The sequence below is a fragment of the Nicotiana tabacum genome, chromosome 24, assembly GCF_000715075.1.
Source record: "Nicotiana tabacum cultivar K326 chromosome 24, ASM71507v2, whole genome shotgun sequence".
Lineage (NCBI taxonomy): Eukaryota > Viridiplantae > Streptophyta > Magnoliopsida > Solanales > Solanaceae > Nicotiana > Nicotiana tabacum.
Window position 1 is genome coordinate 87,561,735 of NC_134103.1, and position 72,089 is coordinate 87,633,823.

The 72,089-nt window shown below is 36.5% G+C and overlaps 5 protein-coding genes and 1 long non-coding RNA gene across 20 annotated transcripts; 4 read left to right on the top strand and 2 right to left on the bottom strand.

Moving 5' to 3' along the window:
• Window positions 1-14,333: 14,333 nt before the first annotated feature.
• Window positions 14,334-15,377, bottom strand: LOC142178289 (uncharacterized). The gene is made up of 2 exons (XM_075247619.1): window positions 14,897-15,377; window positions 14,334-14,809 (listed from the first exon to the last, which is right to left on the bottom strand). The coding sequence occupies exons 1-2, from the start codon at window positions 15,375-15,377 to the stop codon at window positions 14,334-14,336; spliced, it is 957 nt and encodes a 318-aa protein (XP_075103720.1).
• Window positions 15,378-16,273: 896 nt separating this feature from the next.
• Window positions 16,274-22,025, top strand: LOC107831671 (putative disease resistance protein RGA3). The gene is made up of 3 exons (XM_016659456.2): window positions 16,274-20,110; window positions 20,493-20,678; window positions 21,655-22,025. The coding sequence occupies exons 1-2, from the start codon at window positions 16,369-16,371 to the stop codon at window positions 20,498-20,500; spliced, it is 3,750 nt and encodes a 1,249-aa protein (XP_016514942.2). The 5' UTR covers window positions 16,274-16,368; the 3' UTR covers window positions 20,501-20,678; window positions 21,655-22,025.
• Window positions 22,026-27,445: 5,420 nt separating this feature from the next.
• Window positions 27,446-32,988, top strand: LOC142178484 (uncharacterized). The gene is made up of 3 exons (XR_012706647.1): window positions 27,446-28,249; window positions 28,351-29,835; window positions 30,169-32,988. It is a non-coding gene; the product is annotated as an uncharacterized LOC142178484 (long non-coding RNA).
• A 6,579-nt stretch (window positions 32,989-39,567) lies between these two features.
• On the top strand, window positions 39,568-47,428 carry LOC107777344 (putative disease resistance protein RGA4). Of its 13 annotated transcripts, none has more exons than XR_001646175.2 (7): window positions 39,568-39,582; window positions 44,348-44,541; window positions 45,068-45,238; window positions 45,314-45,390; window positions 45,884-45,952; window positions 46,079-46,525; window positions 47,087-47,428. XR_001646175.2 is itself a non-coding variant. In XM_075248467.1 (7 exons), exons 1-2 carry the CDS (start codon window positions 40,022-40,024, stop codon window positions 44,361-44,363), a joined length of 3,801 nt encoding a protein of 1,266 aa, XP_075104568.1. In that variant the 5' UTR covers window positions 39,716-40,021; the 3' UTR covers window positions 44,364-44,541; window positions 45,068-45,238; window positions 45,314-45,394; window positions 45,884-45,952; window positions 46,079-46,525; window positions 47,087-47,428. The 13 variants fall into 13 exon arrangements, 12 of the variants coding, with proteins under 12 accessions (XP_075104568.1, XP_016452831.1, XP_075104569.1 ...); XM_075248467.1 differs by lacking the exon at window positions 39,568-39,582 and adding an exon at window positions 39,716-43,806 and having other exon boundaries at window positions 45,314-45,394; XM_016597345.2 differs by lacking the exon at window positions 39,568-39,582 and adding an exon at window positions 39,716-43,806.
• Window positions 47,429-56,457: 9,029 nt separating this feature from the next.
• On the top strand, window positions 56,458-59,149 carry LOC107777345 (CBL-interacting serine/threonine-protein kinase 14-like). Of its 2 annotated transcripts, XM_016597349.2 has the most exons (2): window positions 56,458-57,939; window positions 58,015-59,149. In XM_016597349.2, the coding sequence occupies exons 1-2, from the start codon at window positions 56,991-56,993 to the stop codon at window positions 58,332-58,334; spliced, it is 1,269 nt and encodes a 422-aa protein (XP_016452835.1). In that variant the 5' UTR covers window positions 56,458-56,990; the 3' UTR covers window positions 58,335-59,149. The 2 variants fall into 2 exon arrangements, with proteins under 2 accessions (XP_016452835.1, NP_001312165.1); NM_001325236.1 differs by having other exon boundaries at window positions 56,991-58,334.
• A 692-nt stretch (window positions 59,150-59,841) lies between these two features.
• On the bottom strand, window positions 59,842-67,084 carry LOC107777346 (uncharacterized). Of its 2 annotated transcripts, none has more exons than XM_016597350.2 (6): window positions 66,962-67,084; window positions 64,406-64,515; window positions 63,095-63,282; window positions 62,528-62,725; window positions 60,699-60,758; window positions 59,842-60,182 (listed from the first exon to the last, which is right to left on the bottom strand). In XM_016597350.2, exons 2-6 carry the CDS (start codon window positions 64,512-64,514, stop codon window positions 60,021-60,023), a joined length of 717 nt encoding a protein of 238 aa, XP_016452836.1. In that variant the 5' UTR covers window position 64,515; window positions 66,962-67,084; the 3' UTR covers window positions 59,842-60,020. The 2 variants fall into 2 exon arrangements, with proteins under 2 accessions (XP_016452836.1, XP_016452837.1); XM_016597351.2 differs by having other exon boundaries at window positions 66,771-66,965.
• Window positions 67,085-72,089: the final 5,005 nt, after the last annotated feature.

Genomic DNA, 72,089 nt, shown 5'->3' on the forward strand with positions numbered 1-72,089 from the left:
TACTCGTCACCTCACGTAAATGGCGCTCACATATCACAATAGTTCCAAATCCTAAAGGGATTTCTTCCACACAAGGTTAGGCAAGCCACTTACCTCGAATCGAGCTCAATCAATCCGTAAGAATGCCCTTTCCTCGATTATCCGACTCTGAATGGCCCAAGTCTAGCCAAACAAAAATGCATATCATAAATACAACTATAATATACTCATCTAATTAATGAAATCAATACTTTAACAAAAATTCCGAAGTTCTCCCTAAAACGTCGACCCGGGCCCATGTCTCGGAATCGGATAAAAGTCACAAAATATGAATACTCATTCACTCACGAGTCTAACCATATCAAATTCACAAAAATCCGACACCAAATGGTCCTTCAAATCCTCGAATCAAACTCTCCAAATCCCTAATCTCAAACTCCCAAACTTCACCTTAAATACACACTAACTAGGTGAAAATATAAATAGGGATGCAAGATTATTTATCAAAAGTAAGCACAGGGGACTTACCTCAAGAAATCCCTTGAAAATATTCTCAAAAAATCGCCAAACCCGAGCTCAAAATGTTAAAAATGAGCAAAACTTGCGAACCCTTGCATTTAAGTGTTTTGTCCGGAAATCTCGCACCTGCGGACCCATAGTCGCACCTGCGACGCCGCACATGCGGAAATTTCCATCGCAGGTGTGGACTTGACTTACACACCTGGGTCCGCTTCTGCGATCAAAAGGCCACACCTGCGGACTCCCCTTCCAGCTCACTCTCTGCATCTGCGGAACTTCAAGCGCATCTGCGGGTTCGCAGATGCGACAACCCACTCGCAGTAGCAACCTCTGTCCATTTTTCTCAATCCCGTTTTTGCGCTTGGCCTCTTGCACATGCGTGTCCGCACCTGTGGTCTCCTCCTTCGCAGGTGCGAAACACCAGAAACCAGAAAACTTCAGCCATTTGCCTAAGTCCAAATTTAATCCGTTAAGCATCCAAAACACACCCGAGGCCCCCGAAACCTTGACCAAACATACCAACAAGTCTTAAAATACCATACGAACTTAGTCGAGCCCTCAAATCACATCAAACAACGCTAAAAACACGAATCACCCTCCAATTCAAACTCAATGAACTTTGAAACTTCAAACTCCTCCAACCGATGCTGAAACCTATCAAACCCGATTGACCTAAAATTTTGCACACAAGTCATATTCAACATTACAGACCTACTACAACTTTCGGAATTGGAATCTGACCCCGATATAAAAAATTCCACCCCAGATTAAACTTCCCAAAAATTCAACTTTCGACATTTCAAGCCTAATTTAGCTACAAACCTCCAAAACACAATCCGAGCATGCTCTGAAGTCCAAAATCACCCAACGGAGCTAACAGAACCGACGAAACTCTATTCCGGAGTCATCTTCATACTGTTCCAACTACGGTCAAAAATCCTAAGACTTAAACTTCCGTTTTAGGGAATAAGTGTCCCAAAACACTCCGTAACCAAAAATAAAATCTCCCGGCAAGTCACATAAGCAGAAAAAGATACGGAGGAAACAATAAATAGGGAATCAGGGCTATTACTCTCAAAATGACCAGCCAGGTCATTACATTGACCTCAACTAAGATAGAAGATTCAACTATTTAGCTCTTAAATTGCATACATGTCACGACCCGAAATGTTCACCTTCGGACCGTGATGGCGCCTAACATTTCACTTGCTAGGCAAGCCAATGTTAGAATAATATTAACCAATTTTTAAATAATTTTTCAATTATTAATAATCAAAGAAACAAATGCGGAAGCAAAGTTTGAAATATAGTGAATAATCCATAAAAAATAACGGTGTCCAAATACCATCCCAGAATTGGTGTCATAAGTGCACGAGCTTTTAGAATAAGGGTGGCAAGTGGGCCGGGCCCGGTCCTATACGGTCCGGTCCTAAACGGTCCCGGGCTTCGCGGGCTTATTGCTGGAACCGGCTCGGGACCGGGACCACGAACTAACGGTCCCGGGTTAAGTGGGCCGGTCCCGGGCCTAAACGGGCCCAAACAGGCCTAAACGGGCCCAACAGAAACTTTGTATTTTTAATTTTTTTTTATTTATAGAAGTTAGAGAAAAAAAAATAGTAATAAAGATATATAAGCTATATTCGATTTATATACTATATATACATCTTAAAATATATATATATACTATATTATATATACATAGTATACATCTTAAAATATACTATATATACATCTTAAGATATACTATATATATATATAGTATAGTATAGTAGATCTTAAGATATATATACATCTTAAGATATATAAGCTATATATATATATATATCTCTATATATATATATATATATAGTAAGATGTATATATAGTATATCTTAAGATGTATACTATCGAATATGACTTATAAACTATGTATATATATTATAGTATATATATATATATATATATATATATATATATATATATATATATATACACACACACACACACACACACACACACACACACACACATACTATACTATATATACATAGTATATTCGATATACTCGATATACATATATATATATATATATATATATATATATATATATAAGCTTATATATATATACTATACTATACTATATATACATCTTAAGATATATAAGCTATATTCGATTTATATACTATATATACATCTTAAGATATATATATATATACACACACTATACTATATATACATAGTATATAAGTCATATTCGATAGTATACATCTTAAGATATACTATATATACATCTTAAGATATATATATATATATATATATATACACACACACTATCTTACTATATATATATTATATATATCTTAAGATGTATACTATCGAATATGACTTATATACTATAATATATATACATCTTACTATATATAAGCTATATTCGATTTATATACTATATATACATCTTAAGATATACTATATATACATGTATATCTACTATATATATCTAGTATATCTAGTATACTATGTATATATAGTATATCTTAAGATGTATATATAGTATAGTATATATAGTATATCTTAAGATGTATATATAGTATATCGAATATAGTTTATATATCTTAAGTTGTATATATAGTATATATATACTATACTATAGTATATAAGCCGTATTCGATAGTATATATATAGGCTTATATATATATGTATATCGAATATAGCTTATATATCTTATGAGATGTATATATAGTATAGACTATAGTATAGTATAAATATAAGCTTATATATATATATATATATATATATATATATATATATATATATATATATATATATACTATACTATATTATACTATATGTATAGCTTAAGATATATAAAAAGACAAAAATATTGTAAAGAGATATTCAAATCAATGCGTTATATTTTTATTATAGCATTAAAAATCATGGCAATATCTTTCTTAGTCTTCCTCCCCCCTATGGAATGAGCACAACAAGGTGCTAATACCACCATTGAGAAGAAAAAGAAACTAATCAAGATGTACCAAAATACAAGTTACATATTAATTTACATGGTATCTCTTACAAATTTCATAAATCTTTCAAGGTCCAGAGGAATTTCCGTTGGTGGTGGCGAAAATGAAGCTTGGTCATCACCGCTTCCAGGCGAAGCATCATCCTCCGCAAGTTCAGCTAGCATTTCTTCGTAAGCTTCGTCTACCTCTGGTTGTGATTCAGCAAGTCCAAAATTTCTTCTTTCCGAACGGATCCAATCTCTGAAAAGTACTGATTTTTTCAAGCTCTCCCTCATAGACGCTCTATAATCACCGAGTTGAAGTCTTGCTTGACTGAAAGTGCTCTCTGATGCCACTGTTGAAGCTTGAATAGTTAAAATATCTCGGGCCATCCTTGAAAGAATCGAAAAGTGTTTTTCTTTGTCCTTCCACCATTCCAAAATATTAAATGAGCCGTCGGGATTCACTTCCTCAATTCCCTGTGATAAATAAATTTCAAGCTCATTTAGTTGTGAAAAATCACTAGTACTAGAACCTTGAGAACCCCTGAACCCTGCCCTTGTCCCCTCAGCCAAAGCTTTCATACGAAAATATCTAGCTTTATCTTGAGGGTGTAGCAATATGTGTCTAGTCAAACTTCCCGTCCCCCCGACTTCCAACATATTGAAAAACTAACTCTTTACCACAAGTTTTACACTTAGCCTTATTTTTTTCTCTTAGTTGAGTAAAAAATTGCCAAACAAGAGATGTTTCTGCCCAATTAGATGGTTGTCTAGAAAAAGTAGGGGCACTAATAGGAGGGTCAAACGGGGGATCATCTAGATTATTATTAGTTGGGTTAACTTCAGGAGCAGGACTAGTGGGTGTATCATCATCCGGTTGTGTTTCATCAAAATCTATTTCTTCATCATCGTTTTCATCAATAGTTGGATTACCATAAAGAGCATTCATATATTCATGGTTTAATTGTTCACCGGGTGCAATATTATGGCAAAATTGACTCTCGGTAAATTGTAATAAACTATTATCGCTATCAAGAATAGGAGGTGTAGGACGGGTAACATGTTTGGGTCAGGGAACCGGGGAAAGTGGAGGAGGAACATATTGGCCACTAGATTCACCACTCTTCGATTTTCCCTTATTTTTACTAAACATATTTTTTAAGGAATAAGCCATCTTAATTAATCAAGCAAAGTAAATAAAACAAATAAAATTATAATATTAAAACTTAAGAGTTGGAACGAGTTTACCGAATTGACGAACAACTTGTTGGAAATTGATTATCGTTGAAGACTTCAATTCACCAACTTCACAATTGTTTCACAAATTGTAATAATAAAGTAAGCAATAGTAGCAATTATAGAAGTAAATTAGAGAGAGATTGTGATAGATTTATGATTTTGTAAGAAAAAATAAAATAATGATGGGGTATTTATAGTTGAAAATAGGAAAAAAGTGTAATTATAAAAAGTTTGGGATTAAAACAAAGTTGGGGGGTTAAATGGCTATTTCATAAATAGCCAACGGCTATTTTTGACAGCCCAACGGCTATTTTTTTTTAAAAAAAAATAGCCGTTGGGCCCGCTAAGGGACCGGGCCGGTCCCGGGCCTGACGGGCTCAAATCATAGGACCGGCCCACGAGACCGGACCAAACGGTCCTGGCCCGTTTAGCCGTTTGGCCCGCGGTCCCGGACCGGTCCTGGGCCTGGACCAGCCCACTTGCCAGCCTTATTCTAGAATAATACAAATAAAGGTCTCAATAAAATGAAGATGTCTGGAAATAAACACACAGTTAAAGTAAAATAGACGGGGACTTCAGAACTGCGGACGCCATGCAGTTATACCTCAAGTCTCCTGCGAGTAGCTAAAATCCGAGCAAGTCTATGGCACGCCGCTGGGACCAACTCTGAAATCTGCACAAGAAGTGTAGAGTGTAGTATCAGTATAACCGACCCCATGTACTGGTAAGTGCTGAGCCTAACCTCGATGAAGTAGTGACGAGGCTAAGGCGGTTCACTTACATTAACCTGTACGCAATATTAGTAATAACAGCAATAATAGAAATAAATCAGGTAACTCATTTATAATGATTGAAGCCAACTCACCAGTTATACCCAATTATTATTTCCATCAATTCTGTTGCAGCGTGTAACCCGCTCTCACAATATTTTCACATTCAATTCTGTTGCAGCGTGCAACCCGCTCTCACAATATATTCACATTCGGTTCTATTGGCGTGCAACCCGCTCCTCCAATATATTCATTTTAATCAAGTCTGTTGCGGCGTACAACCCGATCCACCAATATATATATGTATGTCGACTTTTAAATAAGTCTGTTGCGGCGTGCAACCCGATTCTCCAATATGGACTTTTAATAAGTCTGTTGCGGCATGCAACCCGATCCTCCAATATGAACTTTTAATAAGTCTGTTACGGCGTACAACTCGATCCTCCAATATGGACTTTTAATAAGTCTGTTGCGGCGTGCAACCCGATCCTCCAATATATTCATTATAATTAATTCTGTTGCGGCGCGCAACCCAATCCTCCAATGTATTCATTATAATCAATCTTGTTGCGGTGTGCAACCCGCTCCTCCAACATATTTATTTACCAATTCTTATAGAAGAATTTTCCCAATAAATGCAATAATTAATATAAAATTATAAGACAACAAGCATACAATAATTATGATTTAATTACGAAATAAACAAAGGCAATTAACAAATTATTATAGAAATCAGAGAGAAAATATGCAGTTTAATATTTAATATGCTAAATATCAAATAACAATTAAGGCACATTATTCAAATAGCATGTAACAATTAATGCAGGAATTCAAGAATTAATATTTGACAAAGAATAGGAGGGAAACAATTATTATAATAATTAATTCATAATTTAAAATAATTTATGATTTTTCAAGTAAATACACAAACAATTAATTTGACGACGTATAGACACTCGTCACCTCGCCTATACGTCGTTCACATACATTTCACATAATAAATAATTTAAGGGTTCTATTCCCTCAAGTCAAGGTTAACCACGACACTTACCTCAGTTTGCAAATTCCAATCAATTACTCAACCACAGCTTTTCCTTTTAAATTTGTCTCTAAAAGTTTCAAATCTATTCACAAACAATTCGATATATTCAATACTAATCATAGGAATTAATTCCATATGGATTTACTAATTTTCCGGATAAAAATCTGAAATTTATTTAAATATTCGACAGTGGGACCCACATCTCAAATCCTGAAAAACTCGCAAAATTCGAACACTCGTTCCGATACGAGTTCAACCATATAAAAATTGTCCAATTCCGATATCAAATGGACCTTCAAATCTTAACGTTTCATTTTTGAAAGATTTTATAAAAATCTGATTTCTTCCATCTAAATCCGAAATAAATGATGAATATAGACATGGATTTGTGAATTATAATCACTTTTGGTTAAATAATACTTACCCAATTCAAAGTCGTGAAAATCTCCCTTGAAATCGCCCAAATCCGAGACTTGAAACTCAAAAATGAATAAAAATGACGACTTCCGAATTTATGGGCTCTGCCCAATTATTTTCGCATCTGCGGATAAAAGTTCCGCATTTGTGGACTCGCATTTGTGAGACAAAGCTCGCATTTGCGATGCCAGGCTGCCAGGTGAAGTTCCGCATCTGCGGACACTCCTGTCGCACTTGCGACATCTGCTTCTGCACAAAATGACTGCACCTGTGAAGACCCCAGGCCAGCCTAGTCCCGCATCTGCATGATTTGGTGCGCATCTGCGGACACGCTTCTGCGAGAAGATGTCCGCTTCTGCGATCGAAGCCTTGACATGCCTGGGCGCATCTGTGATGGAAGGCTCGCATCTGTGAGCTCGCACCTGCGGGCAATAATCCGTAGGTGCGATTACAACAGAAGGAAAAAAATTCAGATTTTGTTTAAGTCCAATTCTTGATCCGATTTCAATCTGTATCACTCTCGGGGTACTCGGGACCCCATACGAATATACCAACAAGTCCAGTAACATAATACGGACTTACTCGAGGTCTCGTATCACGTCAAACAACGTTGAAATTACAATTTAGACCCTGATTCAAACTTTGAGTTTTAAACTTTTTAATTTGCAAACCTCGTGCCAAAACATATTAAATGAATCCGGAATGACTTCAAACTTAGCACACAAGTCATAAATGACATAACGGAGCTGTTCAAATTTCAAGAATCGGATTCCGGCTCCTATATCAAAAAATCAACCCCCGTGGTCAAACTTAGAATCTTTAGCCTTTAAATTGCTAGTTCCGTTAAATGGTCATAACTTGAGTTAGGGACCTCCAAATTAAATTTCGGGTATACGCCCAAGTCCCAAATTACGATATGGAGCTACCGGAACTGTCAAAATACTGATTCGGGTCCGTTTGCTAAAAATATTGACCAAAGTCAACTCAGTTGAGTTTTAAAGCTTTATTTCACATTTTAATCCATTTTTCACATGAAAACTTTTCGAAAAATTTTACGGACTGCGCATGCAAGTCGAGGAATGATAAATGGTGCTTTTCGAGGTCTTAAAATACAGAATTACTTATTAAATTTAAAGATGATATTTTGGGTCATCATAATACAAGGGAAAGTTATGAGATACCTTTTTACCGAAAGTTTGGAACAAAAATCTTTACCAATTCAAGCGTTATATTTCTAGTAAGAGACTATAATCTACAGAACAAGCTATAATTATAGAGTTCTTCCGTCAATCTTGAAATAATTCAATCTTTTGGTAGCTTTAAAATGTGTGTCTTATTTAAATCTTTATAAATTTAGTTATGAATTATTATTACCTTTCTTTAATACTTAATCAGAAAAATATGCATATATTTTGGGTATTTAATTTTGAATAAATTTTTTATTTGTGTATGTAACATTAAAAAGATTAATTTTTGGATAACTTTTATTTATAACAGCCAAAAATTATTTAAACGTCAAATGTTGTTACAGGTGTATAATAGTCATTCACTGTAAAAATCAAAAACCTTAGAACAAATGATGTTATTATAGAGAGATTTGATTGTACAAACAATATATAACTAATGCAATTTCCTTATGCCATGATTATTTCCTTCTACACCTCAAACCAGACGTCCTCTAACCTTCAATAATTAAGTTTTATAAACTAGAAATTTAAATTAACATATCCCAGTTGTCCATCCTCTTTCCATTTGTAGCCATATATGATTACTTCACCATTTTCATTTGGATATAATAAAGGGATTAGATGTAAACTAGTTATATGGTATAAATAATCTGAGGTACTTATACTCATGGGCTGATACGAGTAAGAGACGGTGTGGTACGTCACCCACAAGTTTTGGTCGAAACTATGCAATAATATGTATATATGCATGTATATATAGAAGGAATGCATACAAATATTTTAAGTGGCATCCTCAGTAACAAAAACGCTCAACGTGCCACTGGCAAGGCACTATAATTTTCACCTTAGTGCGATTCCTGCCTAGCTCACATATTTAAAAGCTTTTATTTTGTGCATTTAAGACAACTACAATTACATGAGGATCCTTTGTTTCTTCTTTCTCTTTCCTTAATTGCTCTTTTTTGTTTATTAGTAGTTCCCATTAACTTTTTGTTTGATTTTATTAGTTTATTCTGAAATTTCTTTTCTCCTTTTTTTAATTTAACAGAAAAAATTTAAAAAAATCTTTCACAAATCTATTCAAAAAAATCTTCATTGTTGCGCTTTCCTAACCCCTCTATGATTTATCAATAGATGATGAAAATATAATAGTTTCTCTAGGAGCACAACTCTAGTAATCTATTTGCACAAACCAAAAACAAAACTAGAAATCCTTGATAAGTTATTGTTCTAATCAATGATAGAAGTTTATTTTGTCGTCAGATTGCTCTAAAGTAGGACAATTGTATATAATATTGAATGAGTTAATTTTCATAAAAAATATAAATTAAAAAATGTCCGTAAACTTACTTATGTTTTAATGTTTAGAGTGCTTATTAGTATAAGTTTTTGCCTTGAGTATCTAAATATAAAGTGATAATGAGCCTTTTTTCTTGTACAAAATGCATAATCCAGTTGATTTATGCTTTTTTCCCAAGTTATTATCATTATTACGTAATCTTTTTGCTCGATCGATTTGTCTATATTATCTCAAAAAATGAATAATCCGAACTGAAACCCAAATGGACCAAATTGATTAAATTTATACCTTATTTAGACAATCTAAATTCTAATATGACTATGTTCAAAATTTGTGGCACCAGGTGCTTCTAAATTATGAATCTGCCTCTGCTTATACTATAGTAAAAGTAAACTTGAGATAAGATAATCCCACATTTTTTCTTGAAATTATATCGTATCCCTTCAAGCAAACAAACTCTTAAAAGATAGGATTGTAATAACTACAAATTAATTTTAATTATCCTCCATGTACTCTCCATATTTCTCTATATCGTACATTGTATATGTTATCTCACTGTATTCAAAACTAGAAAATCAGTAAACATTAGTTTAAGAAAACAATACAGAAAAATTCCAAGCCCACAAGTTTCTTGTGTGTCCTTAAGAAATTTAATCCCCTCACGGTTGCCCAAGGTTTCAGATTAATTCCTCCCAAGATAGAACGGAATAACTATTCTGTGATAGAGGCACTTCAAATTACAGAACTTCGGCGAACTCAAATGGCGGAGTAAATCACACAAAATGCTTACGTTTTTGCTTTTGAAAAATAATGCAGAATGCAGAAGATAGAGGGGAGAGATGTTCAGATTTCGGTGGTGAAAAATGAGGCTAAGCCTCTCTATTATAGCAACGAAGTTGAGTTCCAACAGGTGCAAAGGTGCCATGTCGTTGATAAGGTGTCTATTCAGCAGAAATTATTTAAATTTCTGTTGAATGGAATGTTTGGTCGCGAACTCGACCGATGGAAAATAATTCCACGATCTTCCAAATTCAAATTTTTCCGAGAAAAAATATTAGAAAAGAAAATATTAAATGATGGGAAAGGAAAATAAATTTGGTCCAAAAAATTATCAATCAATCATATCAATTGACCAAATCCGAATCCGAATCCGAAGTCGAAGTCGAAGCCGAAGTCGAAGCTGAGCCGAGCGAGCGACGACGACGACGGCATGAGGCTTGCTCTCTTCTTAACTCTTTAAGAGGTAGAAGAAGTGCTTCCATATATAAGCACAAGAATTTCCTCTTCCTATCCAATTAGGGACAAAGTTCCTTTGTAAAATGAACTAATTCAAAATTTTATTTCCCTCCATTTTCCATTCACACCTCTTTTATTTTTACTAACAAAACCCAACAATCCCCCACAATCCCCCACATGAATGGGGAATGGCTATCCGAAAAAAATATGCATGAAAAAACTGTGTGATTCGCAAGTAAGGATTAATCGCATTTAGATAAGTAGGTTTTCCTTTGAACATATGTCGGATATACTCGATCAATCGGTAGATTTTATATCTTTGAACCATCGAATTTTGGTGTATACCTAGACAACCATACGTTACATAATCAACCCTTAACCATTTTTTGTTCTCATTGTTATGTTCATTTCAGCCATGAATACCGCCTGGTTTCATAAGTGCGTAGAGAACTGGCCTTAAAACATTCTCCTTGAAGTGGCTTACACGTCACACTTACATAGGTGATTCCTAAACGTGTTATTCCGTAGATACACTATTTGATATACCCCGTATCAAACTTAGAAACCATTAAAAAGCCTTAATATTTTATCCTTGGTACTGAACATTGTCTTCATCATGAGAATGGACCAAAATTTTATTTGACAATGTTGAACCGTCACTAATGAATTTGTTTGATCTCCTTGAACCTAGATCTTGGGATCTCCAGTCTTCTAGGTAGAGTTACCGCAACAGTGACTTGTCCTTGGCCATAGTCCCATTCTCTTTGATGACTTCTCAACCGCCTCTCTAGGTAGGCCTTTTGTAAGCGGATCTGATACATTATCTTTTGACTTTACATAGTCAATTGTGATAATTCCACTAGAGAGTAATTTATCTAACGGTATTATGCCTTCGTCGATGTGACGAGATTTCCCGTTATACATAACGCTCACAGCCTTTCCTATTGCCGCTTGACGGTCGCAATGTATGTATACAGGTGCCAAAGGTTTGGTCCAAAATGGAATGTCTTCTAAGAAATTCCGGAGCCATTCAGCTTCTTCACTGGCCTTGTCTAAAGCTAAAAGCTCAGACTCTATTGTAGAGCGGGTGATGCATGTCTGTTTGGACGACTTCCAAGACACTGCTCGTCCACCAATGGTAAAAATGTATCCACTTGTGGATTTTGATTCCGTTGATCCAGTGATCCAATTTGCATCACTATATCCCTCAATAACTGCGGGATAATTATTGTAATGCAGTGTATAGTCTTGGGTATATTTCAAATATCCCAAAACTCGTTTTATTGCTATCCAATGAGCTTGGTCGGGATTACTTGTGTATCGACTAAGCTTACTTATCGCATAAGCTATATTAGGTCGTGTACAATTCATAATGTACATCAAACTTCCCAACACTCGAGCATATTCCAATTGAGACTTGCTTTGACCTTTATTCTTTACAAGAGTATGGTTTAAATCAATTGACGTTTTTGCTTCTTTAAAGTCCAAATATTTGAACTCTTCAAGTACCATTTTAATATAATGAGATTGAGACAAATCTAGACCTTGAGGAGTCTGAAGGATCTTAATTCCCAAAATTAAATAGGCAACTCTTAAGTCTTTCATATCAAACTTACTAGTAAGCATGCGATTAGTAGCATTTATGTTAGCAATGTCGTTACTCATTATCAACATATCATCCACATATAAACAAACAATGACTATTTAATTTGGAGTATTCTTAATGTAAACACTTTTATCACACTCATTGATCTTGAAACCATTTGACAACATTGTTTGGTCAAATTTCGTATGCTATTATTTTGGTACTTGTTTTAGTCCGTAAAGTGACTTAACAAGTCGACACACCTTCTGTTATTTTCCGGGAACTACAAACCCTTTAGGTTGATCCATATAAATTTCTTCCTCCAAATCTCCATTTAAGAAGGTTGTCGTCACATCTATCTGATGGATTTGAAGGTCATACACGGCGGCTAACGTTATTAACACCCGGATAGATATAATCCTTGTTACCGGCGAGTATGTGTCAAAGTAATCAAGACCTTCTCGTTATCGAAACCCTTTAACAACTAGTCTTTCCTTATATGTGTTAATAGTACCATTAGCTTTCATTTTCCTTTTGAAAATCCACTTAGAACCCAAAGGTTTATTTCCTGGAGGAAGATCAACCAATTCACAAGTATGATTACTTAATATGGATTCTATCTCACTATTGACTGCCTCTTTCCAATATTGTGCTTCCGAGGAAGACATTGCTTCTTTGAATGTTTGAGGCTCATTTTCCAATAAGAATGCCAGAAAATCTGGTCCAAAGGAAGTAGCTGTCCTTTGACGTTTACTACGTCTTGGATTTTCCTCATCAAAAATACTTTCCTTTGCTTCTTCCTGAGGCCGCTTAAATTTTTCACTAGAGGACTCACATTCCATTTTATACGGATAAATATTCTCAAAGAATTCAGCATTATCTGATTCAATTACCGTATTAATATGAATGTCGGTATTTCCTGATTTATGAATCAGAAAATGATATGCCTTACTATTTGTTGCATATCCTATGGAAACGCAATCAACGGTTTTGATCCAATCTTTACCCTTTTGGGTTTAGGGACTTTCACTTTAGCCAAACACCCCCACACTTTAAAATATTTTAAGTTGGATTTCCTTTCTTTTCATTATTCATATGAAATGGATTGCGTTTTGCTATGGGGAACTCGATTGAGTATTTGGTTAGCTGTAAGAATAGCTTCCCCCCACAAGTTCTGAGGTAAACCAGAATTTATTAACAAGGCATTCATCATCTCCTTTAACGTTCTATTCTTTCTTTCCGCAATTTTATTAGATTGCGGTGAGTAAGGGGCAGTTGTTTGGTGAATAATACCATATTCCAAATATATTTCTTCAAAAGGAGATTCATATTCGCCGCCTCTATCACTTCTTATCATTTTGATCTTTTTGTCTAGTTGCATTTCAACTTTATTTTTGTATTGCTTGAATGGATCCATTGCTTCATCTTTGCTATTAAGTAAGTAAATATAGCAATATCTAGTACTGTAGTCAATAAAAGTTATGGAATACTTTTTCCAATCGCGAGATGGTATTGACTTCATGTCGCATATATCTGTGTGAATTAAGTCTAAAGGATTGGAATTCCTTTCAACTGACTTATAAGGATGCTTAACATACTTTGATTTCACACATATTTAACATTTCGAGTTATTGCATTTGCATTCAAACTTAGGCAATACTTTCACATTAATCATTTTTCGCAAAGTTTTGAAGTTGACGTGGCCTAAATGTTCATGCCATAAATTATTCGACTCAAGAAAGTAAGAAGAAGCCTAAATTTTATTCATATCAATGGCAATTACATTGAGTTTGAAAAGGCCCTCACTAAGATAACCTTTTCCTACATACATTTTATTCTTACTAACTACAACCTTGTCGGAAACAAAAATACACTTAAAGCCGTTTTTGACTAGAAGTGATGTTGAGACTAATTCTTCTGCATTTCAGGAACATGAAGGATATCATTTAGAGTCACAATCTTGCCAGAAGTCATCTTCAAAACTATCTTGTACGTTCCTTCAATTTTTGCAGTAGCAGAATTTGCCATAAAAACTATCTCGTTGGGTCCAACGGGAGTATAAGTAGTAAACAACTAATTGTTAGCACAAACATGATGAGTAGCCCCCGGATCAATCCACCATTCTCTAGGATTTTCGATTAGGTTGCATTCCGAAAGCACGGCACATAAATCGTCTATTTCATAATTCTTCTCAATCATGTTGGCTTGGCTTTTCTTCTTGTCCTTTTTTGGTGCACGACATTCAGCAGCCTTGTGTCCAACCTTTCCACAGTTGTGGCAATTATCTTTGAACTTCTTTTTTCTTGGGTAATTCTTTGGTCCAGACGGCTTCTTTCTCCTTTTGCTCGTCGAAGCTTCCTCAACAATATTTGTACCCATTATTGTTAAATTTTCACGAGACTTCTTTTCTACAGCCTTGTTGTCCTCTTCAATCCTTAAGCGAACAATAAGGTCTTCCAACATCATCTCCTTGCGCTTATGTTTCAAGTAGTTTTTAAAGTCCTTCCACATTGGAGGTAACTTTTCAATAAATGTTGCAACTTGAAACGCTTCATTTATGACCATACATATAATCATAAATTTAGAATTAATAATATAATCAATATCTTTAATAAAAATATTTATTCAATTTATACCTTCGGCAAGGAGGTCATGAACGATGACTTGCGGTTCTTGAACTTGAGTTATGACAGACTTACTGTCAACCATTTTAAAGTCCATGAACTTTGCGGCAACAAACTTCTTAAGTCCAGCATCTTCCGTTTTGTACTTCTTTTCAAGAGCATTCCACAACTCTTTCAAAGTTTCCATGACATTGTAAACACTGTACAAGCCATCTTCCAAACAACTCAATATATAATTTTTGAATAAGAAGTCAGAATGCTTCCATGCCTCTGTGACCACAAATCGTTCATTAGCCGGAGTCTCTTCTCTCAAGACCGGAATGTCCTCGCTGATAAAGCGCTGCAGACTGAGTATGGTCAGGTAGAAGAATATTTTCTGCTGCCAACATTTGAAGTCCACGCCGGAAAATTTTTCGGGCTTTTCTGCCGGTACCATCGCCGGTGTAGGCATTGTGCCACTTGAAGACGTCGTAGCCATTGCAGCAGTAGTCATTCCAACAGAATCATTTTGTTGTTCCGTACTTGTTGTTATTTTTCTGTAAGAAATTGACACAAACAGAATTAGTATCTCGGTAAAAATTTTATATCTTCAAACCGAATACAAATAACCGAGTAGAAAATCACAAGGATTTTAATCTCGGATTGAGTAGAAAGTCACAAAGACTTTAATCTCAAACTGGAGTAGAAAATCCGAAAATTTTAATCTCCAAAACGGGAGTAAAAAATCACTACGATTTTAATCTCCCAAATCAGATAGTAAGATGAATACAGAAATAAATATTAAATTCTTTAAGCTTGTTATCTCATTGTATTCAAAACCCGAAAATCAGTAAACATTAGTTTAAGAAAACAATACAGAAAAATTCCAAGCCCACAAGTTTCTTGTGTATCCTTAAGGAATTTAATCCCCCAAAGTTGCCGAAGGTTTCGGATTAATTCCTCCCAGGATAGAATGGAATAACTATTCTGTGATCGCGGCACTTCAAATCACAGAACTTCGGCGAACTCAAATGGCGGAGCAAATCACACAAAATACTTGCGTTTTTCTTTTGAAAAACAATGCAGAATGCAGAAGATAGAGGGGAGAAATGTTCAGATTTCGGCGGTGAAAAATGAGGCTAAGCCTCTCTATTATAGCCAACGAAGTTGAGTTCCAACAGGTGCAAAGGTGCCATGTCGTTGATAAGGTGTCTATTCAGCAGAAATTATTTAAATTTCTGTTGAATGGAATGTTTGGTCGCGAACTCGAGTTGGAAAATTATTTAAATTTTTATTGAATGAAATATGTTAAGATCACAAGTTTTAAAAATATTTTTCTTTTTTCTTAAACTCTGTGACTAGTTAAACTAACTCATCTAAATTTAAATTTTGGAGTATCTTTATTTGAGTGGTTTACAAACAACTAGCAAAGCAGACTTCAGAAGAACTTTGAGAAGACTTTGGGGGTGTAGAGGCAGAAGACTTTGTGAAGGAAAAACGCAACAATGGCCGACCCTGTAATTGGTGCTACTGTTCAAGTTTTGCTTGAGAAGCTGCTTTCTCTCACTAGTGAGGAAGTCAAAAGTTTAAGGAACTGCAAGAAAGATCTCAAAATGCTGAAAAAAACTCTAACGATGATCCAAGCTTTCATTCATGATGCTGAAAGACGACAAGTTGAGGACCAGACTGTGGAAGAATGGCTCAAGATGCTTGAGAAAGTTGCCGAAGATGCTGAAAATGTGTTTGACGAATTCAGATATGAATCTCTCAAAGCAGAAGTTATGAAGATCCAAAACAAACCGATGAAAAAGGTCCGTAACTTTGTTTCTAATACAGTTTTAAAGTGGAAAATGTCTCGGAAAATCAACAACATCAGTGATGAGTTGAGTGCTATCAATAAGTTAGCCAAAGACCTCGGTCTCCAACCCCCAAGAGGTCCTTCTCGCCAAATATTACCAGTTCGAGAAACAGATTCTGTGGTAGTTGCTTCTGATGTTGTTGGTAGAGACAAAGATGTTTCTGAAATAAAGGAGAAGATGTTGAACATGAGAGAGGATGTTGTTCTGTGCACCATTCCCATAGTGGGTATGGGAGGCTCAGGGAAAACAACTGTCGCTAAGATAATTTTTAATGATGAACAGATCAAGCAACATTTTGAAAAGAGAGTTTGGTTGTGTCTACCTGAAATGTTAGAAACTAAGAGCTTTCTTGAATTGATGCTCGAATCATTGACAGAAAGGAAACTTGAGGTCCAAAGTAGGGATATTATAGTCAAGAAGCTGCAAGATGAATTGGGAGGAAAAAGGTATTTGCTTGTCCTGGATGATTTGTGGCGTGTTGACCCTACAATATTGTGGCACGATTTCTTGGACACCTTGAAAGGAATAAATACATTCAGAGGAAACTGCATTCTTGTGACTACTCGTAGGGATCAGGTGGCATCCTCTGTAGCAGCAGATCCTCATACGTTGAAAAAATTAACAGATGATCATTGTTGGTCCATTTTCAAACAAAGAGCATTTGTTGATGGGGAGGTTACAGAGGAATTAGTGAGCATGGGCAACAGGATTGTTGAAATGTGTAAAGGTCTACCATTGGCAGCAAGTGTGTTGGGAGGCCTCTTACGCAACAAAGAAAAACATGAATGGCAGACAATTCTTGAGGGCAATCCCCTTGTTGCAGGTGAAGATGATAGTGGGCAAAGTAGCTTGAAGAAAATACTAAAACTCAGCTATTTTTATCTACCATCTCCACATCTGAAAAAGTGTTTTGCCTACTTTGCAATGTTTCCAAAAGATTTTGAGTTTGAAAAGGACCAACTAATCCAACTCTGGATGGCAGAAGGCTTTCTTCGTCCATGTCAAAAGACCACTGTGATGGAAGACGTTGGTAACAAGTTTTTTGAACTTTTGTTGGAAAATTCCTTGCTGCAAGATGTTAAGCTAGATGAGCACAACAATATAACACACTGTAAGATGCATGATCTTGTGCATGATTTGGCTGAAGATATTTTAAAATCTAAACTATTTGATGGTGGAGATAATCTTTCTCAAGTTCGATACTTTGGATGGAACTCACCAAGAGATCAAATAGAGAAGATTAATGAGCCTGGACGTTTATGCACGTTGTTCTGGAAAAGCAGTGATATGTCTGAAGATATGCTATTGAGCTTTCAGTTCTTGAGAGTTTTAAATTTGTCCCAGTCAGGCATCAAGGAGTTGTCAGCCTCAATCGGCAAGCTAATATACTTGAGATATCTTGATCTCTCTAGGACTAGTATCGATGCCTTACCCAACTCCATTTGCAAGCTCTACAATTTGCAAACGCTTAGAGTCAATAACTGCAATATCCTCAATGGGTTTCCAGATGAGATGGAACACATGATAAGTTTGCGACACATATATTACAACTCTTATCGCTTTCAGATACTTAACATGGGTAAATTGACTTGTCTTCAAACGCTACAACATTTCAAGGTAGGTTTAGAGAAAGGTCGTGGGATAGAAGAATTAGGCCATCTGAAAAACCTTAGAGGTGAATTGACGATCAACGGTCTGCAATTGGTCCGTAATAGAGAAGAAGCTGGAAGAGCATACCTAAAGGAGAAACCAAATATCTACAAGCTGGCATATTTTTGGTCCAATCGTGGATGTGAAATCAATGATGAGTATGTTTTGGATGGTCTTCAACCGCATCCTAACTTGAAAACCTTAGAGGTAGTTGACTACTTGGGGACTCGATTTCCTTCATGGTTCAATGGAGAATTTCTACCAAATTTGGTCAAGTTGAAATTAATTGGTTGCAGAAAGTGCATAGAAATTCCATCACTTGGCCAACTAAAACTCCTTCGGCATCTTGAGCTGGTCGGGTTCGATAAGATGGAATGCATTGGACCTGCATTTTATGGTGTTGATGTTAACTATAATGGATCGAGCAGCAATAACGCCAATATCCAAGTGTTCCCGTTACTCAAAGAACTGGTATTGAAGCATATGCCTAGCCTCATTGAGTGGAAGGGAGTGGAATTGATGCCAACAAGAGATGGTGGTCGAGACAGAGTTGTAGTAAGAATGTTTCCTGCGCTTGAGAAGTTGAGCATTAGCAATTGTCGGCGGTTAAAAAGTACTCCAAATCAATTTGAAGTCCTACGTGAATTAAGCATTGAAGTAGTTGACAGTGAAATGCCATTGTTGACCTTGTGCAGCAACTTGACATCTCTCGTAGAGCTTACTGTCTATGATGTGAAAGAGCTCACTTGTCTTCCAGATGAGATGCTACGCAACAATATTTCTCTTCAGCATCTATCCGTCTTAAAATGCGGAGAGTTTCGTGAATTGCCACAAAGTATGTACAATCTCCAGTCTCTTAAGAGCTTAAAGATTAGATTCTGCAATATCAGTTCCGTTCCTGTTCCCAGTGGAGAGAATCATTTGACTTCCCTCCGAAGTCTTGATTTTTACAGTTGTGATAGATTGACCAGTTTACCAAGTGAAATGCTAGAGCATTGTCGGTCTCTGGAATTTTTGTCGGTCAGCTGCTGTAACAACTTAGTTTCCTTGCCTTTACATGAGTGGGAAATGCCTTCACTTTCATATTTAGATATATCAGAATGTCCCAAGATGAATAGTATACCCGCAGGGGGCCTTCACCGTCTCACTGGGTTAAGGGAATTGATCATAGGTCTTTTCTCAGAGTTGGTAGATTTCGAGGCATTCCAGTTGATGTTCAATGGCATTCAGCAGCTATCGTCCCTTCGTACATTCTGGGTGTACGGACGTGCGAACTGGGATTCTCTGCCCTATCAGTTTATGCAACTCTCTGCCCTAACAAGGATGGTAATATTTAATTTCGGAATCGAGTCCCTTCCTCAGAACCTTGACAACCTTATTTCTCTTGAAAGTTTAGAGCTATGGAGCTCCGAAAGGCTACAACGTGTGGACTTCTCAGGTGTCATGCCCAAATTACGGAGACTGGAGATCCATAATTGTCCATTGTTAGAAGCTCTGTCGGGTCGGGTCGTCAACCTTGTTTCTTTGGAAGCGTTATATTTATCAAACTGCAAAAAGCTACAGCATCTGCCATCCGGAGATGACATGCGACGCCTCACCAAGTTACGGTGCCTGAGAATTGAAGCTTGCCCACAGTTAGAAGAAAGTTGCACCAATCGGAGTGGCCCAAACTCCCAATGGTCCAATATTTCCCATATTCCAGAAATTTACATTAGGGGGAGAACCATTCCAATCTTACGTAAGTTTCTGTTTTTGTTTCTGTTTCTGAGTCAATTTTTTTCTTTTCTTTTTCAATTGTTCCTCTCACCATTCTCCTTCGCTCTTTTATTGTTTTCCAAACTATTCATTCCCAAAACCAATACATGTTATAACATTACTGAAGAATTCGATAAAAAAAAGTTTATATTAATTTGATCCTTTTCTTACAATTATTTGACATCAAGAAAATTGCAAAATTATCAGTGAATTGCATTTGTGCATTCCCTTCAGCATTCTTCCACTTTAAACTGTTGGACCGGTTAGAACCAATTGTTGTTCTTCAAATTCTTCATCAAACAAAGAATATCTATATTTCTTTAAAGTTGTGGTTTAATTATGAAAATTTATGTTCTTTCTCATAGGTGACTAGATCAAATATCATGCTACAAGGTTGCTCTAGCAGTCTCTCCTGAGCATGGAATCTGTGGTGGGTTGTCTAATTTGTGGTGCGCTTTGGTCTGAATTTTGCTGAGGACAGAATCTTTGCCTTGTAGAATCTCTCAAATGAAAGGAACAATCTCGTCTCTTTATGGCTCAAAGAGCTCCATGTATGCATACTTTGTCTCCCTCCTATTTTAAGTATTTCTGCTAAAGAATGCATCAAATGATGAATATGTTCTCATGTGATACTTCAAATGCTTGTTGCAAAATAAAAACCTCTTTTTGTTTTTGGCTAGTTGGTCTTCTTTTCTATCTTTTCTCTTTTCTTTTAGGCAACTGCTTTTATTCCTTGTAATAGGAAATTAGCTTGTTTTTTAAGTTATTTTATGCACAGATAATTCGTGTAGCATTTTATAGCTTATAAATGAGTATTGGCATTTTCAGTTTATCATTTGATGATTTCCAATAATATGACCTTCCCCGTTTATTAAGGATCTTTTCATTTTACTGTTTTGATAAACCTTGTCACATGCCTCAACAATATATGAAATTGTGTAAGTGTTAATATTTCAGTTTTGAAAGGGAATGCTTTTGTTAATTGCAAGGAGATTTAGGATGTAAGCTGTTAGGAAAAGCCTACATTAGTTTCTCTCTATTCGGTGCTTCACTCAATATAATTCTTCTTCTTTTTTTCCTTTGCTCGAGCTTCAGTCCATGCAATTACATTGACGATAGGAGTGTTTATTGCATTCTCACAATATTTAAACTTCACCTAGTTTCCTCATTTCTTTTGTTGGGACCCTCCTCTCTCTCAACCTGTACAAAAGAAGAATCTCAGTATTTAGTCCATCTAATCAGGTGCTATGGTGAAGATAATAAAGGATATGGATGGTCAGTGGCTACTCTGCTTATTGGACCAAGATTTCCATGAAGATAAAAAAGACTGTTATGTCATGAATCTTACAGCAAAGAGTGCTTTATCGGCTCTTAAAACGGCCTTAGCAGTATCTGTTCAGCTTAACATGTTTTGCTTTCTCCTAAAGCGTCTTTTTTTTTGGTTGTTACTTGTGATGATCTGCTTCTCCATTTTCCAAGAATGAAATGTTTGCCGAGACTGACTTTTTACCATTTCCTGTGTTTCAGATTCATGGTTGAAACAACATCATGGACTTTGTCAAAATGGTAGACTGGAAAAGACCTCTCTTAGATGTGATTCAGTGTCATGATTGGGAAGGGAAACTGCATTTCTTATAGGGTGCGGCCCTTCCTTGGATCCTGTGCGAACGCGAGATGCTTTGTGCACCGGGCTGTTTTTTTTTTTAATTTGCACTTGGCTGAAGCTGGATCAGAGACATTATTTCTTTGTATGAGGAAAATCCTGGACTAAGATTTAACATCAGAGGCCTTTCCCGCACAGTGTACATGCTACACCTGCCTCTTCTTATAAACAGAAATTTTTGTCTCCACCAAACAGTTTAAACTTTTAGCACTTATTTACTCACTTCAGAACGCCATTTCACTCTTTGATTGATTCGATGAGCTGATCTTTGATTCCTATGACGAAACGGCAAAGGTGATGATGTGCAGTTGTGTTAACTTTGGTGCTTTTTTGGGTATGTGAAAAGGAAAAGGAAGTGGATTTAGGTTAATTTGATAATCAACTTGATTATTTTCAAACCATTGATTTAAGTGTATTTTGATTTTAAGTTTCTTGTACCAGTGAGCTTTTTCGAGTTTATATTAGTAAACATGAACACGTGACGTGATAAAATTGGACTACTGAAGTGCAAACGGCTACAGCATCTGGACTTCTTAGATGACATGCCCAAATTACGGAATCTGGAGATAGATGATTGTCCATTGTTAGAAGCTCTACCAGATGGGCTCGTCAAACTTGTTTCTTTAGAAGAGTTAGTTTTATTGAACTGTGAAAAACTACAGCATCTGCCATCTGTAGATGCTATGCGACCCCTCACCAAATTAGTGTACCTGCTAATTGACGACTGCCCACAGTTAGAAGAAAGTTGTGTTGGGAATAAACCCCGTACAAAAATAATATTCACAGTAATAAAAGCAGAATAATCACGTAGCACCGAGATACGGTAATTAACAAGAATAAAAGAGTGACAACGACACCAAGATTTTTACGTGAAAAACCCTTTGAATAAGGGAAAAAACTACGGTTCCGAGACGAGCAACTGATATCACTATAGTAAGGAATTTTACACTTTGTAGGTCCGAGTAAAATAATCCAAAGACCACTACAACACTCAAAAGAAATAACCTTCTTTTGATATTCCCACCTCACTATAATATCGCTCACTCTCTATTTTTCTCACAGACTATTTTCTTATACTTTGTCTGTGAAACCTCACTCTTTCTTTCTCTCTCTGTTGGTGTATTTTATAATGAGAGCAAGACACCTATTTATAGTATTTAGGATTGCTTCATTGATGTCATCAATGATCTCATGAGTTTGACAAGAGTCAAATATTCAATGTGAAACCAAAGAAATATTTACCATAAAATCTTCCTTACTATTCTTTTAGTTGGTTTGACATTTCAAAGCCGAAAGGAAGATGTCTTCCTTACACATGGGATGGACCCATCAAATCTCCCCTTCCAGTCTCATGCACCTTAAGGAGGTAACTCCAGTTTTTCATATAGAGTTCATGCCGACAAGTTCTTTGCATAGCTCGAACTTGTCTCTTGGTACCACATTGGTCAGCATATCCAAAGGATTCTCACTTGTATAGATCTTCAAGACTTTTAGAGATTCATTCTCTACTATTTCTCGAATCCAGTGATATCTCACGCCGATGTGTTTGGTCCTTGCATGGTACATGGAGTTCTTGCTAAGGTCTATTGCACTTTGACTGTCACAATAGACGACATACTCCTTCTTATGCAATCCAAGCTCTTAAAGGAACCGTTTCAACCATATCATCTCCTTGCCAACTTCAGTAGCGGCAATATATTCTGCTTCAATTGTAGAGAGTACGACACACTTCTGCAACTTCGACTGCCATGATATAGCTCCTCCTGAAAATGTGAACAAATATCCAGTAGTGGATTTTCTGTTATCAATGTCACCTGCCATATCAGCATCTGTATAGCCCTTCAAGATTGGATCCACATACAACAACAATATAATAAAGTTAATTTTAGAAAATCTTTTAAAGTATACACATGGATCAGAATATGTCTTTGTGTAAGTTTGACTTTTCATGAATGAGTCAAACTTCTTGTACCACTACCTTGGTGCTTGCTTCAACCCATAAAGACTCTTATTCAGTTTGCACACCATGTGTTTCCTTTCAGCTACTTCAAATCCCTCTGGTTGCTCCATATAGATCTCCTCTTCCAAATCTCCATAAAGAAATGCAGTTTTCACATCCAACTGTTCCACTTCAAGATCTAGGCTAGCTGTTAAGCTCAAAATTGTTCGAATAGAAGTCATTTTGACAACAGGTGAGAAAATTTCATCAAAATCAATACCTTTCTTCTGTTCAAGGCCTTTTACCACCAATCGAGCTTTGTATCTAACAAGCTTGCCATTTCCATCCTTCTTGAGTTTAAAGACCCATTTGCATTTGAGTGGTCTTTTTCCCTTTGGAAGTTCAACCAACTTGTACGTGCCATTTTTCTGTAGAGATTCCATGTCCTCTTGCATGGATTTTATCCACTGATTCTTTTCTGGATGGGACATCACCTCCTTAAGACTTTCTGGCTCCCATTCATCACTGATGATGATATACTCTGTGGAAGGGTACTTGCATGACTCTACCCTTGGCCTCTCTGATCTCCTCAGAGGTTGAGGTTATTCTTCTTCCTGAGTGGGGTGCTCCACTTCCTCGACACCTTCATCAAGTTGCTCCCCCTGCTCAATAACCTCACTAGGTTGCTCCCCCTGCTAGGCAACCTTGTTGGTCGTACTTTATGCACTTGTGGGATTGTTAGAAGTAGAAGGAATAGTAAGAAGGTTAGGAATAATACCATTCTTGGCCTTCTCCGGCATATCATCAGCAGTTCCAACTTCACTTTCTCGGAAGACTACATCTCTGCTTCTGATGATTTTCTTCTTTACAGGATCCTACAATCTGTATCCGAACTCTTCATCTCCATATCCGATGAATATGCATGGAACAGATTTATCATCCAGCTTTGTTCTCTGCTCCTTTGGTACATGTCCAAAAGCCCTGCAACCGAACACCTTCATATGCGAGTAGGACACCTACTTGTTGGCCCAGACTCTCTCTGGGATGTCAAAGGCCAACGGAACTGATGGACTCGGTAACAGGCTGTCTGAACTGCTTCACCTCAGAATGACTTAGACAGTTTAGCCATTCTGAGCATGCTTCTCACCTTCTCCACAATGGTGCGGTTCATCCTTTCGGCTACGCCATTGTGTTGTCGGGTTCCAGGAACTGTCTTTTCATGTATGATCCCATGTCTAGAACAGTACTCTTCAAATTCCCTTGAAGTGTACTCACCTTCATTGTCACTTCGGAGACGTTTTAGTTTTTGGCATGTCTCTCTTTCCACCATAGCATGAAACTTCTGGAAAACTTAAAACACCTGATCTTTGGTTTTCAAAATATAAACCCATAATTTTCGTGAAGCATCATCAATAAAAGAAACAAAATATTTATTGCCGCCCATCGATTCAATTTCCATTGGACCACAAATATCAGAATATACCAAATCAAGTATATTCAATTTTCTTTCAGACGATGTCTGAAATGAGACTCTATGCTGCTTACCAAATAAACAGTAGTCACAAGGTTTTATCGTTGTACCTTTGGCATAAGAAATGCGTGATTTCCTAGAAAGAATCTGCAATCCCTTCTCGCTCATATGACCCATCCTTTTGTGCCACAAATCTGTAGAAATCTCATCTTGTGCTGCGTTCAATTCATCTTGGCATATTTCTGTATTTGTCCTGTACAACGTGCCACGAGCAACTCCCTTTGTAATCACCAATGATTCCTAGGTGAGTCTCCACTTTTGATTTGTAAAATAGTTCTCGTATCCATCTCGATCTAAGGCAATTCCTGAGATCAAGTTCATCCGCAAATCAGGTACATGTTGCACGTCCTTTAGAACCAATGTGCATCCGACATTTGTCTTGATACAAATTTCACCGATCCCCGCAATCTTTGAGTAGCTTGTGTTACCCATTCTCACAAGGCCGAAATTACCTGCTACATATCTGCAAAAAAGATCTCTTACCGGTGTGGCATGGTAAGATGCTGATGTATCAACCACCCATTCCGACTCTGGACCTGATAAGTGCATGCATTCCTCTTCCTCGTTTATACAGAGGACAACATTATCATTGTTTTGCACCATGGCGGCTATATTGTCGTCATTCTTCTGGCCACTAGTTTCACCTTTGCCTTTCCTTGGATTTGGGCAATCTCTTTTGAAGTGACCTGGTTGATCACAATTGTAGCAATTTCTAGCTCTTGATTTGGATCGGTTCTTAGACTTCCCGCGAGCTCCGGATCAACCATAGTTGCTCGAACTCTTTTAATAACTCCTGCCTCTACCTTCTGTGATGAGAGCATGTCCTTGACTTTCAGGCTTCTTTCTCATCTTCTCATTGAGTAAAAGAGCCGATGTGACATCTTTCAACTCAATGGTAGCCTTACCGTGCAGGATGGTTGTTGCCAGATTATCGTACGAAGATGGCAACGAGTTCAACAACAAGATGACTTTATCTTCTTTCTCGATTTTTACTCAGAGATTGACGAGCTGTGTGATTAGTCCATTAAACATATTTAAATATTACAAAAAATTCATACCTTCACCCATGTGTAGGGCGTATAGCTGCTTCTTCAGGTACAATTTATTTGTTAGCGTTTTGGACATGTATAGGCTTCCAACCTTGCCCAAATGCCACGTGCGGTGTCTTCATCAATGATGTTATTTACCACATCATCTGATAAGTGTAACTTGATTGCACTAGCAACCCTTTCATCTAAGTCAGCCTAATCCTCAACTTTCATAGTATCAGGCATTTTGGCATCAACATCTAGTACCTTGTGTAATCCTTGTTGGATGAGCAGATCTCTAATCCTTCTTTGCCATGTTGAGAAACTGCTATCTCCGTTAAATTTTTCTATCCCATACTTTACTCCGAATATTTTTTTTTCATCGTGTATAGTACTACCGACAGTGAATAATATTTCTGTGAACGAGCAGAACCTGTGATCTGATACCAGTTGTTGAGAATAAACCCCTTATAAAAATAATATTTACAATAATAAAAGCGGAATAATCACGTAGCACCGAGATACGGTAATTAACAAGAATAAAAGAGTGACAACGACACCAAGAATTTTACGTGGAAAACTCTTTGAATAAGGGAAAAAACCATGGCCCCGAGACGAGCAACTGATATCACTATAGTGAGAAATTTTACACTTTGTAGGTCCGAGTAAAATACTCCAAAGACCACTACAACACTCAAAAGATATAACCCTCTTTTGATATTCTCACCTCAAATACAATATCGCTTACTCTCTATTTTTCTCACAGACTATTTTCTTATACATTGTCTGTGAAACTTCACTCTTTCTTTCTCTCTTTGTTGGTGTACTTTACAATGAGAGCAAAACACATATTTATAGTGTTTAGGAATGCTTCATTGATGTCATCAATGATCTCATGAGTTTGATAAGAGTCAAATATTCAATGTGAAACCAAAAAAATATTTACCATAAAATCTTCCTTACTATTTCTTTAGTTGGCTTGACATTTCAAAGCCAAAAGAAAGATGTCTCCCTTACACATGGGATGGACCCATCAAGTTGCACCAATCAGAGTGGCCCAAACTCCCGGTGGTCCAAGATTTCCCATATTCCAGAAATTTACATGGGGTAAAGAATTCAGAACTTAAGTAAGTCTCTATTTCATTTTCAGTTTCTGAGTCAATTTGTTTTCTTCTCTCCTCCATTCACCTTCTCTCCTTTAGTTTTTCCATACTTTTCAATCCCCAAACTAATACACGAAAAAAGTTATATATTAATTCAATCCTTTTTTCTTGCAATTATATGACATCAAGATATATGCAAAGTTATCAGTGAATTGCATCTATGCTTTCCTTTCAGCATTATGCTCTTTCACTTGAAAATAATTGTTGTTCTTCTAATTCTTCGTCAAACGGGGAATATGTACTTTCCTATAAAGATGTCATATTATCATGAAAATGCGTTCTTTCTCACAGGTAACTAGATCAAATGGTGTGCAGAAGGTTGCTAGTATATTAAGTCAAAATCTATTGGCAGTAATCACGTTGGCTATATTTTGTTTTATTATTTGGTAGAAGAATGGTATGACAAGTTTGTCAAGTTCTTTTTGGCATTCCTTTCCACAGAGGAACCACCGCGTTTGTTTTGTACACGAGCCAATGTGGCAGCCTTTCCTGAGCATAATTGGAATCTGTGATTGTTGAAGTGCACTCTGGCCTGCCTGAATTTTGTTGAAGGATATGATCTTCAACTGTAGACTCATTACTGGACTCTTTCAGTTCTAAGTTCTTAGTCTCTTCAATCAGTGCTCGATAATGACTCAAATGCATTGCAAAAGGTTGCTCTAGAGTTTAGAATTTCAATAAAGCTTGCTGGAAGTCCAAAAAGAGAATATTCCCATCCAGGCCTTGTTTAGTTACTGAGAAACTACACGTGTCTGTTCTCCATCTTTGGATGGCTGTGGTTGCATTTTTATTTCCAATGTAAGTATCCCAATTTCTTTTGATGTATTATTAAATTGACCCTCCCCTCCCCCTACCTGTACAAAAGTAGAAGAATCTCAGTACTTGTGATATCCATTCAGGTGCTATGGTGAAGATAATAAAGGTTATGGATTATCGGTGCCATTGAAATCTGTTCATGAGCTATTCATGAGTTGCAGCTCAAATAATTCTCACTGATGGCGCTAAATGTAGATAGTTTCAATGGATGCAGCTAGGAGGTTGCTGTGGTACAAAGACAAATTTTGCATTTGCTCTCATGTCAGCCAAGTCTTATACTTGTGTTGAAGTATGCTTAAGAACAATTTCGTCAATTTTTATTTTGTTTTTCAACTCCTATTCTCATGAAAATGCTATGCTACTTACCAGGGATGCTATTCTAGCAGCCTCCTTGGGAAAGACCTGGGACTTGAATGGATTAAACAGTTTGAGGGATATTCATCCATTTGGTTGAAGGATTCTCTACTCTTATTGGACCAAGATTTCCATGTAAGCTTCTTTCAAGTTGGTAATTGTAACGACCCGACTTGTCGTTTTAAGAAAATATACCCCGTCCAGTAACTTAAGGTCTCGAGAAGTTTCACAATATGTATTATGACCCGCGTATGTGGTCGAGCTTAGTTTTCGGAAGATTCGAAATTTAATTTAAAGAAATATTCTCATTTTGAAGCTTAAATTGAAAGAGTTGACTGGAGAATTGACTTTTGAGCAAACGACCTCGGAATAGAATTTTGATGATGTCAATAGCTTCGTATGGCGATTTCGGACTTCGGCATACGTCCGGATTCTGATTTGGAAGTCCGTAGGACGATTCGACGCATTTTGGCGAAAGTTGAAAAATAGAAGATTTTTGGAAAAATCTTACCGAAGGGTGAATTTTTGGATAACGAGGTCGCATTTCGATTCCGGAGATGGGAATAGCTCCATTATGTCATTTATGACTTGTGTGCAAAATTTGAAGTCATTCCGGATTGATTTGATACGTTTCGACGCAAATATAGAAGTTGGGAGATTTGAAAACTCAAAATTTGATTCGATGCGCGATTCGTAATTTCGGCGTTATTTGATGTGGTTTGAAGCCTCGACTAAGTTCGTATTGTATTTTGGGATGTGTTGGTATAATTGGTTGAGGTCCCGGGGGCCTCGGGTGAGTTTCGGATGGTTAAACGGACCAAAATTTAAAATTGAAGGAGCTGTTGGAACTCTGTCACTGGTGTCATCGCATCTGCGATGAAATGGAACGCAGATGCGCAATCGCAGATGCGAGGTTGAGATCGCAGATGCTAAAGTAGCAGGCCTGGGCAGTGGTCGCAGGTGCGAAAATTATCCCGCACCTGCGAGACCGCAGAAAACGGAACTTCTCCGCAGGTGCGAGAGGTCAGTGGGCATCGCAGAAGCAAGAAATTTCTCGCAAAAGCGAGCTCGCAGGTGCGTGAAATTAGTCCGCAGAAGCGGAATCTGGGCAAAACATTTAGGACAAAAAATGGTCATTTCATCATTTTCGATTTGAGATTTTGGAGCTCGGTTTCTGAGCGATTTTGGAGTAGTTCTTCACGACTTTGACTTGGGTAAATGTTCTATATCCTAAAGTGATTTTATTTCATGAATCTATGATTATATTCATCGTTTAATTCGGATTTAATAGAGGAAAATCAAGATTTTTGTAAAATCTTCCAAAAACGAAAATTTTAGATTTGGAAGTCGAGTTTTTATTGGAATTCGATAAAATTGGTATAGTTGAACTCGTATCGGAATGGGTATTCGGATTTCATGAAAATTATGTCGGGTTCCAAGAGGCGGGTCCCGCGTTGACTTTTTGGAATAAAATTTTTAGTCGACGTATTATTATCCAGAATTATTTTTGAAGAATTTTAATGAAGTTATACAATTAATTTGGATAGATTTGAGCTGTCCGGAGGTCAATTCAAGCAAGAAGACTATTTTGGAATATCGGCCTAACTTCAAAAGGTAAGTATCTTGCCTAACCTCAAGTGGGGGAATTATCCCCTTAGGCATTAAGTCTTATGTGCAATTTGTGTAATTGAAAACCATGTACGCGATGTGACGAGTACGTACTTGGGTTATATGGGCAAATTACATTGGTTAAAAATCTTTAGACGCCCTTATGTATTAAATGGGAAATTATTGGCACCTATTAAATTCTCTATTTGTCATGCCTAGATCCTTGTTTGTTGAAATTATTTTTACATGATGATTTGATGTAATTGCCACCTTGATTTTTATGTAAAATATTATTTTGCTGATTTGTTAATTTCCGGATATTTTGTTAAGATTTTTGTGCACATTATGGTCGAGCCATGGGCTCCTTATTGTGAAAAATAAGGTATGGTTGATTTTTGTGGCAAGTTGTGATATTTGAGCACTTGATGTGCAATCTGTGATAATTGTAATATTTGAGCATTTGGTGTGCAATTTATATGATGTTGTAATATTTGAGTACTTGAGGTGCAGTTTATGAGATGTGATATTGGCACAGTATATTGTGGGAGTTATGTTCGGGTGTTTGCACGAGGTTTCTGCCATGCTATTGTTACTATTGATATTTGCACATGCGGCGTGACAAGGCGGGATATATATATATATATATATATATATATATAATGTGGCGAGACAAGGTGGGAACATTATTGTGCACGTGTGGCGAGACAAGGCGGGAATTCATTTTACTATTGCACACGTGGCGAGACAAGGTGGGCTATGTCGGAAATTGATTTGTGATGGCTTGGGGGCATTGTTGATGTTGCATATTTACTTTTGGGACTACGAGGCGGTACCTCGGGAGTACTCTTTTTGTTGATATTTTCTATGGTTGCACTTGCCTTTGGTTATTTTATTTTTCCGTGATATGTAAATCCGTGTGTTCTTCCGCGATGTATTATTTGATTATATTGTGTGTTTGTATTCCTGGTTGTAATGTGTTGGCTTTGGCCCTTGTACGAGACTCTGAGGATTTGTGTTTCCAGCTTTTACTAACTTTTAAGGTTAAGTTGTTTTGAATAAAAGAAATTATTGTATACTTTAATTCTTATAAGTTTCACATCCAAATCATCAACTATCAGGTGTTTCATTTTATTGAAATGTTATTTTTCTCCACCAAATGATTTCTAAAATAAATTTATTCTTTTGTTGATTTCCTACTTGATTTAAATTATAAACTTACATTAATGGGAATAAATTGATCATGCGGATCTTATATACATTGATATTATTGGCACGTGAGTAGTCCATGCAGTTGTGATAGAAATATGGGCACGAGGTGCCGTGAAAATATAAAGGTGGGTTGAAACCCGTATTTGATAATTATGAAATGAGGTGTCACAGAGTGACTTTTAAATTGAAGAATTTTATTTTAAAAGATATTTATTTGAATGAGTTTTATATTCGAAGGATACATATTCGAAGGAAATATATATATGGAATGTATTTTATTTGAAGAGTTCTTATGTGAAAGACTTGTTTAATTGGTTGTAATTGTGTTCTTTCTTATTTGTCGGGGCAATAATTGTGGTGTTCTTGCTGCCTTACTGTTTATATCACTGCTATTTGTTCTCGATTATTTTAGTATGACACAGGTTATTTGACTAGTGAGTGTCTTGACTGTACCTCGTCACTACTCCACTGAGGTTAGTTTTTATACTTACTGGGCACCGCTGTGGTATGCTCATTCTACACTTCTGCACATTTTTTGTGCAGATCCAGGTATGTTTCGTTAGTAGCTGTGCGGGTCGTTGCTGTGGAGACTCAAGGTAAACTTGTTGGTGCGTTCGCAGGCTTCGAAGTCACTTTCAAGTTTTTATTTTGCACTGTTTATTCTTAGTTTTGGACAGTTGTATTTAGAAGCTTTCTAGAAAACACTCTATAGAGCTTATGACTTGTACTGCCGGGTTTTGGGAATTGTAAAACTTTAAGAGATTTCTATTTCAAATTGTTAGATGTTGTTTAAATAATGTTGTTGTTTCAATTAATGTTAGGCTTACTTAGTCCTTAAGACTAGGTGCCATCACAATACCCATACGGAGGGGATTTTGGGTCGTGACAGTAATCTCCTAGGTCCTTTGATTTAATCACTTACCTTACCTCTACTGAGTTAGTCCCTATGCATCAAATGATTCAAAAGTTTTGTTTGCTTTGTTCAATAAAAGAGACTTATATCTTAATCCTCATATATTGTTATACTCTTCATTACAGGGTATAGTGGAAGATACAAAATGGTTCGATTCTGGATTCTGGATAAAGACAACGGCTCATTCTCTTCAGGAAAGTGAAGTGTCTGATTGGCACAATTGGTCTAATCAGTTTCTTTTGCACAAGAGGGAGAAATGTAGAGCAGCAAAAACAGACTCTCTAACACGTGAATGTTCATATTCTAGTGCGCGAGGCGCCTTTATTATCAACTGCTGGTGTAATGGTAGAGGTAATAAAGCCATTTCGTCGGAAGCCACTGACATGGGATACTTAGATGCAAAGACAGATACCATTTTGGATCGAATTGTGACTCCTCTTGGTGGTAGAGGCTTCTCCAAATTTTGTGTACAATCTTCAACAGTATTTCCTATTTAATTTTCACATTGTGCACAGGGGAAGTCTTTCACAAGCTTTTCATAGCTTTAGTCATTCCCAATACTAGTCAATTAAGCTTTCTTTACTCTTTCTACCAGAACATTCCATTTATGCCAGAGGAGAAGCAGTGTCCTGTTCCCCATTATTTAAGATGCTCTCTTGAGTTGATGGTCTATGCCCCTTATAGCCTGTTTGGCCAAGCTTCTCACCATGCCAAAAGTATTTTTTTCAAAAAAGTATTTTTTTCCTCAAAGTGAGGTGTTTGGCCAAGCTTTTCTTGAGAAAAAAAGTGCTTTTGGCTAGAAGCAGAAGCAGTTTCGAAGAAGTAGAACAAAGTTAGTGGAATGCTTAGGGACAATGTCGATAGTTAATCATTGAATTAGTGGAGGTTACAAGGTCATCAAATGCATTTGGAGTATATCAAGTTTCTATGTCATAAGTGCTGAAATTTTGAGAATTCAATGATATGTAACCAACTTGAAGAGTTGGAATTTAATAAGAAAACAAAAATTTAAAATCCTAGACTTCGATTGGCAACTAGAAAGTATTTAGAAAACTAGAAAAGTTATTAGCTAACAAAGAGATAAAGGGGACAAGGATATAAGGAGGGGGGGGGGGAAATTAATTAAATAGCAAAGATAAGAGAATAATGGACGTAATTATGAAAGACAAAAAACAAGCATATTAAGTTGGGAAATGGAATGATTAAAGTTGAAGACCAAAATATTGCTCCAGCGATGGAATAAATTGGAACCCAGCGTGAGTCGTGAGACAGTGAAGTGCAGCGAAGGCGTGCAACTTAGTACCCGAAATTTAAAACCCACAGCTGAAGTTTTTATAGGCATTTCGTCGAGAAAGAAATTATATTACTTTGGACTTGGTCTTGGGGATTAGAGAGAAGGAGGAACTCTTTACCATTAATACATCTTCAAGGTAAGAATTAAATACCTTTCTTTGATAGATTTGGTTCATTTATTACATCTCTTAACCCTCCAACATCGTGGGATTCATAGATTTTTGAAGATAGTCTCAAGGACATTTTAAGAAACTCAAATCTTGAAACTTTTAGGGTTTGACAAAGAGATAATTTCTTCACTCTAATCTAATGTACTATACTCCATGGGCGTAGTAGAGTATATTTATGAAGTTAGATTTATATTTAAACATCTATTCATAAAACCCTAGAAGCTAGTCTTGAAATTGAAGAGTTGGTTGGAAAAGATGATGAATAGTGTTGGGTCTTGAAATAAGCAAAGATAAGGGAATAATGGAAGTAATTATGAAAGACAAAAGGCAAACATATTAAGTTGGGAAATGGAATGATTAAAGTTGAAGACCAAAATATTTCTTCAGTGATGGAAAAAATTGGAACCCAGCGTGAGAGAGTGAAGTGCAGCGAAGGCGTGCAACTCAGCACCTGAAATTTAAAACCCATAACTGAAGTTTTTATAGGCATTTCGTAGAGAGAGAAATTATATTATTTTGGACTTGGTCTTGGGGATTAGAGAGAAGGAGGAGCTCTTTATCATTAATACATCTTCAAGGAAAGAATTAAATGTCTTTCTTTGATAGATTTGGTTCATTTATTACATCTCTTAACCCTCCAACATCGTGGGATTCATAGATTTTTCAAGACAATCTCAAGGACATTTCAAGAAACTCAAATCTTGAAACTTTTAGGGTTTGACAAAGAGGTAATTTCGTCACTCCAATCTTATGTACTATACTCCATGGGCGTAGTAGAGTATATTTATGAAGTTAGATTTATATTTAAACATCTATTCATAAAACCCTAGAAGCTATTCTTGAAATAGTGTTGGGTCTTTTTTGAACGATGTTATTTTGAGTTTCTAGTGGAACGACTAGATCTCATAACAAGTTTAATGAATGAGTTGGAGTTAAAATTCAAGAATTGATCTTCAAATGATGAAATGAGGATTTTTGTTAAACTTATGAAATTGGACTCAAGTGTTAGAAACATAGTTGGTTTAGTTGGTATCCTTGTGATCTTCTCCGTATTGTAGCAACAAAAACTCATTGGAGTCCACCCGTCCCATAAAAAGTGTATCTTCTCCGTATTGTAACAAGCTAACACCGGGTCTAAGTGGTTATCGTGTAGCGGATTGCTCATGTCGGCCCCCAAATCATCAAATCTTCACCTTTCAAAAAACTTTAAATCGAGGTGTTTCGCCTTACTTTTTGGTAAAACTCATGTATAAAAAATACGTATTAGTTGTTTTTTACTTTGGTCTATATTTTTTCGTGATTGTTTCGTGATTTAATTAATTTGTTATTTTTTATCCGGATTAGATTATTTATATGCTAAAAAATAGATAAATTATTATTTTATAAATAATTAATATTATTAGTTGTTATAAAAAATGTTTATTAGTTATTTTTTACTGTGTTCTATATGTTTTTGTGATTGTTTTGTGGTTTAATTAATTTTTTTTAATCTGGATTAGATTATTTATGTGCTAAAAAATTAGTAAAATAGATAAATTGTTATTTTATGAATAATTAATGTTATTAGTTGTTATAAAAAATGTTTGTTAGTTATTTTTTTACTGTGATCTATGTTGTTTCGTGATTGTTTTTTGATTTAATTAATTTATTATTTTTTATTCGGATTAGATTATTTATGTGCTTAAAAATTAGTAAAATAGATAAATTATTATTTTATGAAAACACAAAAGGCACTAAACAACAATAAAGTCACATATTAATATACGTACAACAATAAAATCCAAATAACATTGTAATATAGTGCCATGTAGCATAGTAAAATTGATATTAAATTTTAGCTAATGGTAGTTGACTTTGTTCATGGCCTTTTTGAGTAGTGTTACTTTAGTGGGAAAATGTTAGAAACTAACATATGAAATATTAATATAGAAAATTTATCAACTTAAGTATCTTTGTAGTTATTGAAATCAATCATTTAATTATCTATTAACCCCAAAAATATCTGGAAAAAAAAAATGATAGTTCAAACACAAACTCTCTCGAATTTTAGCCAGCAAATGTAATAAAATAACATAAAAACAATAATATTTGTCAAACTAAGTATTTTTATATGAATACTTATTAATTATATCATGTATAACTATAAATATTAATTATTTAATCTATTATACCCAAAAATAGCTGAGTAAGAAACAAACATATAAAATAATAAACTAACATATAAAATAAGAAACAAACATATAAAATAAAAAATATAAAATAATAAACTAACATATAAAATAAGAAACAAACATATAATGTAATAAACTAACATATAAAATAATAATATAGAAAATGTATTAACCTAAGTGATAATATATTAAAAATACCGATTAGATATTAATATAAAAGATTAATTACGATGTATTTAAAGGTGTTAAGCAATAAAAAAAATACTTTAATTAATATTGTTCAATTTATAGACATCGTCATTGAGGTTCCCCCTCTGCATCCCGGACCTACATCTCGAGAGATACTGTTGCTACAGGGCAACCATAAGTCTTCATACATCTGGGATGGGCAGTGTCTAACCAAAACATTCCATTCCGCCTCAGACGTATAGACGATATGCGAGAGTTCATTAGGGACCACCCACTTTATCCCTGTATAGTTAGACGCCTTCAGGATACGGGTTTCTACATGATCATAGAGATCGGCCGGTTGCAGTTCGACCGACCGTTGATCACGACTATGATAGAGCGGTGACGACCGGAGACGCACATGTCTCATCTACCCACCGAGGAGGCTACCATCACGCTTGAGGATGTGGAGGTTCTTTTCGGGCTGCATGTCCATGGATTACCCGTAGGTTACTCGCTTGCTCTTAAAGACTATAGGGGAGTGCATTACCTGCATATGTTGCAGCGGCTCACCGGTTTCCAGCCAGCGGAGCTGACTGCATTGAGTAGGGCCAGTCGATTGCAGCTAACGCCCGTCCGGCATCATCTGGCGGCGATGGATGCGGAGATTACGGATGATTCAACACCAGAGGATATCGATCGACACACGAGATTGTTGTTGCTGCTTATGTTTGGTGGTGTACTGTTCCCGAGCACTTCGGGAAGCCTAGTCGGCTTGAGATTTCTACATCATCTGGAGCGGCTAGATGATTTACATGGTTACAACTGTTCTAGGTTACATGTATAGGCAGATGTGTCGGGCGTGCATGGGCACCCAGAGAGACAGTGCCGGATTTTTACCGCTGCTGCAGGTGAAAACATAGTCAATTCCTTTCATGATTATAACATACATAGTAAAAAATACCTTAAAATTTACGTCCACAATCGATATTAGATATGGGCCTGGGAGCGGTTCCTGCAATTCCAGCCACATCTACCACCGATCGCTCCGGATGCACCACCTCTACCGTTTCTCCCTTTAGCTTAGAGGTGGGTTGATAGACGAGGCTACGGATGCAAGGTCGAGGCTCGACATCATCTCCCCTATTACAGGGATTTGTTGGATTTGCTTGAAGGCGCGCATGTACATATATACTTATGTTTACTTGGCCTGGCTTTATATGTGTTGCGTTTACTTACGATTCTTATGTTTAATAAATAGTTCGTATGAAGGCCATACAACGGCGCACTCATAGCTGGTTTGACCGATTATTGCTCCCGCGACCGAGCTATGTGGAGCTCTTCTGTCCCACTGATATGTCTCGATATAGTCGAGCATCATGCTACGGAGTGAGTCCTTCGCCAATTTGGTCGACTGCACCTTGTACCTATTCTGCCCACTTGGGTTAGGACACATTACCAGCGGGATGATCGTTGCAGGGTTGACGAGACATACTTGGCCTGGCTAGAGGCCCAGATTGAGGTTTGAGACCAGAGGTATGACTTGATTCCGCCACCCACTCCACCTGAGCGTATGGATGGCGAGCATGAGTATATGGGTTGGTATCGCAACGTTACCCGACTTGTCGTCGGGAATCCCGTTCATCGCCCTGGTGGTCGGTACATTCCGTACGCCGAGAGGCATGAGGCACTGGTATGTTATTTGTTATACTTACTTATAATGTTACATTATCCTTCCGTAATTAATATTTTACATGTTAGGCAGGCTATTGGCTTACATCAGTTCTACCAGTTGGGACTGCGATGTTGCAACATACCGGCGAGGGAGCGACAACTTTGCACGTGTTTGGCCGTCAGGTTACTGATCTTGTTGTCGAGACATTGAGATGTGCCCTAGATGATTAGCGCTTAGGATACGAGACTGCTTATGTGCCACTGAATGAGTACCATCATGGGCCACCAGTGGAGCCTGAACGTGGTAAACGTGGCAAGCGTGGCTAGAGAGGAAGGGGTGTCCCACGAGGTCATGGTGGTCGGCGAGGACGGGGTCCCCAACAAGCGGGCGTTGAGGAACCCGTGGAGGATATTAGAGATGATCAGCCAGGTGACCACCCTGAGCCACACGATGCTCATCATGACATGCCATCATTCAGCCTTTAGTTGTCGCCAGGGACTTTGTAGGTGACCCCGTCAGCTCCATTGTTGATTGCGGGCACGACCATTACGCGACAGGAGTGGGATCTGTATTTTCCTGATCCCCCAGAGCCATCGACGGTTGGTGATGATCGTCCGACACGAGAGGTGCATAGTGGGTGACGACTGAGTTATGGCTTATCACCGAGGGATGTTGAGGATCTATCACATACTTCGTCTACTCCAGTGCACCTCGATGTTCCGACATAGTGTTGTGGCGCTACTGAGGCACAAGTTTGTTTGTATTGCTATTATTTCTTTTTGTTTTTATCTCATTGATTAGTTAGTAATATCCAAAACGTTTTTTTTCTTTTAAATACATCGTTGTCGCCCATGACGGAGGCCACATTGTGCGATACTGACATGTCGGAGACGGATGATCTTATTCAGGAGCCCATTGAGACCATGGTATGGCCATTAAATATTTTTTTGCTAACACGTACGTTACTAATTTATATTTCATATAGTAAAATATCTTATTATTTTGTAGGTTACTATTGGCCCGACAGTCGATTCTACCGAGTCTGTTAGCCTTACTGACGATCATGTTGCAATGCATCCTCCGATAAAGAGGCGACGTGATGAGGATGATCCTGATAGCGTAGCCGGGCGAGATGAGGTGTTCCTCAGGCCAGCCAATGCCTTAAAGCATACAGACTATGGGACACATTGACATTTATTATTATTTGTATATATGACATTAAATATATAATAGTAACATTATTTATGTTTTACATAATTTGCGCATGTGTTTATATTTCTCGGATTATTTATTAGTTTAACGCTTAGAACAAAAAAAAAATGACAGCTTAACATAAAATTTAAATTTATTACCAATTAAAGATAATATTGGTGGTCAGTTTAGTGCAGAAGAATTATTGGTGGGGCAAGACAATTTATATATAGCGTGGTTATTCACCGCGCTATAACTTGCCGTTAAGTCATAGCATGGTGAATAACCGCACTATATATATATATATATATAATGATACACAATATTATTTTACCTATTTGTGTCGTTTGATTCAAAAACAAAATAAAAAACTTTGGTTTCAGATTTCTGAAAATCGTCCATAGAGCTTCGGCGACTTTGACGACAGCTTTGGACAGTAAAAAATGGTGCCTAAGAAAGTACCTCCCTCCCTAAAATTTGGCTTTTTTGGACTGAAATGAATCTTTGGTTATGAAAATAGTGGATTTTGATATGATGGAATGAAGAAGTAGAAAATCAGATAGGTGGGTTTGTATGTCAAAATGGTATACTATTTGTTGTCCATTTCTGTTGTGCCAAAATGGCAAAATGCCATTGTTGTTTTGTTTGTATGTCCCAGACAAGTGACTGGAGAAGAGAACTGTTTTGTTTTGTTTTGTTTTCTTACTGCAGTACCATAAAAGATAAGCCTTTTTCTGTTAGTTTTAGGGTTTATTCTTGAGCTGGATATTAGTGTCCACACATTCCAAACACAAAAGATCTTTTATAGGTGTATACATAAACAACCAAACTACACCAAGCCCCACAGATAAGGGACTATTTTAATTTTCTTCTCTGGCTGTAAATTATTGTCTTTCTTTTAGACTTTAGTGGTCCACTAACAATAGCAAACGAAGACTTTACAAGTTCTTTGGGAAGACTTTGGTGTAGAGGAAGAAAACTTTGTGAAAGAGCAAAGCAACAATGGCCGATCCTGTAATTGGTGCTACTGTTCATGTTTTTCTTGAGAAGCTGCTTTCTCTCACTATTGAGGAAGTCAAATGTTTAAGGAACTGCAACAAAGATGTCGATATGCTAACACAAAATGTATCCATGATCCAAGCTTTCATTCACGATGCTGAAAGACGACAAGTTGAGGATCAAGCTGTGGAACAATGGCTCAAGAGGCTTGAGAGGGTTGCTGAAGATGCTGAAAATGTGTTTGACGAGTTCTTATATGAATCTCGCAGAAGAGAAGTGAAGATCCGAAACAACCCAATGAGAAAGGTCAGTGGTCTCTTTTCTCATACAGCTTTTAAGAGCAAAATGTCTCGAAAAATCAAAAACATCAACGAAGAGTTGAGTGCTATCAATCAGTTAGCCAATACCCTTAGTCTCCAACCTTTAAAAGGTCCTTCTCGGCAAATACTACCAATTCGAGAAACAGATTCTGTGGTAGTTGCTTCTGATGTTGTTGGTAGAGACAAGGATGTTGCTGAAATAAAGGAGAAGATGTTGAACATGAGAGTGGATGTTGTTATGTGCACCATTCCTATAGTGGGTCTTGGAGGTTCAGGGAAAACAACTGTCGCTAAGATAATTTTCAATGATGAAGAGATCAAGCAACATTTTGAAAAGAGAGTTTGGTTGTGTCTACCTGAAATGTTAGAAACTAAGAGCTTTCTTGAATTGATGCTCGAATCATTGACAGAAAGGAAACTTGAGGTCCAAAGTAGGGATATAATAGTCAAGAAGCTGCAAGATGAATTGGGAGGGAAGAAGTATTTGCTTGTCCTGGATGATTTGTGGCATGTTGACCCCCCTACATTGTGGCACGATTTCGTGGACACTTTGAGAGGAATAAATACATTCAGAGGAAACTGCATTCTTGTGACTACTCGTAGGGATCAGGTGGCATCCTCAGTAGCAGCAGATCCTCATAAGTTGAAAAAATTAACAGATGATCATTGTTGGTCCATTTTCAAACAAAGAGCATTTGTTGATGGGGAGGTTACAGAGGAATTAGTGAGCATGGGCAACAGGATTGTTGAAATGTGTAAAGGTCTACCATTGGCAGCAAGTGTGTTGGGAGGCCTCTTACGCAACAAAGAAAAACATGAATGGCAGACAATTCTTGGTGGCAACTCCCTTGTTGCAGGTGGAGGTGATAGTGGGGAGAATAATTTAAAGAAAATCCTAGAATTCAGCTATGTTTATCTACCATCTCCACATCTGAAAAAATGCTTTGCGTACTTTGCAATGTTTCCAAAAGATTTTGAATTTGAAAAGGACCAACTAATCCAACTCTGGATGGCAGAAGGATATCTTCGTCCTTGCCAAAAGACCACCTTGATGGAAGACGTCGGCAACAAGTTTTTTCAAATTTTGTTGCAAAATTCCTTGCTGCAAGATGTTAAGCTAGATGAGCACAACAATATAACACACTGTAAGATGCATGATCTTGTGCATGATTTGGCTGGAGATATTTTAAAATCTAAACTATTTGATGAGAAGAGCGACGGTGGAGAAAATCTTTCTCAAGTTCAATACTTTGGATGGAACTCACCAAGAGATAAAATAGATAAGATAAATAAGCCAGGACATCTGTGCACATTGTTCTTGAGAAGTAATCATATATCTGAAGATACGCTATTGAGCTTTCAGTTCTTGAGAGTTTTAAATTTGTCCAGGTCAGCCATCAAGGAGATATCAACCTCAATCGGCAAGCTTATACACTTGAGATATCTTGATCTCTCCAACACTATGATCAAAGCGCTGCCCAACTCCATTTGCAAGCTCTACAATATGCAAACATTTCGAGTCAATAACTGCTTTTCACTCAAGGTGCTTCCAGACGAGATGGGAAATATGATAAGTTTGAGACATATATATTACAAATCTAAATACAAACCAAATTATCATCATCCTACAGGTTGGGGAGAATGGTGTATTGATAATTATCTCTTTCATATGCCACTTAAGATGGGTCAATTAACTTGTCTTCAAACCCTACAGTTTTTCAAGGTAGGTTTAGAGAAAGGTCGTCGAATAGAAGAATTAGGTTTTTTAAAAAACCTTAGAGGTGAATTGACAATCAACGGTCTGCAATTGGTTCATAATAGAGAAGAAGCTGGAAGAGCATATCTACAGGAGAAACCAAATATCTACAAGCTGGCATTTCTATGGTCCCATGATGAACCAGAAGACTGTCAAATAAATGATGAGGATGTTTTGGATGGTCTTCAACCACATCCTAACTTGAAAACCTTAGCAGTAATGGACTATTTGGGGACTAGATTTCCTTCATGGTTCAGTGAAGAGTTGCTACCACATTTGGTCATGTTGAAATTAAGTGGCTGCGGAAATTGCAAAGAAATTCCATCGCTTGGCCAACTGAAAGTCCTTCGGCATCTTGAACTGGTGGGCTTCCACACGTTGGAATGCATTGGGCCTCCATTTTATGGCGTTGAAGTTAACAATAATGGAGCAAGCAGCAATAACGCTAATATTCAAGTGTTCCCGTTACTTAGAAAACTAGTATTGGAGGATATGCCTAGCCTCACTGAGTGGAAGGGAGTGGAATTGATGCCAACTGGAAGTGGTGGTAGAGGCGGAGTTGGAGTAAGAATGTTTCCCGAGCTTGAGATGTTGTGTATTAGTAAATGTCCATTGTTAAAAAGTACTCCAAATCAATTTGAAATCTTACGTGAATTAAGGATTGAAGGAGTTAACAATGAAATGCCATTGTTGAACTTGTGCAGCAACTTGACTTCTCTCATTGAGCTTTTTGTCAATAATGTGAAAGAGCTCACTTGTCTTCCACATGAAATGCTACACAACAATTTTTCTCTTCAACATCTATGGGTCTTAAATTGCGGAGAGTTTCGTGAATTTCCACAGAGTTTGTACAGTCTCCGTTCTCTTAAGAGCTTGATAATTAAGGACTGCACCAATTTCAGTTCCATTCCTGTTCCCAGTGGACAGAATCATTTGACTTCCCTCCAAAGTTTTCAGTTATACAATTGTGATGGATTGACTAGCTTACCAAGTGGTCTGCTAGAGCATTGTCCGTCTCTGGAGTCTTTGGCAGTCTACAACTGTAACAACTTAGTTTCCTTCCCTTTACATGTGTGGGAAATGCCTTCACTTTCAGCTATAGCTATATCAGAATGTCCCAAACTGAATAGTGTACCCACAGGGGGCCTTTGCTGTCTCACTGGTTTAAGGGCATTGTCAATAGGTCCTTTCTCAGAGTTGGTGGATTTTGGCGCATTCCAATTGATTTTTAATGGCATTCAGCAGCTATCGTCCCTTCGTACATTGTGGATGTATGGACGTGCGCACTGGGATTCTCTGCCCTATCAGCTTATGCAACTTTCTGCCCTAACAGAGCTTGGAATGGTTGAATTTGGAATCGAGGTTCTTCCTCATAGTCTTGGCAACCTTACTTCTCTTGGAAAATTGACGCTAGTGAGGTGCAAACTTCTAAAACATGTGGACTTCTTAGATGCCATGCCCAAATTACGGCATTTGGAGATCCGTGATTGTCCATTGTTAGAAGCTCTGTTGGATGGGCTCGTCAACCTTGTTTCTTTGGAAGAGTTAATTTTAAGGAACTGCGAAAAACTACAACATCTGCCATCTAGAGATTCCATTCAACGGCTCACCAAATTACGGCACCTGGAAATTCATAACTGCCCACAGTTAGAAGAAAGTTGCACCAATCTGACAAGCCAAATTACGGCTCCCATATTTCAGTTTTTCCGCAAGTCTCTGTTTCTCTTTCAGTTTCTGAGTCTATCTTTTTTCTTTTTCAAAATCTCCTCCATCCTCCTCTCCCTAAATTTCCAAAACTTCTCATTCCCCAAACCAATACATGTTACTGTAGTACTGAAGAATTCCAGGAAAAAAAAAAGTTCTATATTAATTCAATCCTTCAACTTGCAATTATATGACATCACGAAAAATGCAAAGTTATCAGTGAATTGAATGCTTTCCCTTTAGTATTTTGCACTTCCACTTGAAACTGTTGGATTTTCCATGTGGATTTTTCACTTGAAACCTCTTCTTTTTTTTCTTCTACTTGTTCTTCTTTTATTCCTTGTAATAGGAAAAATAGCTTGTTTTTGAAGTTATTTATACAGACTGGGCAGATAGGAATAACCGAACAAGTAATTGAAAACCAAAGACCTCTGAGAACGATTTGCTCAGAGTCAGCACTCTAAATAATTACTCTCTTCAGCTGGTGCTCTACAAGGATGCAAATGCATCACAAAAGGTTGCTCTAAAGTTTGGCATTTCCTTTTGCAGATTAAATTTCAATTGAACTGCGAAATTATATTATCCACATTCAGACCTTGTTTGGGTACGAAGCAACATTTTCAGGAAACTGAAGTCTACATATGAAATATCAATAAACCCAAAGCTTAAAGGGGTTTCAGTGAGAAGCTATACGGGTCTCTCCTTCGTCTTTGGATGGCCTTCTTTGCCTTTTTATTCCCCCTGTAAGTTTCTGCAATATTATTTGACCATAAAGTCTGATACCTGCTCTCATCGAAACTTGGTGTTTAACTTATTTTAATGCCGAGATGACTCCAGCAGCATTTTATAGCTTAAAAATGAGTTTCGGCATTTGGATCAAAGAAATTATTTAATTTATCGATCTCCTACAATATGACATTCCCTGTTTCCTAAGGATCTTTTTGTCTTGCTTCTTTTTTGGTTCGCCTTATTGCATCAGTCAACTATCTACGATATTGTTTAACTGTTAGAATGTAAGCTGCTAGGAAGAGCCTACATTAGTTTCTGTCAATTTGGTGCTTCTCTCCATATAAGTTTTCCTCTTTCGTTGGCCAGAGCTTCGCTTCATATAATCCAGTGTTTTACGTTGATGATAGGAGTGTCTATTACATTCTCACAATATTAAAATTCTACCAAGTTTCCCCATTTCCTTTGTTGTATTAATGTCTGACCCCTCCCTTCTTCCAACCTGTAAAAGAAGAAGAATCAGTATTTGTCATATCTGTTCAGGTACTATGTTGAAGATAATAAAGGGTGTACAGGGAGGTGCAATTGAATTATGTTCATGAGCTATCCCTGCGATGTAGCTGTGGAGGTTGCTATGACACAAAGACAAAATGGATGTGCAGTATTAGCTGCACCTTGCTTCCATGCCAGCCTAGACTTAAAAGTTGTGTAGAAGTATGCCTAAGAACAATTTCGTCGATTTTACTTTTCAGCTCCTTTTTCTCATGAAAATATTGTACTGTTTAACAGGGATGCTTTTCTAGCAGTCTCCCTTGGGGAAGAACTGAGACTTGAATGGATTGAACAGTTTGAGGGACATTCATCCAGTAGGTTGAAAGATTCTCTACTTTTATAGGACCAATATTTCCATTTAAGCATCTTCCAAGTTGTTAATCTCCTAGATCCCTTGGTTAGCACTGTTTTTATCGCTTTTCTTACCTCTTTTGATCCCCTAGTTGCATAGGGACTAACTTAACCGAGGTAAGTTAGTCCCTATGCAACACAATGATTCAAAAGTTATGTTTGTTTTGCATGATTATCGTTCAACAAAAGAGTCTATCTTTAGGAAAGTGATGTGATTTTGGGTAAAGAAAACTGCTCATATCTTTAGGAAAGTGAAGTATTTGATTGGCATAACATTGGTTTGTCATGATTGGTATAATCAGTTGCTCTTGCATAAGAGAAGGAGAAATGTAGAGAGGCAAAAAAAAAATGACCCTCTTCCCATGTTAATATTCATATTTTAAAAGCCACTGACAATGGACTCTTATTATGTTCACTGTCTTCAACAGTATTTTCTTTTTCCTATTTAATTTTCAGGGCACGGATTGGAACATTGTGCAGAGTGGTGCCTTTGGAGACCGTGATTGCACAAATCTGGGAAATTAGGTAAGTTAGCTTTTGTTCATAAAAGATTGCAAATGGTGCCTTTAGATCAATGCTTTTTTCTCTGCAATTGATTTTCTTTTCCCCCCTAAATGCTGTTTTTCCTATTTACCTTTTCAATGTAAATAGGATACCGGGAGAGCAGATATAGGAGGGGTGATAAGAGACTCTAATTGAGATCTCCTCATGGCTATTCTCAATACCTGTTCAATGTAAAAGCAACAATGAGGCAGAAGCTGTAGCAGTTAAACTTGGTGGAGAACGGTGTATACAGCTAGGCTACACCAGATTTCATCTAGAGCTTGATTCTCTGATTGTTGCCAACATGATTACAGAAGGATGTACCAACAATGCAAAGATGAAGCAGATCATCAGAGATGCCAAAAGAAGTATCAACCATGCAGAAGTTGTGGTCTCTCATTGCTATAGAGAAGCCAATCAGGTGGCTGACGCTTTAGCCGAAAGAGCTGCAATCACTGGCAGCAGTTCCTATTTCTACTATTTTTAGAATCTCCCTAAAGAAGCTAGAGGTCCTTTCCTACTAGATAAATGGAAATTGCCTAGTATACGAAGTAGGTATGATAAAGCTAACTTTTTTGTAAGCTAATTCATTTAGTTTTTCTCATGGAAGAGTAGTTGTATATTTCTCTATCTTCCATGGGTTTTTTGAAGACTGTCTTTGCAACGGTCTTGTGTATACGAAGTTCAGGTCTATGCCCCCCTTCTTTTGTCATCTTTACCTTCTATATACATGGTACGGGTCAAGCCAAACCCCCCAACACCACACGAACCTTTCCCTGGGTGATGGCTTAAAGGAAAAAAAAAACAGCATCCTATTTTCCTCCATCTCTTTTGTACTGTTCTTTTTAAATTGAAAACTCTCAAGGAACGATCCTAAGTCGCGATTGAAGGATTTCAACAAAGAAAGTTGCAAAAGACTGCTATATGATGAATCTTATACTAGCAAAGAGTGCCTCATTGGCTCTTAAAATGTCTTTAGCAATCTCTGTTCGTCTTAATAGGTCTGCTTTATCCTAAAGCATCTCTTTTTCCAGTGGCTACTTATGACCTGCTTCTCCATTCTCCAAGAAGGATATGTGTGCAAAAACTAACCTTTTACTATTTCCTGTGTTTCAGATTCATGGTTGAAACAAACGGCATGGACCTTGTCGAAATCGTAGGCTGTAAAAGACTTCTCTTATATGTGTTTCAGTGTCATGGTAGGCAAGGGAAATTGCATTTGGTAAACTCATTTGCATTTGGCTGAATCTGGATTAGAGATATTATTTCCTTGTATGTGGAAAATCCTGGACTAAGATTTGACATCAGAGGCCTTTCTTGCACAGTGCACATGCTACACCTGCCTCTTCTTATAAATAGAATTTGTCTCCAGCAAACACTTCAAACTTGTAGCACTTATCTGCTGTATCATTACCTAGTTGATAGTTTCTTTAATGTATTCTGTTTTTCCTTCTGAAATTTATCTTGCTTTATTTATGTCCAAACACTATGATGGCTCAAATCTAAAGTTTGCGTTCCGAATCCCCAAGTCATGCACTAGACGTGTGTAACTCCAATTCCCAACCTGCACATTTCTATATATTGTTTAAAAGGAAAAAAAGGTTAGTTTTTGAGTTGGTTTGTTTATTCTAAACTTCACTTATGATAATGTTAAAGCCAGCATGTCGGCTTCAAAATGGGTCGAGTGATTAAGTTTTGTTGCACATGATAATTAGTTGAGCTTTTGCTTATGCAGAAATCAAAGTCCAGTGGACCAGTCGGAACGCCAAGCCTACAGCTCCTAAAATCAGTTGACCGATAAAGTGAGAGTTTTTGACCATTTTCATCCCTATTGTTTCACCTCAACTTTCACTACATCCTTATAATATCATACTTAACTGAAAACATCCCTTAAGTTTTTCAAACTTAACCGAGAACATCCTTCCGTTAACTTTTCCATCACTTTCTAACGGAGCTTTCTTTTTCTCATGTGCATTGCTTCTTCTTCATTTTTTTTCCCGATAATTTCCGGCAAGCTCTTTAAAAAATAGAAATAATTGACTAGTTAGTCGTCCGACATCAAACCAACAACACACCTTCTCCAAAAATTTCTCCTCCTTTTTATGTTCAAAACCTCACAGATTCAACCCACATCACTAGATTCCTCATATAGGTTAGCCCATGTGAGAGAGAGTAAGTTTTTTTTTCTTTTTTGGGAGGAGGGGGAGGTAAGAAGAATCACAGGGAGTGAATGAAGGAGAGCATCAAGAACCGGCGAGAAAGATAATAAGTAAGATTTGATCTCTAGTTTCAATAATTTAAGTTAATATCTTTTCTGTTGTTTTATTAATGGGTTAGTTTCTTCAATAAGAATATAAATCTCTTAGTGGAGTAAATTAGTTTTGGGTGACTGTAAAATATAAAGCATTTCACGAACGATTAATTTGGCAATCTGCAGATGAAAATAAGAGTCGTTCTCTATAACCAGCCCAAACTTTTGACAAATTAAATATGTGATGCATTTGTGATGCAAGAATGCTTCAGATACATAATTTCAAAAAAGCTTTCTACGGTGGAAAACATGAAGTGCACGTGAGAAAAAGAAAGCTCCGTTAGAAAGAGATAGAAAAGATAACGGAAGGTTGTTCTTGGTTAAGTTTGGAAAACTTAAGGGATGTTTTCAGTTAAGTGGGATATTATAAGGATGTAGTGAAAGGTGAGGTGAAACAACAGGGATGAAAAAGGTCAAAAACTCGATAAAGTGAATTAGAACAAATTTTATCCCGAAATTATTATCCTTATGCCATGTACCAAATGATCCCTTAGAGTTTGTTATGGGACAATCCCTAACAAACCGGCGGTATTGAACACCTTTCAAAGTCAATCAGAGATAGAGCGAATAGTTGCAACCAAAGGTAGAGGGGTCACCAGCACCCGTAAAGTTCGGTGGCAAAAATTTCATGTACTATGTCTTTAGATAATAGTGATATATTAATAGTGGGCTCCCAATCAGGGGAGGCTCTAAAGGCTTGGGAAGTGAGGCCGTCACCTTAGGCCCCTAAAATTTGAAGGCCCCAAATTTATTTTAAAATTTTATTATTATTATTATTACTAATATTATATAAATTATATAAATAATTCGTATAACGAAAAGTATTACATTATATTGTTTTTGTTACTTGATTGAGGTTTATTTAATACAATAAATTTACAAATTTTGATAATTTTCTCCCCTCATTAATTAGTATATTTGCTTCACTCTTCAATTTTAATTTTATCCTTTTTATATAGGAATTAAGTTATATATATCGACAATATAATGAATTTTTTTTACAATGTTCTCTGAAACTGCATGAACATCTTTTAGTGTAATTCGATATATTATATTAGGTAATTTACAATTTGTTTTAGATAATCACCAATAATTATTACTTAATAGAATGAATTACAATATCGTTTAAATTGATCAGAAGGAGTAAATATTTTTGACATTGTCAATGTTCAAAACTTAAGTTATTACGTTATGTACGTTTATTTCTTTTTCGTGTTTGTGATGATAGCCAAATCAAAACTTTCACTTTGAGTTCTGGACCACAACACCGATAGTCCACCAATTTATTTTTGTGTCTTCTTCCTAATTTTTTTTTTTGAAATTTACTTTTTCTTAAATGCGTACTATAGACCTTGTGGTCCGGCCCTTCCCCGAACCTCACGCATAGCGGGAGCTTAGTACACCGGGCTGCCCTTTTTTTTACTTTTTTTCTTAAATGATTAATTTGTTATTTAAAAAAATAAATTTTGTTGTTGGTGTAAATATTTTATAGAATGCATTTAAGGGCCTCTCAATATAGTTTCGCCTTAGGACACGAGATTCGTTGAGTCGCCCCTTGCACCCTATATAAAAAGCATATTTTGGTGGAATTATAAAATACACCCGCGACCTTCAAATTCTAGATCCGCCTCTGGTTACAATTTAAGCGAGTCATTCTGATGGATCTCTCTGCACTTGGTATCTTCTCTTTAACAAAATTTGGAGTTCGGGGAGAAATTGAGGGATCCCCAATAGGATGAGGTGTAGGTATTTTCACCATGTAAAAGCTCAATAGGACTCTCAACCACAGGAATTCATTCGTTTGTTAAGAAGCAGCTTGGACTGTTAGCAATAGTCAGAATCCTTCGACAGTCCGTACCCATTAGTCTCTTGGTAGTAATAGTCAAAATGTTCAGTCAATTACTTTGTCTTTGATAGAATGAGAACCATTAGCATATTAGCCAAATTTGGAACTAATTATTAGTAATAGAAAATAGAATTGAAAAATAGTGAGAAAAACACAATCATAGAACAATGTGTATGAGTGAGAACCACAGAGCGGTGCTTGAACTTATTGAAAATTTTCTATTAAAACTTAATTAAGTAGCTTTCTATTTTAATATTGTAGCATCTAGTTTGATGTTTTAGTTTCCCTTTTTTAGGCCCCGGGGCTTGGGTTTGGATCCACGGGTACGGATAGATTATTCTGCTAAATTGATAAGTCTTATCTAAAATAGGAAAAGAAAAGATTATTTTGTTGGGAATAAACCCCCTACAAAAATAATATTCACAATAATAAAAGCGGAATAATAACGTAGCAACGAGATACGGTAATTAACAAGAATAAAAGAGTGACAACGACACCAAGATTTTTACGTGGAAAACCCTTTTGAATAAGGGAAAAACCACGGCCTTGAGAGGAGCAACTGATATCACTATAACAAAAAATTTTACACTTTGTAGGTCCGAGTAAAATACTCCAAAGACCACTACAACACTCAAAAGAAATAACCCACTTTTGATATTCTCACCTCACTACAATATCGCTCAGTCTCTACTTTTCTCACAGACTATTTTCTTATACCTTGTCTGTGAAACCTCACTCTTTCTTTCTCTCTTTGTTGGTGTGTATTACAATGAGAGCAAGACACCTATTTATAGTGTTTAGGATTGCTTCATTGATGTCATCAATGATATCATGAGTTTGGCAAGAGTCAAATATTCAATGTGAAACCAAAGAAATATTTGCCATAAAATCTTCCTTACTATTCCTTTAGTTGGCTTGACAATTCAAAGCCAAAGGAAGATGTCTTCCTTACACATAGGATGGACCCATCAAATCTCCCCCTCCAGTCCCATGCACTTGAAGGAGGTAACTCCAGTTTTTCATATAGAGTTCATGCCGACAAGTTCTTTGCACAATTCGAACTTGTCTCTTGATACCACCTTGGTCAGCATATCTGCGGGATTCTCACTTGTAGAAATTTTTAAGACTTTTAGAGATTCATTCTTTACCATTTCTCGAATCCAGTGATATCTCAAGTCGATGTGTTTAGTCCTTGCATGGTACATGGAGTTCTTGCTAAGGTCTATTGTACTTTGACTGTCACAATAGACGACATACTTCTTCTGATGCAAGCCAAGCTCTTGAAGGAACCGTTTCAACCATATCATTTCCTTGGCAGCTTCAGAAGTGACAATATACTCTGCTTCAGTTATAGAGAGTGCGACACACTTCTGCAACCTTGACTGCCATGATATAGCTCCCCCTGAAAATGTAAACAAATATCCAGTAGTGAATTTTCTATTATCAATGTCACCTGCCATATCAGCATCTGTATAGCCCTTCAAAGATTGGATCAGATCCTCCAAAGCACAAATAATCTCCCGTGGTACCTCTCAGGTACCTGAGTATCCACTTAACTGCTTCCCAATATTCCTTTCAAGGATTTTCAAGGAATCTGCTAACAACACCAACTGCATGAGCAATATCAGGTCTGTTGCATACCATTGCATACATCAAGCTTCCGACTGCTGAAGAATAAGGAACTCTATCCATGTTCCCTTTCTCCTCCACACTTGTAGGACACATCTTCTTGCTCAACTTTAGATGACAAAAAGAGGTGTGCTGACTAGCTTAGCATTCTTCATGTTGAAGCATTCTAGTATACGTTCAATGTACTTATCCTGAGACAGCCACAACTTTTTGCTTGTTCTCTCTCGAACTATCTTCATACCCAGAATTTATTGTGCTGGATCCAAGTCCTTCATATCAAATGACTTGGACAAATCTCCCTTCAACTTTGCGATCAGCTCCTTGTCTTTTCCTACAATTAACATGTCATCCACATACAACAACAATATAATAAAGTTATTTTCAGAAGATCTTTTGAAGTATACACATGGATCAGAATATGTCTTTGTGTAAGTTTGACTTTTCATGAATGAGTCAAACTTCTTGTACCACTGCCTTGGTGTCTGCTTCAACCCATAAAGACTCTTATTCAGTTTGCACACCATGTATTTCCTTTCAGCTACTTCAAATCCTTCTAGCTGCTCCATATAAATCTCCTCTTCCAAATCTCCGTGAAGAAATGCAGTTTTCACGTCCAACTGCTCCACTTCAAGATCTAGGCTAGCTGCTAAGCTCAAGATTGTTCGAATAAAAGTCATTTTGACAACAGGTGAGAAAATTTTATCAAAATCAATACCTTTCTTTGCTCGAAGCCTTTTACCACTAATCGAGCTTTGTATCTGACCAGCTTGTAATTTTCATCTTTCTTGAGTTTAAAGACCCACTTACATTTGAGTGGTCTTTTACCCTTTGAAAGTTCAACCAGCTTGTACGTGCCATTTTTTCTGCAAAGATTCCATCTCCTCTTGCATGGCTTTCATTCACTGGTTCTTTTCTGGATGGGACATCACCTCCTTAAGACTTTCTGGCTCCCCGTCATCACCGATGAGGACATACTCCATGAAAGGGTACCTGCATGACTCTACCCTTGGCCTTTCTGATCTCCTCAGAGGTTGGGGTTGTTCTTCTCCCAGAGTGGGGTGATCCACTTGATCGACATTATCATCAAGTTTCTGCCCCTGCTCAATAACCTCACCAGGTTGCTCCCCCTGCTCGGCAACCTCGTCGGTCGTACTTTCTGCATTTGTGGGATTGTTAGAAGTAGAAGGAATAGTAACAAGGTTAGGAATAATACCATTCTTGGCCTTCTCTGACATATCATCAGCAGTTCCAACTTCATTTTCTCGGAAGACTACATCTCTTCTTCTGATGACCTTCTTCTTTAAGGGATCCCACAATCTGTATCTGAATTCTTCATCTCCATATCCGATGAATATGCAAGGAACAAATTTATCATCCAGCTTTGTTCTCTGCTCCTTTGGTACATGTGCAAAAGCTTTGCAACCGAACACCTTCACATGCGAGTAGGACACCTCCTTGTTGGTCCAAACTCTCTCTGAGATGTCAAACGCCAACGGAACTGATTGACTCCTATTGATCAGGTAACAGGCTGTCTGAACTGCTTCACCCCAGAATAACTTAGGCAGTTTAGCCATTCTGAGCATGCTTCTCACCTTCTCCACAATGGTGCGGTTCATCCTTTCGGCTACGCCATTGTATTGTGGGGTTCCAGGAACTGTCTTTTCATGTCTGATCCCATGGTTCGAACAGTAATCTTCAAATTTCCTTGAAGTGTACTCACCTCCATTGTCACTTCGGAGACGCTTTAGCTTTTGGCTTGTCTCCCTTTCCACCATAGCATGAAACTTTTGGAAAACTTGAAACACCTGATCTTTGATTTTCAAAATATAAACCCATAATTTTCGTGAAGCATCATCAATAAAAGTAATAAAATATTTGTTACCGCCCATCGATTCATTTTTAATTGGACCACAAACATCAGAATATACCAAATCAAGTATATTCAATTTTCTAGAGACTCTATGCTGCTTACCAAATAAACAGTAGTTATAGGGTTTTACCGTTGTATCTTTGGCATAAGAAATGAGTGATTTCTTGGCAAGAATCTGCAATCCCTTCTCGCTCATATGACCCATTTTTTTTTGCCACAAATCTGCAGAAATCTCATCTTGTGCCGCGTTCAATTCACCTTGGCATATTTCTGCATTTGTCCTGTACAACGTGCCACGAGCAACTCCCTTTGCAATCACCAATGATCCCTTGGTGAGTTTCCACTTTTGATTTGCAAAATAGTTCTCGTATCCATCTCGGTCTAAAGCAATTCCAGAGATCAAGTTCATCCGCAAATCAAGTACATGTCACACGTCCTTCAGAACCAATGTGCATCCGACATTTGTCTTGATACAAATGTCACCAATCCCCACAATCTTTGAGTAACTTGTGTTACCCATTCTCACAAGGCCGAAGTCACCTGTTACATATCTGCAAAAAAGATCTCTTACCGGTGTGGCATGGTAAGATGCTGCTGTATCAACCACCCATTCCGACTCTGGACCTGATAAGTGCATGCATTCCTCATCCTCATTTATAAAGAGGACACGATTATCATTGTTTTGCACTATGACGGCTGTGTTTTCGTTATTCTTCTGGCCACTAGTTTCACCTTTGCCCTTCCTTGGATTTGGGCAATCTCTTTTGAAGTGACCTGGTTGGTCACAATTGTAGCAATTTCTAGCTCTTGATTTGGATCGGTTCTTAGACTTCCCACGAGCTCCGGATCTACCATAGTTGCTCGAACTTCTTTGATAACTCCTGTCTCTACCTTCTGTGATGAGAGCATGTCCTTGATTTTCAGGCTTCTTTCTCATCTTCTCGTTGAGTAAAAGAGCTGATGTGACATCTTTCAACTCAATGGTAGTCTTACCGTGCAGGATGGTTGTTGCCAGATTATCGTACAAAGATGGCAACGAGTTCAACAACAAAATGGCTTTATCTTCTTCCTCGATTTTCACTCCGAGATTGGCGAGCTGTGTGATTAGTCCGTTAAACACATTTAAATGTGACAAAAAATTCATACCTTCACCCATGTGTAGGGCGTATAGCTGCTTCTTCAGGTACAATTTATTTGTTAGCGTTTTGGACATGTATAGGCTTCCAACCTTGCCCAAATGCCACGTGCGGTGTCTTCATCAATGATGTTATTTACCACATCATCTGATAAGTGCAACCTGATTGTACTAGGCAGCCCTTTCATCCAAGTCAGCTCAATCCTCAGCTTTCATGGTATCAGGCATTTTGGAATCAACATCTAGTACCTTGTGTAATCCATGTTGGATGAGCAGATCTCTCATCCTTCTTTGCCATATTGAGAAACCGCTATCTCCGTTAAATTTTGCTACCTCATACTTTACTCCAGATATTTTTTATTTTTCACCGAGTATAGTACTACCGACAGTGAATAGTATTTCTGTGAACGAGCAGAACCTGTGCTCTGATACCAGTTGTTGGGAATAAACCCCCTACAGAAATAATATTCACAGTAATAAAAGCAAAATAATAACATAGCACCGAGATACGGTAATTAACAAGAATAAAAGAGTGACAACGACACCAAGATTTTTACGTGAAAAACCCTTTTGAATAAGGGAAAAACCACGGCCTTGAGAGGAGTAACTGATATCACTATAGCAAGGAATTTTACACTTTGTAGGTCCGAGTAAAATACTCCAAAAACCACTACAACACTCAAAAGAAATAACCCTCTTTTGATATTCCCACCTCACTACAATATCGCTCAGTCTCTATTTTTCTCACATACTATTTTCTTATACCTTGTCTGTGATATCTCACTCTTTCTTTCTCTCTTTATTGGTGTGTATTACAATGAGAGCAAGACACCTATTTATAGTGTTTAGGATTGCTTCATTGATGTCATCAATGATATCATGAGTTTGGCAAGAGTCAAATATTCAATGTAAAACCAAAGAAATATTTATTATAAAATCTTTCTTACTATTTCTTTAGTTGGCTTGACAATTCAAAGCCAAAAGGAAGATGTCTTCCTTACACATAGGATGGACCCATCATATTCAACTTACGCTCGTTTATAGTCTGTGTTGGAGTGTAGCCTGTAAACCGAAACCAACTGCATTTGTACATGATTGGTTAATGTACCAGAGAGGGTCCTTTGTGGCGGAGCTTGCATACGGCTTACAAGTTAAAAAATCTATTGAATATACACAAATTATTAATTTAGAATTTAATAATTTTTAAAGGTTAAAATTTCGAACCTATAAACTTTAAATTTTAACTCTACCTCTGGAGTTATTGTAATCTTATTTTTCACGAGCACTTGATTATACTCCCTCCGTTCACTTATACTTGACATGTTTTGACTTTTCACGCCCCTTAAGAAATAATAAATAAAGTGCATAATTTATCATGATACACATATTAATTGATGCATATTTTATTGGATTTGAGAAAATGATTTGAAATGAGTAATAAATATTGTGGGTATAACAGAAAAAAAAAATTATCTTCTCTTGATATGCGTAAAATGACAAGTAAAAATGAAAATCTATTTTTAGTATACTTGTCAAGTAAAAGTAAACGGATGAAGTATTTAGGAGAGACCTCTTTTTAAACCTTTCTAATTTGGTTAAATCACTGGTATTCAAAACTCGCTAACTCGATTAATTCGAATTTAATTCGAATTCGCATGAGATGATTTACTAAGAAGGAGTTGAGGTCGAGTGAGCTTTCTGTGTTCCATAATTGAGACAGAGAGTTCCAACACCATCATTAATATAGCATTCCTCTCACGTTGCCCCGTTTTTTCCTTAATGTATTAATTTTTTGTCATTTCCTATCAAATAATTATCCGTTATTAGAATTTTTTTCCCTAGCTCGAACTTAAAACTTCGAGTTCGTAATTTCTGATTGCCCTCGTGATTCATGTGATTAGCAATTAATTTACTTTGTTAGATCTGCAGTTGGCGGAACCATCCTCTTGTAATACTCCATGTGTTTCAACTAAAAGAGTAACGTGCTTAATTTGAACACGTCGATCAATTCCCGTATTCACCTACTACCTTCCCACCTCTAATTTTTTTCCAATCTTTTCACAAAATATCTAAGATTTGCGCGTTGACCCATTCGAATCTTCTCTCTTCTGCTTAGATGCTAAATTTTTTTCTAGAATTAGTTAATCAACTATAGTGTTGCTTTGATGCAAAAGCAAGAAGAATTTTTCGAGAGATTTGGTAGTACCTTTGTGGTCTCTGGATCTAGTAATGCCGGAGATCTTACATGAGGAAAGTAGTTCATCGTCATCTGCCGCTGCCGCTGCCGCCACCGCTGCAACCGCCGGCGATTTCAAGCTTAACCTTTTTGGAAAATATGAGGTAGGGAAACTCCTTGGTTGCGGCGCTTTTGCGAAAGTTTATCATGCCAGGGACGTTAGAACAAGGCAAAGCGTGGCGATTAAGACCGTAAGCAAGCAGAAGATTTTGAAAGGTGGTTTCACGGTGCATGTTAAGCGGGAGATCTCTATTATGCGGAGGTTGCGCCACCCTCATATCGTGCGCCTCCATGAGGTCCTCGCTACGAAGACGAAGATCTACTTCGTCATGGAATTCGCTAAAGGTGGAGAGCTGTTTGCTAAGGTCAGCAAAGGCCGATTTAGCGAGGATCTCAGCCGTCGATATTTTCAGCAATTAATCTCTGCCGTTGAATACTGCCACTCTCGCGGCGTGTACCACCGCGATCTGAAGCTGGAGAATCTCTTGCTTGATGAGAATTGGGATCTAAAGGTCACCGATTTCGGGCTAAGCGCAGTATCGGATCAGATCCGACCCGACGGATTCCTCCACACGCTCTGCGGCACTCCAGCTTACGTGGCACCTGAAATCCTCGAGAAGAAAGGATACGATGGAGCTAAGGTGGATATATGGTCATGTGGCATCATCCTGTTTGTGCTCAACGCTGGTTATTTACCTTTCAGTGATTCAAATCTAATGGCTATGTATCGGAAAATCTACAAAGGCGAATTTCGTTGCCCTAAGTGGACCTCACACGGGTTAAAGCTATTACTGACTCGACTACTGGACACGAATCCTCAAACTCGAATCTCCATTGAACAGATCAGAAACGATCCGTGGTTTCGAAAAGGTTTCAAAGAGGTGAAATCGCAGCTCGATGACGAATTTCAGTTCAAAAATAGCTCCGACACGAATCACGACGGCAAGTTTCTGAACGCATTTCATATAATCTCGATATCCTCAGGTGTTAATTTGACTGGATTATTGAACTGTTTAGGAGGCAGAGACAAAGTGGACGTTGAAAGGTTTGTTTCAATGGAGCCACCAGAGAGAATTACGCGGAGGATTGAGGAGGTAGCTAAATCGGAAGGGATGAGAATCACCGGAAAAAATGGCGCCGCCGTGAGGGTCGAGGGGCAAAATGGAAATTTTGTACTAGTAGCGGAGATTAATAGATTGACGGAGAAACTGGTTATTGTAGAAGTTAAAAAGAGGGAGATAGGGGCTGGACCCGAGCGAAGTATGTGGAAACAGAAATTTAAGCCGCAGCTAAGTGGATTTTTCTATAAACATGACGGACAGGTTTCCAGTAGCTGAAAAGTTGGATTTGCTTTTCAAGAGTCAACTGATTTCACTATAAATGATTTTTCCTGGTTAAAGAAACAAATTACTCGATCCATATTCATATTGCTCATGGGATATATCTTAACACATCTAGCATATATTCATTTCAAGTGCATATTCCATTTTTTTATTGCAGAGTAGTGAAAATCCATAAGAAGCAACAGAGTGGATTTTATGCGGCAATTACCATTTTCTAGCTACTAAGTCCAAGCAAATTGAGGCTCAATAAGCGGGTACTTTTTGATACTGTATTTGAAGCAGCGGATCCAATTCATTCAAAGAGGGAGCAGAGTGGGCAGGCAAAGCAGGGCAAGTGTTGGATTGCACCGAGAGCAATGCCCCTCGGAGCGCATTGCTTGGGCCTTGGGGTAAGTCAAAGTTGCTGATCTTTTTTATTGTATTCTCTTCCTTGGGAAGCAAACCTTCCTCGTCGTCTGCTGTCTCACATTCATCAGGACGAGTGTTGCATCGTTCTATCTTCCCCTAAGGTGTATTATATTGAAAGGCCATTTCTAAGTGATGTCCTAGCTAGCTTGGATACACATGATCCGGCAAATTCTTGAAGGGACATGAAGAAAAGAACTTACATTTTCTGCAAATAGGGATTCTATACTACCATGTCAACTTTGGCAAATCTTGTTGTATGCCTGTTACTATGTGAAGAGTTAATTGAAGAATGTATTTTAGTATTGTATTTAATAAACAGAGGGGAACACATACCAGGTTATGTATCTTTTCTTTTTACCTGGTACTTGTATTTCCTAATAATCTCTTGTTTCAAAGTAAAATGATTATTGATCATGGACTTCATTAGGGATATCCTTTTCTGGATAGTGGGAAACGACATATAGAAGGATTTGTTTTTTTTTCTTCCTATTTTAACTTTCCTAATGGTAAGCGAAGGTCGTTATTAGAGTTGATAAGGATATTTCATCTATGCTCCTACTTGGTCCTTGTACTATATCTTAAAAGTTTGAGGAAAAGATGCTCTGATATGATCAACTACAGTTTGAATGCAGAAAATGACTCTAGATTTGATGCCAAAAAAACGTCATATAGCTTAAGGACATATGCGAGGACATTTTGAAAAGTAGCCAAATATATGTTACATGGACACGGGACGAGTACCTAATACATGTGTGCATCTGCCTAAGAATTGAGGATGTACCATTACGAGTACTCATATTACGTGGACATACGATGTTCTATATGACGGTTGATTTACACACAGCAATTTTATGATCCCATATTTAGAAATTGGCAACTTTTCCAAAATTAGACCAATGGTCTGAAGTTCAAAAGCGATAACCTGATCTGAAGCTTAAAATTCAAACTATATTCAGACCACGGTCTAATTCCGAAAGAATGACCAACTTCTAAATACAGGCGGTGGCAATTGGGTTTTAGTGCAAGTCAGGCGCCCGTCTAACCCAAGAAAATAAGACAACAAAATGCTATCCAATCTAAGTGCTCATAGCAATCAAGAACGACCGACTTTTATTAAATTAAGCTTCTTAGATAAACATCAATGCATATAAACAAGAGATGAAGTTTGCACTTCAATTTCACACACTATACACAATAAGGCACAAACTGAAAGATGGTATCCAATTTTTTAAATACAACACATCCCAAGCTAGTCTCAATAACCTGTCTTCCTTAAGAGGCAGAATGCATTGAAGTTTGCAACTTTGGTAACACTTCCTCTTTACCAACAGCAGGCTCACAGGCATGCAAGATAGCACATACGTCATTTTTCTCCAGAAAATGTTCCGCATTAACGAGGATCACTGGTGCATATTCAAAGACCATTTTCTTGCACTGCAGAACATCACGAGGCACACAGAAAAAACCGGCAAGACAAAGAAAGAAAAGAAACATCAGTACAGATATCAGACGACCTTTTATCCTTCCACGTATAATCATCAAGTATTTCATAATGCTCTTGGATACGGAAATATTGCAAGTAATATAACTTGACCTGGCACTTATTCCTCAATATAGTAATAATTTTCTGAGAGCAATTAAGTCTTGTGATCACGTATTACACCATGTCTCAAAGTAAAATATAATGGATCATCAGATATCCTTTGCAAACTCGCCCCTTAATGAGGAAGCATTCATTGACAAGCATTTCATTTCCTCTAACAATTTAGTGTTGTGGAGTGTGAACACATGGGGCTTGCAGAAGCTTTTTAAGGACACCAAAAAGTCCAAAACAACTAATATAGTTGTTAGCTATCAGAATTCGAGGACTTATCTGAGATGGAATTTGCGAAGTAAAAGCAGGCATTAAGGTATAGTTATGATAGAAGATTAGTTTCAGAGGGTTTTTACCTTATTAGCATATTTTTCAACGGATCCACATGCCTTCAGGAGCAACTCAAGTATGTCTAACTGAAAGAATATAAGAAGAAAATGAGTTTACTGAAAGATAATACAAGTGAATATATTCTGTCACAAAAAAACCACATACTGTCACTTACCACTAAAAAAAGAAAAAAAGACAACCACTTACTATCTCCATATACATCTATGGTAAATTTAATGACATTCTTTTTATGAGGATAAATGAAATAAAACATCCAACCTGCCAGATCCGAACCAGTTAATCCAATGACATAGTTTTTTTAATTACTAACACAATGCTCAACAATATATCTTCATGATATCACACCCAAGGGCATAGGCTAGCTATCAAAGAAGTGGGAATGAAAACCATGAAATCAAGACTCAGATCATAGTAGAGGGAACAAAAAAGCTAGAGGATTCTTTCTATCTGCCTAAGTTTTCGTGGGCTGAGTTACTCAGTACCTGTTCTGGCGAGAGGTAGTAGGGGTATCAATGGATCATTAAAAACCGACTAAACCGACCGACCGTACGGTACCCAACCGATTATTAGGTTTCTTTTAATAAAACCGTAGGTTTCTAGATGAATATATTACCGCACCTATAATTAGAGTAGGTTTTTTATTTTTATAAAAATAAACCGAGAAAATACCGAACCGTACCGAATAAATTTGTACATGAAAAATATATTTTATATTATTAAGTTTAAAAATAATAAAACATTAATTTTTTTCCTTGGACCTTGGAATTTTGGAAACAATCACAAGCCAACAAGTAATTATAACACAAAGTCCCAGCTCCCAAACATATTCTGCTACACCTATTAAAACTAAACTAGTTCCTGCATCTTAAGTAGCAAACTACAAGATTGAATATCTTTCTTCTCGTATGATTTACGTTTCTCTTATTGGATACTTAATCTTCTAATAGACTCTATTTTTGAATCCTAACTTGATTAATATATTCCTACTTGAGTGATTTATATTTCTCTTGTCTTCGCTTACTTTCTTACTTTCTTTTAGTGAGATGAATCTCTCTTCTAGCCATCTTTCATATTCCCTTGATTCATCCATTTTTAAACAGTAAAAATGTTTAGAAAGTTTTGCCAAAGTCCATGGAAGTACATATGTTATTCACATTCTAACTTCTACTATCGATCCTTACATGACATTTTAAGAAAAATACTGAAAGTTAACCGAACTAAACTAATACCGAAGATAAATCGAGATGATTGAGACAGTTTTCAAAAGTCTAACTTTGGTTATACATAATAGAGTAACCGAAAAACTGGTACTATACAAATTTTATAAATTAACCGGCCGAACCGAACCATTGACACACTGGTAGGTACCCAATGGAATAGTCAAGGTGTGTGCAAGCTTAACCAAAGAGTCCCAGCACCACCTTAGCAGTAGACACAAACATACCTATCTTGTATGAATAACTTGCAGCTACAAAGAAATGCTAAAAAATAATTTTTTATGCATTCACAAAGTTGAGAAAATACAGTTTCATAAATGTGATGGTAAATACAAGTATATTATGATATTTGTACCTTATCAAACAATATGCACATAATTAGTAACTTCTTCCAAATGACGTATCATTATCAGTAACACATTTGCAATTTTGGATTGACATTTTTATGTAGCATTTAGAGAGTCAGATTAACCACCTTCCGGCCTTTGTAATAGTGCAGACTCTCAGCTAAATGTAAGTGGACGCTAACCCTGAAAACATGGTTCTTTTTACCTTTCTCTTGATAGTTCGGCATATAAAATGTATATATATATATATATAATGAAAGACAAGAGTACCTGAGTGTCAGGATTTTTCAATTTCAAAAGTGTCTCATTAACCACTTGATGACACAAGTCACAGCCATTCTGAGAGAAATATCGAGAGATGGAAACCACTTTCTGACAAAGGTCAACCTTTTGGCAAATATCGTCAGGTTTTATAGTGGAGATCACTAAGAAGAAGGGACGAACATACTGATCCACCAGGGCAGTGCACTACAAGCAAAAGATTTTAAGAGAAAGTCACTTGAAAATTAATGTTGCAAAAGATAGAAAATAGCATTATCAATGTTGTTGCATAATCCTAAAAATATCAAGCTATGCACAACACAGGCTGAGAACTTCGCCTCACTTATAAGGGGCTTTCCTGCAGGTGCCAAAGCGTCAAGGCATCACCTAATTGCTAGTATACATCGACACTAAATAACAAATATAGACAGCAAAGTGATACATTTATTCCAAATATATGTGTGTGTGTGTGATTAGGAATTATTAACAATTTAGTAGCATTATTGGCAGTGTCAATTAATCATTTGGGCCCAATTAACGGTCAATAGATGGACATTTAGGTCAGATCATAAGTACCTTGAGCTTGTATATTGGCATCTTCGAACAGGTGTTGAGAAGTAGGTCAAGTATCTTTGTTTGGGTCTCGTTATTAGAAAGGTAACCAAGTGCACTAGCAGTATATTCTTCACACAATGTGCACAATCCTTCGACGTCTTTCAGAGGCTGAAGTTGTTTCTGTGCCTGTAGGTTACTTATCCACAATGCTATTGCAAGAAAACCAAGATCAATGTTATGTCATAATAAAGTTTTTATTCAGGTACTCCGTACTCCTAAATCAATCAAGTAAAATAAATGACTTCGCATAAATATATCAACAAGATGATAGCATCTGCTACAGGAGAATATAGTTAAACATAGATTAGACTAGTAAGCATGAATAAAAGAAATCTACCAGAAAGATAATTGGACGGAGAAATCACCTACATCCCCATCTAACAAAATATTAATAATGGATTTGCAGGCAAGCATCCAAGTTAAGACTCTGAGGATAACTTTTCACCATAGTTTCTCAAATTATCATGAACCCCTTATTTTAAAGAGAACAATACCTTGTGCCCAGTTATTTTTAGAGTAAACTGCTATTATGACCTAGACTACCAAGCAAATAAAATGAAACACTTGACCTTCCAAAGTTTGTATTTCCACAGTCTATCCCTCTATTTAATAAAAACAGGCCATATCTGACATTACACACACACAACAGTATAACACACACACAGGAAAAATTGATATCGATATCATTATAAGTCGTATGAAGTATATCTTAAATAAACGGAACTAACAAACCAAATTGACTTAAAAACAGAGGACCCCATGGCAAATATATTGACGGTACTTCCTCAAGAGACTGGTTGGTTGGTAATAGGTGCAAAAAGAAAGATCTTCGGTTTAGAGAAAGTTGATGTTGCAGTTTAAAATTTAGAGGATTGGGGAAGAAAAATTGGAAGAGAAAGGTCATTACTATACAAGTTTTTAGGAACTGAAAATTAGTAAATGAATAAACTGCAAGTAAATTTAAAGCTTAGCTTAGGAAATACTTTCACTAGCAAAAAAATCACAAACTTCCACTAGACATCTAGACATCTACCCTGGAAAATCCAAGAGGTTCTCGTTAATTATGGATAGGTCACTGACCATAGAAGGACATCAATGCTGTTCACAGAATTTGTAAATTTTATGGCTGCAGATTTACTATTTAGCAGTCATCATTTTCCTATGTGTGTAATTTAAAGCTATCCCATTATTTCAGAATCCATATTACAAAAATCATATCCAAACACAATACTAAAGCCATTGGCACTGGTAACAAAAGAATAGGAAAAGTACCTGAAACATCCGTGGTTTCTTTAATAAGGAGGTCAGGGGCTGCTAATTCTCTAGCAGTACAACACACAGCACCGAGTATGAGAAGGCAGAGGCAGACCTTGACATCCATGCTGCCAAGTGAAACAGTAAGTCCAGATTCAAGAAATAGCATAATAAAGTACAAAAAAGTGAAATCAACGAGAGACATGCTAATAGCACTAGATGAATGACAGTTGCAAGCACATGAAGCTGTCTTTTCTTATCGTGCATTAATTATGTGTTTCGAACCCACATAAACATACGTGCGAAGTAACATTTATGAGAATTCCATATAACAATAGGGCAAAGATATGGGATTTGCCCCACAGAAAGAATGAAGTTTAAGCGAGACTAGACGGAAATGTGATGCCTAAGCCCACTTGTGGGATTTTACTGGGTTGTTGTTGTTGTATTTGTTGTTCAGACTCAAAGAAAAATGGCACGAGAACAAGATGTACCACATAGAAATAAAATAGGTGGTTGAAATAGAGGTGTTATAGGACTGCTATGCAATAACAAATACCTACCAAGATGAAAGACAAATTCTATCAAAAAATTATGTTACCAGTAATACTGTATGTTGCGCTTCTAAGTCCCAACATATCCACAACATGAGTGTCTTAAAAATGAGAATGTTAAGATAAATGTGTGGATATACAAGAAGCTCACAAATGACCATGTCCGACATAAGCTGAAACTAACATCCTTAGAGGATAAATGACAAAAGTTTATCTAGTGCTTATCGGGAGTATTATAAGTTTAAGATATATGAGTCTCTAAATTTAGAGAAACCCTAATTTAATTTAAATGGCTCATATAGTTGACCTCAACTAATTTGGTTGACAGATAGTTATTGTTATTATATTTGGTGTTTTGCTTACAAGTCCATTTAGTCAGCAAGGTTTCTTTAATGAACCTTGTTTGGTTACACAGCACAAGAAAATGATTTGTGAATGAAGTAGCCATACTTAAGAAGGGGGATCTGACAGAAATATGCAAAATTGGCTCTCCTAAAAAGATTGTTTTGAGTATAACTTTTGCTTACATTTACTTAAAGATGAAAACTTTGGCCGCTCAAAAAGTTCAACAATAAATAAATCATCACAAGGTCTATCAAGGATTTGCAGCATCGAATACTGAGTTTCTAACACTACTTGCTACAATGTACTGCTATACACTTCAGGCACATGCCTGTTAGGACCAGATAGTAGTCCAACTTCAATCATCATCATCATATATATATATATATATATAACCATTTTTCTTCTAGCTTGCAAATATATCTATGCGTTGCAAGCAATATGCTTAAGAGTTGGAAGTCAGCATTTTTACCATGGACAAGTTTATTCAAATAATGGGTCTTGAAGACTTCTTTTTATTTCAATAGAACTGATCTCACAGTCATTCATTATGAACTATTCACTCAAACGAGAAGAACAATAGGAACGCGAGAGGAAAAAAAAGAGTTGAAGTGCACATAACAAGAAGACTCATAATTTCCTTTGCAATAATTACACTGCATATTCAAGCTGAGAATCTATTTGGCTCATGCTGGCTTTGTCTCAGGCTAATCAAATAAGCAATAAACTATCGCTTAACTCAGTCCAACAGTTGCATATGCAGGTTTCCAAGGTAACTAAGACTAGACATACTGCCTCTACACTTTATAGCATTAAAATTATCAACGTCAGCCTTTCGAAAGTATTTGTGTATTTTAAATAAATTTACAGTCTCACATATACTGTCAAATTTGCTCTTTTGTCATAAAAGCCAAGATACAACTCCTATATAATAATGCTCAAATTCAAAACCATCCTCTTACTATAGAACCAGAATCTAGAATCTGATCCCTATGCTGAGTGTTTTACATCATATCAACCAATCAATCAATCAACAATTCCTCAATCTCAAACTACTGACTGATCAAAGACTCCAACTTTGCTCGAGTGTTTGACAGCCATATCGATCAATCAATTACGCCTCAATAGCCTCAATCCCAAATAGTAACAGATCAAATTTTAAAATTAACTTGAGTCACGACTAAATTAGATGATAAGAGCAACAATCTCAGCTACTTCTACTGTCAGCAGAAATAACTAAATTATATTCCTATGATCTCAACTTCAATAAGGTTTAGATTCCTCCACAACATAAAAAGGTTTCGCCTTTTGAATTTACAAACTGGATTGCAGCTGAACCCCCCACCCACCTCTTCCCGTTGTTTGAAGTTTGATCCAGTGAATAGGGAATACGTCAGAAAGATAAAATTACTTGATTGAATCAAACATAATACTATGAATTTAATAGAAACATAGACAATAAGAAGAGTGCAAAGACAAGAACAAACCCATAAAATAATTAAGAAAAAAAACCCATCGAAAGCAGGAAAATTATTTGTTCAAGGAAGATCAGCATCAGTTATGTCTTTAATGTAAATAAACAAAGAGAGATCATCGCAGAGAGGAAAAATAAACAAAATTAAATTTAAAAGGAAAACTCTATACGGAAAGATGAATGAGAAAGATGAAGAATGTTTACTTGCAAAAAGGGGAAGATTTTCTGAGTTAGCGAAAAATACAGAACGCTTAACGCCCCCTTTCTTGTAGTAGGAAGCTATCGCAATTATTTTTTGGCTTCTTGTGGATTTCTATTGGGACCTAATCCCCTGCGGCTGCTATATTTGGATCTTTATCCAACCGCATTATTTTTCTTTTTGTTTTTCCTTTTTCTTTTTTAAAATATTAGTAATCAAAAGTAGCAACAACCTCTCTTCTTTTTTGGTCTGGATTAATTCAAAAAAAAAAAAAAAAATCATTCCTAAATCACAAGCTTTGGGGTGACGATCTCTTTTCATTCTACTATTGCTTTGAGAAGTAAATCTAAAAGTAGTAATCTTTCTATACATTTCACGTGACCCTAAATTATCGGACAATTTTTACTTTAGCTATTGTTTTCTTTATTAATTTTAAAATATTTTTACTTATTAACTTATATTATTTTTATGTAATTTTTTTATCATCCGTATTCGGTATAAATTTTTAGTTTAAGAAAGCGGGTTCTCGCATCATTTTCTTGAAAATATATTATATCACTGTGGGAGAGATTAAAATGAGTAATGTTAACGATTCCATTATTCACACAAACCCTTCTATGACTTAAACTTAAAATTATAAGTTTGAAGTCACGGCAAAACTTAGATATTTTTAGGATCTTTTCGCTTTTAGCCCCCGCCAGAAATTATTTATACTGAAAAAATGACATTTTATAGTCGCTCTCAAAATAATAGCTGAAAAATATATATTCTTTGTATATATATACATTTTGTATGTTATATATAAAAATTAAACAAACTTTATACATATTTTCGGCTACCGAATGTAATTAGACTTTTTTATTTTTAACCAATGCCAGAAATTATTTACATTCAGTAGCCGAAAAAGTGTATTAAATTTGTATAATTTTTGTATATAAGATACAGAATGTATATATATACAAAAAATTATACATTTTGAGAGCGGGTATATAATGTTGAGGCTTTTTTTACTTTTAGCCCGCGTCAGAAATTATTTACATTCGGTAGCTGACAAACTATTTATTGTTTACTCATTCCTTAGCATAAGTCCAGACAAGTAAAACTTGCTTAGTTGGTAAAAGCACCTCCACTTACGATAGTTAGGTGCTAGGTTCGAATCACGCTGGAGGGTAAGTGTGAAAACACTATTACTGTTTACTCATTCCTTCGCATAAGTTAGCAAGTTTCAAAAGTATTATCTTTGTCCTTTCAAATACATTCCTCCTGTAATATTTCAAATGAAGCTTCCCTTTCGAAAAGGTAGTCCTTTACTTTAGTATTACACAATTAAGAAGATGGCTTGTAGACAGAGTAATACGACCCGACCTATTCATATATAGACAATATAGGAATATTACACGAAATCTCTGACTTATATCCCGCCAACAAAATCATCATATCCATTTAATAAACATTACGGGGTTTTCTCCTTTTATTTCTAGCTCCTCTGGGGATATTGAAGGGAATAAGTAAGGGTCTTTGCATATATAAAAACTATCACTTATCAAAAAAATGTCGAAACTATCAATGTTATCATCCAAGTATTCTAGTGGTTAGTCTACTATATTTCTGACTTATACTAAATAAGATGCATTATTTTGTGAAATAGTTTATGGACATCTAATAGCTCGTCGATAATAGAAGAGGAGGCTACCTAACAAAGGTTGATTTAGAATTTGAAGTTTATATATTTTCATAGCAAGCTAATACTTAATTACTTTAAGTTAACATTAGAATAATAATTGGGTTCACAGTCAAATATTTATAGATACTTTGTGAGATTTTTGATAAATATACATGATTTAGGCAAGCCAACCCTCTAAATCCGCCCCTGGCTATAGGAATGGCAATGGGGCGAGGCGGTTGCGGGGCGAGTTAAGCCTAAATAAAGTATTATATTATTGAAATTTGATTATGATTTCAATAAATTATTACGTTTTGTTTTGATAAACTATGAACTACTCCATAGTAATAAATGATTAACGTTATTTATAAGCTGGCCAACTTTCAAGAATGTTATTACTCCTAATTTTTTTTAAAAAAATTACTAGATTCAAACACAAAACCAGGTAAATGTGTTTTGGCCCAAAAAAAAAAAAAAAAAACAGAAAAAGCAACGGTAAACTTTTCCTATAGGATATGTTGCAATATGTATTTGAATATTTGGACTTTCAGTGTTAGCCTAAAGGCTCAAAATTGGATAAAGGAAATGGAGGGTAAAAGAACTCGCAATCCACCCCGCCCCGCATTGAATTTAATTTTATATATTAAAACTCGCTCAGCCCCGCACCATAGCCATTCCTACCTGGCTACCATAAGTGGCAAGCATATATAAGTTAGTCTGGACTCTTACATTGAGTAGAAGATCACTGCAAGCATATAAATCTTCCTCAATGTTGATGCAATTAAGTGGTCTAAATTCAGAGGCAGAGCCAGAATTTGAATCTTGTGGGTTCAGAATTTTCTAATTATTTTTAAGTTAATGAGTTCTAAATTAATAAGTTGTAAATGTTTAATGAATTTTATCAAACAAATACAGGGTTTGAACCAAAGCTACTGAGTTCGGCCGAACCCGTTACTTGCTCTCTAGCTCCGCCCCGTCTAAATTGACCATGATTTTTTATATATACTCTCTTGATATTGCATTTCTATAGTGTCATGTAACTACTAGAAAACTAGCATTTTTCGTCCAAGCCATATCGACAGAAATCGGTCGGAAATTAAGTAATTGGTCGCAAAAGTCAACAATTTTTTTTTAAAAAAATATCCGAACGATTTCGGTCGGAAATTGGTCAAATTTGACCAACATCTGGTCATACTTGTATGTAATGTACAAAAATATTTTTTTATTAAAATATTTCCAAATTTCTGACCGAATTCGGTCGGAAAGTTTGAAATTATTATTTTTCGCCCAAGACAAAAATTATATCCAACCGAAATAAGTTATAATTAAATATTTCCGACCGAGTTCGGTTGGAAAAACGATTTTAAAATAATTAAAATATAAATTTAATAATATTTGTGTGTGTGTGTGTAAATAATAAATAGCTTTTAAATAAATAATATTTAATACTTATTTGGTATATATATATTTTGTGTGTGTGTTCTCTCTCTCTCTATATATATATATATATATATATATATATATATATATATATATATATATATATATATATATATATATATATATATAAGCTATATTCGATATAATATTAGCTAATGCACTAATACTTAGTGTATAGTATATATAAGCTATATTGAATATTAAAATATATTATCATCATCGATATTATATATATATATATATATATATATATATATATATATATATATATATATATATATATATCTTAAGATGTATATATAGTATATCTTAAGTGTATTATATATATATAATTTATATTGTTAAATATATACTCCCTCCGTTTCAATTTATGTGAATCCATTTGACTGGGCACGGAGTTTAAGAAAAGAGAGAAGATTTTTGAACTTATGGTGTAAAATGATGCACATATATTTTGTGTGGCTATAAATCATTGCATAAAGGTAAATTATTTCCAAATAAGGAAAGAAGTCATTCTTTTTGGCAGTGACTAAAAAGGAAATAGTTTCACATAAATTAAAACGGAGAGAGTATATAACAGTATATATATTTAATTTAGGATATTATACCAATTGAAAAATTAATTAAATATTAAATAGTACTTAATTTAAGATGTATTACTTCTTTATTTTTGTTGAATTATAATAGCTACTCTTGTTTATTTAATGTAATTGCTATGTTGCGGGTTCATACCTAATCATCAGGTTACAAAGACAATTACTGAAATTCTTGGCCGGTTGTATAATGCACCCTATCCGACTTGGAGTGACTTTTCACCGGATCTCGTGCAATAAATGTTCAACCAATTTAAGGTTTTAATACAATTATTATCTATTTAAGCATTATATTAACAATATTTTCATCTAACGTTACATACTTTATTTGCAGACTAAGTGTGCCTGGGAGGAACAGTATAACCATGAAATTTGTGCAGATTGGGAGTACAAATGCCGTAAGAGACTATCTGATTCCTTCTCCTCCGCTCGAAAGGTTAACAAGAAGTCTTCATGGGTTCTACCGCATTTATGGGAGGATCTGCAGAGGTATTGGACCACCGAGAAATTCGAGAAGAAGAGTGAACTGGGAAAGAAGGCCCGAGCATCTGAGAAGGATGGCTCCTTGCACTGTGTGGGTACAAGGAGTATGGGGGCTACGAGGAGACTACTGGTAATTCATTAAAATATTTACATCTATTTTTAACGAACTATATTTATATATGTTAATTTAATTAACACGTTTTATTATATTTGTAGGAAAAAAAATATAGGAGGAAGATGACTCATGATGAGTTCTTCATGGAGACTCACATCCGGAAGAAGAAGAAGGCGCCGACAGATCCAACTAGATGGGTCGAGGACAGGGCAGAGACTGCATATGTAAGTTTCATAACTACTATAAATGTTTATAATATTATATAGTTAATAATTTTCTATCTTCTAAATAAAAGGTCGCTACAAGATTAATGTGGAGGAGTACACTCAGAGCTTGCCACCGAATGAGCAAGGCGAGCGACCACCCCTTACAAACGAAGAAGCGCAGAGGATATGGTTGGATGTTGTCGGTGATCCTAAAAAGGGGATAGCATACGGCCTTCCAGAGAAATCATTGCGGCGCTACAGGGCTGGATTGCAAGGTATAGGGACTTCCGCCCAAGGCGAGGTAATTGATAGGTCGACTATCTCGTCTATGGAACAGAAGATCGCAAAGCTGACAACAGAGCTTAAAGAGACAAAGACTAGAGAACAAAAGAGAGATGAACAATTTGGTAGCCTTCAAGTTCAGTTAGAAAAGAGGGACGAACAATTTAATCTCCTTCAAGGTCAGTTGGCCAATCTTCTTGCTAGTGGTATTTTCCCCATTCTCCGGTCTCATGAGCCTTCCCCATGTACTAATCCTTCTCGTCGTGATCCTTCGAACCATGCCGACGATGAAGGCTGTAGTAGTGAAGATGGAGATGATGCAATATAAAACACTCATTGAATGGTGTGTAT

Bases quoted from the DNA above. Each gene is read 5' to 3' on its own strand.
- LOC142178289 (XM_075247619.1), bottom strand. From the start codon at position 15,377: ATGACTACTGCTGCAATGGCTACGACGTCTTCAAGTGGCACAATGCCT. The intron at 14,810-14,896 runs GTATAAATTGAA...TCATAAATGAAG, and splicing joins TCATGACCTCCTTGCCGAAG to CGTTTCAAGTTGCAACATTT.
- LOC107831671 (XM_016659456.2), top strand. From the start codon at position 16,369: ATGGCCGACCCTGTAATTGGTGCTACTGTTCAAGTTTTGCTTGAGAAG.
- LOC107777344 (XM_075248466.1), top strand. From the start codon at position 40,022: ATGGCCGATCCTGTAATTGGTGCTACTGTTCATGTTTTTCTTGAGAAG.
- LOC107777345 (NM_001325236.1), top strand. From the start codon at position 56,991: ATGCCGGAGATCTTACATGAGGAAAGTAGTTCATCGTCATCTGCCGCT.
- LOC107777346 (XM_016597350.2), bottom strand. From the start codon at position 64,514: ATGGATGTCAAGGTCTGCCTCTGCCTTCTCATACTCGGTGCTGTGTGT. The intron at 62,726-63,094 runs GTACTTATGATC...TTTTGCTTGTAG, and splicing joins TGCCAATATACAAGCTCAAG to TGCACTGCCCTGGTGGATCA. The intron at 60,759-62,527 runs GTACTCTTGTCT...ATATTCTTTCAG, and splicing joins TGAAAAATCCTGACACTCAG to TTAGACATACTTGAGTTGCT.